The following is a 62,908-nucleotide window of genomic DNA, read 5'->3' as shown; positions in this document are numbered from 1 at the left end:
CACTGACATGCAGCTGTACTGTAAAAGCCACCACTCTCCTGCAGAGGCTCTCCACCAGTTTTTTTGGAACCTGGCTCCAGGGGTTTGCCCCCATTAAGCCACGAAAGCATTAGTGAGGTCAGACACTAATGTTGGGTAATGAGGCCTCTGCTCAGACTCATCTTAAAAAGTGCTAGATGTGGGGTAAAGGTCACGGCTTTGTGCAGGCTAGTCAAGTTCAGCCCAAAATCCCTTAGTTTATCTTTATGCTGTATGAATCCTGTAAATATATTTATTTTTGCAGAGCTAATGCTCAGTGACAATGGAGGAAGGAAGGTCCTTTGTGAGGTGGAAAGTTAAAGCTGTTATGGTAGAAAACAAATGATTTGTACAACGTGTTATCCGAACACTCACATTGCAACCTCAATTGCGCAACACGTCACTCACGCAATCAACTGCCATTTTAACATGATGCCATCAGGACAAAGGCTCAAGTCAATAAGATGCAACAGGGCCTGCCTCAGCAAAGGTCTAGTATGTGCAGCCATAATCAGACTAATGTTGCTAATCCAGAACTTCACAGTCCATCAAAGGCCTTGTCTATACTAATGCGGAAATTATATGTGTTATGTGTAAATTATACCTGCACTTCAAAAGGCATTTCTGTTAATCACAGTTTAAGCAATTTAAAATACTGTTTGTGTGTGGACGAGAAGCCCAAACACAGAGGCAAACAAATTGTTTTGCAATAAAAAAACAATCAGCATTATGAGGACAGGGTGGAAGTTTCATGTTCATGAGATGTCCCTCTTTGTTTTTATTATCATTGTCTAATAATGTGGGAGTTTCTGCTATAGCTGCGGCTCTGGTGCTTGTTTCTTTGGACCTGGTTGGACCTGTGGGTTAATGTTAATGTAAAAGCCCAATGTTGTGAAACTGAATTTCTATTAATCCAGGACAATAAACAAAATAACTAACTGTTCTGAACAAAAAGGTGTTGGAGAAAAGCTGGTCACTGTGTTTACTAGCATGATGGAGAGTATAGTGAGCTTAGCTACCAGTTTGTCTGCATTCAAATGTAGAGAGCTATACAAATATGAAGCTATAAAACTGTTAGTTAAACTGAAATGTGGGTTTGAACTTAGTTTGATCAAATTGTTAATTACAAACAATAAGTGAGGTTGTACAAAGGCTGCTACAAAACCAGTTTAGCAACAACGATAAATAATATTATCATATCAAGTGTGAGTGTTTATCTGTGTGTGTGTGTGTGTGTGTGTGTGTGTGTGTGTGTGTGTGTGTGTGTGTGTGTGTGTGTGTGTTCTGTCAGCTTTCATCAGTTACACTCAAGCTTGTGCGTCTGTGTTCCCCTCATCAGCCCAATGATTGGTACCTGATGTCACTGTCATACTGAAATTGTTCTGTGGTGACACATATAGGTCTGCACATCTTCGCCTCCCTTAATGATCCTTGTTTTTTTATGATCATTTTATCTCTGAAGATCCACTGAGGTTTGCAGGTAAAATAATTTTAGTATGGGGAAACCAGTGCACATATCAAGGAGAATCTCCTAAAGGGAATTCATGGTGTTTAACATGTGTATATATACATAAAGGGGACAGTAATAGTTGTGCAGCAAATGAAAAAAACAAAAACAAAAAGGTGTATGTGTGTGTATATTAAATATATTGGCCCCTGAAGGATGTGGAGAAAGTAGTTCATCCAACTCTCATGAGGGAGGATGGATAGAATTTGCATCCTAACCAAATTTCTTGGCCACACCTTAACTGCACAACAGTTCATTTGCAAAAAACCACAGTTTCCCTGCCGGCCTGCCAAAAAGGCCACTTTTCATTGCAAACTTGGAGAAAATGAGTAATATACCTCAGTTTGTGCACAGGAGCACTGTCAGCTTGAAATAGGAAAGAGAGTTCCCCAAAACTAGTTCCACAAAGAAGAACAGCAACAGTTTGACGCACTTTACTTTCTTAAATGTAAGTGGATTTTTGAGAATTGAGAGTCAAACCAAAGGGCCGAACTGACCAAGAGGCATTGCAATCGATGCAGACTAAATCGTAGATTTTTCATTCAACCTGTGACTAAACCTCTGAGTTCATCTGAGCTGTTAATTCATGCTGTTTGGCCTCCTTCCTCTCACATCTCTTTATCCTCGCACCATCCAGAGCAGCGTCGGGAGCCAGCAGCTACTGCGACTCCAGCTTCATGCACTGTGTGTGGAGTCAGCAGAGGAGCGTGCACCGTGTGCCATCAGGTCCTGATCGACCTACCCTCAGCTCCCCTCCGCCCCTCCGTCCCGGTCCTGGACCCTGCTGGCGGCCATGATGAATGATTCATCCTCCCAGTGAAAAAAAAGCTGACTCATCGCTGCATTTCCGCTCCATATTTTTCTAAAGTGGGCAGCAGCTAAATGGCCTTACCAATGGCCTTGTCTCCTCACCACCTACAGCTACCTTCTGGTTCTGCTGCAGAAAATGCAGAAGAAGGGAAGACAACAACAAAACGTATTGCGGCGCTTTAAGTTGAAGACATAACTGCCTATTTAGGTTTTTAGGTTGCAGTTAATTATTGCAGTGTTGTACCTATATCAATATTAAAGGTAGGCGTATTATCTGATTTGCTGCCTCAAGAGGTTATTACTCAATGCAGTTAACTTTTTTACCTGCCATGTCAGTCTCTTCCTGTCACTCTAAGTGGACATGAAAGTAGAGATGTTCCGATACCAGCGATGGAATGCTTCAGTTACTGCCGAAAATTCCCAGGTCGGGCATCGCTGAGTATGCAAAGCAAGTACCAGCCAGCTAAAATGTCAGGAATTTGGTAATAGGCCTTTTTCCTGTTGGAAAATGTCTAGTAAAACAAGGACCTGTACCATATTCAAGACTTCAGTTTCGAGGAGTGGCACAAGTGTTGCCAATTACAACAGTAGCTATAACATAAAGCATTTTAAGTCATTTATTTCTAGGTTTATTTAATTTTATTAATAGCAATATAGCAAAAGACTGATCGATATGCTGATGCATTGTGCAGGCACAGTGGGGAGGTACAACACATTGATCTACATCAGATTTGTAAGATTTGTGTTTGTGATTCTTTGCATTAAAGAAGAGTTAAAAACCACAACTTTCACTCAGGAGCAAAACTCGTTATTCAAACCTAAAATACATAATAATGTGACACTTGTCGTGATAATTATCAATATTGACCAATATGGGCATTTAAAAAATGATACTATTATTGGCAATATGACCAAGCTTAACTCACAGGGGAATCCAAAGTAAGTTTCAACCCCAACACCCAGATAAGTCTATAAAGCTGAATATGTGTCTGCCTCTGACCCGATCCCTTATTTAAACATCATCTAAAAAAGCGAAGGTCACCAAGTAGCGAAGGACCGGACTGGAGTCGGTGTCTGTCTCTTTGATGATACTGGTGCTGAGGACTTGGTGCACACAAATATTCAGATGCTCACGCTCACAGTGTGACATTCTGAGATGAAGGACGTTTTAGTTCTGCTCTGCTGCAGTGGGCTAATGGTCAATAACAGATTTATTTTCATCGCCGTACAGTACGTGTGTGTGTATCTATGTGTATGTGTGTGGCTTATTTTTGTATCCTTATGGGGACTTCATACCTGTATACACACTAACCCATGGGGACTATTGATGTCCCAATAGGTCGAGCTTTTTCAGGGTTAAGATTTGCTTTAGGGGTTTCGGTTAAGGGAAGGTATTTACTTGTGCTGGTTAAGGTCAGAGTAAAGGGCTAGGAAACGCTTGTGTCAATAAGTGTCCCCCACCGGGATACTGAAACAAGTTTGTGTGTGTGCTGCGTGTGAGGGTGTGTGTTTGTGTGTGTCCTTCACTTCCCTCTCCGGCAGTTATTATGGACATTTGAAATTCTGTGCCAGCTTCTAGATTGAGCGGGGGGATTACTCATCTGCCTCAGATATTGTGCTCCTTGGTGGTGCCTGGCTTTGCGGCTGACTTAATGAGAGTGGAAGGCTTTGTTGTTGTGAATTTCTTTATTCATCCAAAAGAGGAGGAAAGGTGCTCCACCGAAGAGGAAGAAAAAAAAAGAGGGGTAGTTACTTTTAGCTGCTTTTCCCGGTGAAAAGGAATGACAACTAATACCTGAGGGCACTTCCTTATCTGCAGCCTGTCAACACAGACAGGCCATATCATTCACCGGGGGCTTTACTCAATGGGAAAAAGCCGTCCACCAATGGGAATAAGCCCCTTCTTGAAGACAGTGGTGCTGTATCTCTCGGTGTGACTCTGTAACCTTTATCATACAGTGTTTATGGAAGAATGGTTCCTCACACTGCCAAATGCTGAGACTTTCTTTCATTTCCTGATTTCAAAGCAGAGGCTGAGATGTTCTCGGCTTAGAGGAAACAGGATGAGGTGAGGATGCAGGAAGTGCATTGTGGGACAAAGATGAGATTATGGGTTGGGGATTCAAAAGATGTGCTGACCACAGATGGTGTTATTAATGCGTGCATCTGCGAGAGTGCTGCTCTCACCGACATTTTTCTTGATCCCACGTTCAAGGATCATAGTTTGAATGATGATGCAGTTTTTAAAACTCTGCTCGCCTTTCTTGGTTTATTTTGGGGCAAAAAATTTAGATTTATCGCTGAAAAAAGATGAGAAAGAAGTGAAAGAGAGGATGCTACACGGCTCAAAAGGTTAACTAGCATCATGTCATCTTGAGAAAATGCCACTGATTCTTGATGATAAGATGAATTAATGAGGGAAGAAATTATCTGAGAACAAAATGTCAGATTTAATTTTCCTGGGGAAACCTGCATAAAGCTGCAGAAAATATTAAAAAAAAAAAAACAGACCTTAACATTTCATTTGACCCGCAAGCAAAAAGAGCATAACCACATCCTGTGTATACCCACTGAGACCACATTCATCTCAGCGAGCTGTCCTTCACTCACATTGTGGGAATTCTCATCTCACTGAAAATAGCAAAGTTGTTTCTTAAAAAAAAAAAAAGAAAACAATACTCTGTGCTGCTGAGCCGCAGTGATTTTCTGATGAAAGAGAAAAGTCCAAACCACCCCCATCCCACACACCAAAGTGTCTCCCAAGAAGAAATCAATGACCTTCTGTGGGAGGTGGAGATACGCCACAATTGACTACACAGCCCACTAAATAAGCAGCCACTGGCAGATGATGCTAAGTGAGTTCTGGAGGAAATAAAACATTCGGTTACAGCGTTACTCCGTCACTCTGGTCCCTGGAGAGTGCCGCAATTCATAAACACGAGGGAAGGAGCCCAACACGATCGTCGAGGGAAGAAGAATGGAGGGTTGGGTTGGTCTTTTATGTAGCGTGACCTTTTCTAAAATGAAAAGTGAAAATAACCTAAAACATTCAGCTTAAACACATTTAGTTGGACACTAAATGGGAAATATAACCTTCATACTGAGAGTTGAGGTAATTTTATTTTACCTATCCTCAATATGCCAGTAACTCTCATACTCTAAGTGTCTGATATTTAAAGATGTTCTGGCTCAATCTTCCTATATATTGCTGGATTTGCCATAAATCATAAACCACAGACACAATCCTGAAAATACCTCTGTGGCCCATTTTGGTTTCTGCCAAGAATAACCAGCCTAAGAGTCTAGGGCCAAGCTAGCAGCTCGACAAGCCTCTACTTAGGCACAGCACTGCTTGGAGCTAAATAATAAAGCTAGCATGTCCAAACACAAATACTGTTTCAATAAACCTTCTTCTGTCTCTACTGAGTTCTGAGTTTCGGGCGCAGAGAAGTATTCCACTGAAAATCACAAATGTCAACCACGAGAGGAAATATCAAGGGATTCAAATTAGAAAAATTGCATCATCTGGAAACCATAAATGTCAAAATTTTGCACCAGCCCATCCATTAAATATTTCACTGAATGAGTGAAAACTGTGATTGTGGGTGACAAAACTGAAAAGTCAGGATTTATCCACCACAGCCAGTATTTGCGGAGCTACTAAAGTCTGGACTAAAGTGCGGGACGGACCAACGGAATGAGAGACAACACTTTTTACCATTAAAAAGAAAATGGTGCAAGACTTAGATTTTTACAGTGATGTTTCGCAAGTCTGAAGCTTTGCAGTGCGTCAATAAAACAGAATTCCTGTGGTGGTTTTACATCATTATGACAGAAACAACAGAATGTATATTAAAGTGGAGTGACTTATTGGAAAAATAAAATTCTACATGAACATGCAAAATATGTAGAGATAATAGTTGTACTCTAGACACAGATATTTTTTTCCCTTTCCCCTCTGATACTTTCACTCTCACTTGCAGTCCTGTGGTTTATATGTCTGATAATGACAGTGATGATGAAGTATTGAGGACCTGTAGTCTCCAGAGTTCTGTGCGTCTCACATCCACTTCCATCTCTCTCTGATGTGATTGGTCGCTGAGTTAATTGTGGAGGTCACGGGTAGATGGGGAATTGATCTTCTCCCTCCGAGACCACAAAAACTAGATCACTCAGAAGGAGACGGCATTATTAAAAGTAAGCTATTGCTATAATAATAAAGATGAATTGTGACCAATTTAATTTTGTAGAACATCATGTAGATATAGATAAGTCAATGGGAGCTGGGTAAGTAGAGTAATAAGTAAATAATAAGTAATATCTACTAATTTAACCAAAGTAAAGATTGTTGAAAAATAGTTTAAATTAAAGGTTGTTCTCTTGACATGAAATTTTGTTTTTGATAAGATGCCTGTAATAAAAAGTCCAGTGCAAGCTTTTGTTTTATTTAAGTTTAAATCTTAAAGGTAGGGTTGATCATTTGTTTATGAAACAATTTTTAGCTTATTTGTTGAAATCCTCTTCACATTCCGATATCCATGTACAAATAAAGTCATCTTTTTCCAGGATTACCAACTCCAGCTTTAATTTTAAATACGTTGCTCAAAATTTAAATATTTTGCTCCAAAAATCTTTCTTTTTAAGTGTGTAAGTTACTGAAGTAGAGGGATCTCCTTAAGATGTATTGGATGTTTGTGTCTTTAACAGTCATGCATATAACTTTTATTCAGTGACCAAAGGTGGCAAAGGCACGCAGCAATCAATGTGTGTGTGTGTAACATGCACCTGATAAGATAAGGAAACACTTAAATTCTTGTTTTTGTTGGTTCTTGTGCCCATTTTACATAGAAGATAAAACCCCAATAATAGCCTCTAAGACCTGGCTTTTGTCTTCAGTGTGAAAAGGTCCGATCGTCGTCCTGTTTCAAGTGACTCAGCAGAGTAGTCACAGGTATTTCTCAGCTCAAGCTCTGATAGGCAGCTATGGAAACATGACTCCCTGGTAAGACAAGGTCATTTTCACCCCACATACGACACAAGGCTACGACCCACGTCATGGAGGCAGTGAGGGCCTGTTACCTCCGTCAGTAACTTCGGCGACTCTTTGCCATCGCAGCCACATCTGTGTCCAGTCAAACAGTGCTAAACATCGTTCAGTCAGTGTTTGAAGAGACTGAAGTATTATATATATTATTTTGGGTGTGATAAATAATAATTGATTATATAGTCATGAATATTGACATGATATAAAACGAAGTAGAAACTCCCATATGATATTACTCAAACAATTGACAGTATGTTTTTTTATGGTCCCATTCATGTATAAAATGTATAAATACAATTCAACATTTAAGCGGCCTTTGAAATAAGATAAAGTTACTTACAAAATCGGAAGCTAATTTAAATTCATTCCACTTGAACGGATACTTCATATTTTGATATTGCCTCCCAGTAATTTGATCATACTCAGACTAAGGGGTTTAATCCAGGTTTTGCTTGCATATCCACCTCTTTAGAGATGCGAGGGAGAGTTCCTCCAGACGCACGAGCATAAAACCTTTCGCGAGGTAGACAAGATTAATGATTGAAAACAAGTGGGTGAAACAGAGAAATAACAACTATAAATACTAATGCTTTAGAGAGCTGGGATCAGGCCGGAGCTGTGCACATCAATAAGAGTCGCTTCATTCTTTGCCACTCTTTGTCTATGCAGAGAAAAAAGGAAAGGGAGCATTTTTGCACTGTTTCAATGTAATTCTAAAGACTGGGGCCTAGGCCAGACGTTCCTGGGTCCTCCTCACGTTTGGGTTAACCAGGACTCTCAAACCGCCTCCTTCAATGTCTCATCCAACTCACCACTACCGACACCAAGTGGTCGTCACCTGACAGCTTCCTTCTCCAGTATCCAAGATATATGGCCGCACATCAAATGATACGACTGCAAAGTTGATCATTAATCTTGTAATTTGACGTGCTGACCTCTTTTCCTTTATGGACATGTAAAGGGAAGCTGTAGATCCATCTAGCACTTCACAACGTTAGTCTGAACCACCAGTTCTTCTTGTTCATAATGTATGTCGACCTCCTAAACAAAAGAAAAGCTTTCGCTGTAGGGACGATCCATTAAGAGCTTTTCCTTTTGGGACCTACATACACCATACATGATCAGGCTGTTCTGTGCGTTGATTATATAATTGGGTTCAAATTCCTCTTTACAGTCTTAATTGCAGTGATGAGAAGGGGCACCTTGCTTCACCGCTCAATGCAGTATCACTATTCTATGCAGTAGGGTCACGTTGTTCAGAAGGCATGAAAAAGCAGAGTCCTTCATGTTGTCTATACTCTACCGTTATCAGAAATATGTAGGAGTAAACACAAACAACCTAATTATAGTCTCTGTGTGAACTAGCAGTGGATTTTTAGCAGTTAGCTGCCATAGCAACATAACGTATTCACGCTAAAGTATGAATGAAGCATAAATTAGCCACAAACACGGCATGGTGTTAAAGCAGAATCCATCATTACAGCTCAAAGATGGTCGACATTAGTGCTCCCAAAAAAGTTAGGCCAAATCATCTTGATTCCCCCCTGGTGGCTGACTGCAGTATAAGTCAAAAATTCTGCCTCCTCCATGTTAGTGGATTAGAAAAAAAAAGTCAAAACACATGTGAAATACATTTTTCTCAAAGATGGTTTCTATCATTTTAGGTATTTCTTATCAGACTGTAAAGTATATTTGAGTTTTCATTGAGAGCTGAAACTGAAAACTGCGATAGGTTGAGCACCTGTATCAGTGGTGCTACGCTACCATGGCTCCACCCCCGATTGCTACTGCACAGACTGGCTTCATTTCTGGATAGTGGGAGGAAGTGGAGAGGCTCCGTTCATCTTTAAATACAATCTATGTTACAGCTAACCTCTAATTTCCTGTCTTGAAATCAGAAGATCTTGTCTACCAGACCACAAGGCCTCAACTTTAGCATTAATCCAACTACATATACAGCTTTATCAGCCTGTTGTTGCTCCACAACTCAATTCCTCCATAACGTCTCAGAGAACCTTAAAAACCCTTTTGTTCTTAAGACCTTCACTTCATATGTTTCAGTCTCTCTCTTTCACCTGGTGTACAGCTTCTTCTGAGGCCTCACTCATGGCCGGACTTGTGCACATTCCTCACCAGAGGCAGGTTAGCCTCAGTGCCAGGGTTATAGCTGGAGCAGTAACAGATGGTTGCTGGAGCAAGTCTGGCTTTTCCCCTTCTCTCTTTCACTTCCTCACTCACTCATTCTCTCTCTCTCTCTCCTCACAATAACCCCACCGCTGTTCTCATGGTAACACTATCTGCCAAGTCTGAAGGATTGGATTTTTACAGGACACATGAGCTCAGCACTGTACCAGCGGTGGAGACTCTCTGCCCTCACCGTGTCTCTCCTTCTCTCCTGCACCTTCATCTTTCTTTCCATCTCTACTGAATGTTTCATTTCTTCCTCCTCGCCGCCCCAGGATCTCTTTGTCTCCTCTGTCCGGCTCCTCCTCTCCTCGGCTCATCTGTCATCGCCTCTTGTTGACTCAACAGTTCCTTCTCTTCCTCCTCCTGGTTTTGTTTCATCATCCAGAAATCCCAACCATGACTGGGCTTTATCAGCTAGCACGTAGAAATCTCCCTCAGATCTAATCTCCTGTATCTGCTGTGCTATTGTTTTCCTCTTCTTTGTTTCTCTGTATCTTCAGACTGCTTGCCTCGGCTGTATTATGTTCTCCAAGCTGTGCTGATAGTCTTACCACATGACTGATGGTTTCAGCTCTGGGTATAATCTCTCACCTTAAAAGAACGACACCCATGTTGGTGTAAGGTTCTTGCAGTGAGGCTTGGTTGACTGTTGGTGCTTTCTTATTTTCTCTGGAAGTTAATCAGGGACACGGACCCACACAAACACACTTATGAGCGATATTAGATTGAAACGGGCACAGCGTGGTGTCGGAAAGACAGCCAGCTGTTCTTTGGAACAACTTATATTTCTAAAACAGTGGCCATCTGTGGCACGCCGATTGAGGGGGTGACCCGTTGTGAATTCAAAACATCTTCGAATCAAATGCAAGACCACACACGCACACACACACACACACACACACACACACACACACACACACACACACACACACACACACACACACACACACAGCAGATTTACCCAACCCCTGCTCCATCAAAGCAGAAATTCAAATCACGAGACTTAAGAAGCTGGCTCTCTGTGTGTCTTGCCACCTTTGCATCCACAAGGTGAGCACGACGAGCCCGCTCTACCTCCTCCTTCCCTCTTTCTTCCTCTGACGGCATTGTAAATGGAATGAGTCTGGTTGCATTGCTGTATTACTGTGGGATAAAGTATCAGTGCTGGTAATCTTCCGTGGATTAATGGCTTCTTCTTTATCTGCTGCGGCTGCTCCGCTCAGATGTCTGGCCGGGCCAGGAGCCTCCTGCTGGAATACTAATGACGGACAGACAGACAGTTCCAGCTCTCCCCTGTCCCCAGCCCATGCCCCAGCCCTGCCCACGGAAGCTGTGTGTGTGACTGAGGTTGTGTGTATGCGAAAGAGAGGGAGCACATTCATGTGAAGTGCATGTGCATGTAGATTGAGAGAGCACGGAGCAGAGGACACAGAGACAGACTGTGTGTGTTTGTGTGTGTGCATGTGTGTGTGTTTTGCCCCCAAGACCCTGTCGCCTCCTTTGTGAGGTAGTCGCTGTCCTCCTTGTCCTGGCTGACACCTGCTTTGCATACAGGAGGGGCCAAGCGCAGAGGAGGGGAGGGACGGCGATAGTGAAATGAGGGTCCCCCAGGATGTGAGAGAGAGAGAGTGAGACACAAGAGGGAACAAGGGAAGAAGAGGAGGGGAGAGGAGAGGGAGGAAGAGATACAGCAGATTAGCAGAAGAAAATAAAGCAGACGGATGGAGTGAAAGAAGCAACCAGAGGAAAATGGAGATAGGAACAATGGGAAATATGAGCAGATCCCAGCAACTGGACCACACAGCATCACCCCCTTTTTCCTACATGAGCAGATCCACTGATAGACACTCATTCTGCAGTAAATACCCCGCTGTAGGGTGCAGTCTTTGTGGTGCGTCAACTCCAGTTCCATTCCCTCAGCAAGGTCACATTTACCCCATACAGACCCTGGGCTAAGAATATCTAGTAGGGCCTTTATGAAAAGGAAAACGACCAACACTGAACACCATCTGCTTCCCTCGATGAAAGAAGAAAAGAAGAGGAGGAGGAAAGGAAGAGGAGGGGGAGTGACAGGAGCACACCATGTACCAACCACTGACCATGCTTCTGTGCACAGAAACACAGGGAACAAAGGACACTGTACACCCTGAGCTTACCTCGTTTGCGAGGTGGAAGAGGAACCAGGCCGAGAAGCATAGAACATCCAACAAGAGTTAAAAATGAAATGCCAACATCAGAGGACTTCAACCTCACATCAAACTGGAAACCACAGAAAACGTCTCCATATTATCTCAACAAAACGCGAAAGAAATTGTGAATCAATATCATCTTCTAAGAAGCAGCAGATTCAGGATAAATATTCAAAATAACATTATCCCTTTTATGCAATCGATATTACAACCACAAACACGACTCTCGCTGAGTCTCACAGTCTCAATGAGACATGGACACTATGAGCACCAAACATTGATGGTTGCCATAGCGTCTATTCAGAGACCTTGCATGTATTCAAGGTTTATTAGGCACAGGTTCACAAGGTTCACAAGTACAAGGTGTTATTTTCAGTGAAAGAGAATCACAAGTAGCCATTACCAGTACCATGAGGGTTAGTGCAGTTTAGTTTCAATAACTGATGTTTTTGAGGTACTTGGGGGCCAAGGAAACAAGTTATGAACATATAAACATATCCTCACGTATGGTCACAAGTAAGAGAAGTACAACCAGTGAGTTTTCTCCGTTGGGTGGCTAGATAAGGGGGATGACTTGGGACATCCAGAGGGAGCTCAGAGCAGAACCACTGCTCCTTGACATCGAGAGGGGACAGTTAAAGTGATTCGAGCATCTATTCAGGATGTCTCCTGGGTGCCTTCTGTTGGAGGTTTACTGTGCACGGCCAACTGGGAGGGGACCCAGGAGTAGACCCAGAAGTCGCTAGAGTGACAACATATCCCATATGGCCTGGGAAAACCTCAGGACCCCCAAGGAAGAGCTGGAAAGTGATGCTGGGGCTAGAGGGAAGTCTGGAATACCCTTGAACGGCTACGTCTGCAACCTGAGCTCAGATAAGGGGAAGACAAAGGATGGATGGACCTTTTTAGCTGATATAGCTTGTAAGCTTAAAGATTGATTAATTTCACACCCAGGGCAAAGAAATGATGAATGCGAAACATTGCACATACGAGATATAGATTGTTCATAAGATGTATTGAGGCATTTTTAATGGTAGCAATTCTTTTGGGGGTCATTTCTCATTTCAAAAGTAGAAAGGCCTAGTCAGAGGTGCAGTTATTTCAGGTGCACAGTCTAATGCAATCCACTGCAACAGCCCTGCGAATAAATCATATCTTTCTTAAGCTTATCATGTTCAGCTTTTGTTGACTCTGAGTCAGAGAGGTGTTGATTTAACTCAATGGTCATTTCTGAGGCTGTGCTGGATGAATGGGCAAAATGTTGCAAACAACTTTTCAATATATTTTCTTTCTGTTTTCTTCGTGTTATTTAGTAACAGTTGAAATGAATGGCTGATGCTGTTTTAAAAAGGCACTTGCTACACAAGCAACTCACCTCAATGTAACTGCATTAAATCCAAGCATCGCTTTGAATTCTGTATCCTCGTAAAAATCCAGAGATTCAGTGATAGCAAATCAAACACAACTATAATGCTGCCAAAGCTATTTTATGCTTCTTATTGATATATGAAGGAGGAAACAAAAGTTTGAAGAAGAGGATTGTGGGAGAAAGCCAGAGTACCCGGAGAAAACATACACAGACACGGTGGGAAAACAAACTCCACACAGGAAGTCATTGGCCAATCTGGGATTCAAACCAAGAACCGTATTGGTGTGAGGCGACGCTGCGAAAGTTTCTAAATAAAAAAAACAACATGAGAAATGAACTTGTTTTGAAGAAATCTTTCACGCTCCACTATTTCAGTTTTTCATCCCCTCTCTCTCTCATACACACACACACACACACCCAGCTCGCTAGTAAGACTACTATAGCTCCATTTTTTTTTCTCATTCTCCTCGCAGCTGTTCTTTACAAGTCAGATCTTGAATGGTGGTAGACATCGGCCATTTGGCGTTCAGTGAGGGCTCTCTTAAGGGACTGCTGCACTTGCACGTGTGTGTGTGTGTGAGTAAGTGTGCGTGAGAGAGGGAAAGAGGGTCTTGTCATGCACACAACACCACAACGTTGTCACGGTGCCCTGATGACTCCTCACTTCGTATTCTCCTCTAATGTTTTTCTGCCTGTCTCCTTCCTTCTCATGACTTCCCTCTTACTCAGTCTTTTTCCTGTGTGGTCCCTAGCAGCTCGCTCTTTACTTTCATCTCACTTGAAGGGATAATGAGTTTGATTGCATCACCCGTAGAGCCGTTTGACAAAAGTTAGCATTAAAAAACATTCACTTAGATCCTCTCAAAACAATTGCAGTATCATCAGCAATCATTGGTTGAAATAAAATGAACATATAAATGATCTTTTTGTTTTGAAACACCTATGAAAACCTTTTATTCAAGCCTCAGTACGGACCGGTGCAGCGACTTGCTAGGAATTAGTATTACATTCTGTCTTTTTTATTCTTTTTATTGATAAGGCGATTTCATCCATGGTAGACATTAGCTCAGAGGAGAATCGGTGGTCAATGTCCCACTAGAGATTATGTCAATGTGTGTATGTGTGTGTGTGAGAGGCCAAACAACGTCCAGCATGTGACATCACGTGACGCCGCCGCCGAGCTGGAGTAGGTGCACTGCTGCCACAAGCCAGAGGATCGTAGCTTTAGTTCAGACACTGTCCCAGTCGCTTCCTGGGAGCGATGGGAGTTCTGGTTGGGCAACGTGTCAATGACATGACCGAGACTGACTGGAACCAAGCGACAGCAACTGCAATAATACCCAAAATACATAATGGTCTAATCAATAAAGTAAGTAATGGTGACCTCAACAAGATTCATAGTAAAAGCAGAGGCAGATCAGCATGTGCAGACGTCGTGTTCCTTCTTTGGAGGTTGGTTTGAAGGATTTGGCATTTGTGTGTGTGTGTGTGTGTGTGTGTGTGTGTGTGTGTGTGTGTGTGTGTGTGTGTGTGTGTGTGTGTGTGTGTGTGTGTGTGTGTGTGTGTGTGTGTGTGTGTGTGTGTGTGTGTGTGTGACTGTATTCACATTTTTGCTACATCTTAAGGACCTTTTCCAGCATAAACACTGATCTTGTCAGGACCAGAAGCTCTCATGCCGACCGAAGCCTGGTCCTATTGAGGCCAAACATCAACAGCTCCTTGTTAAGGTTGGTGGTAAGATGTGAATAATGGTGAGGGTTCTCAGGGTGCACATTTTCAGCCAAACCCCCCCCCAAATAAGCTCTGTTATCCATCCAGAATGACCCTACAACCTATAATGTCCTCACAAGTGTGGTACACTGGCTCTTGTCAGTCCTCACAAGCACAGCTAAACCAGCCCAGACACAATCACGCACATGCAGGCAGCGACCATTGGCTCTGCAAAGAGGGTCCCCTCCTGTCCACATCCCTTCTTGCCTGCAGCTGCTGGCCAGCCTGTCAGTTCCCAGGCATCAAGCCATCACAGATGACGCCTCCTAACGCCACCAAGTGGTCATCACCTGTCCTGCACCTCTTCTCAGCATGGATGCTACTCTCCAGGAAGCAGTGGAAGTTAAATATGCTACCAAAAGTTTTATAGCTTCACTGATTGAGTTTGAAAATCTATTTGTGTGTGTGTGTGTGTGTGTGTGTGTGTGTGTGTGTGTGTGTGTGTGTGTGTGTGTGTGTGTGTGTGTGTGTGTGTGTGTGTGTGGTGAAGGTTAACCCATTTAATGAAACCACATGATGAAAAAGACAAATAATTTAAGATGAGTAATAAAACCCTGTTTTTATAGCATCGTCTAAATTAATAAATGTGTCTGAGATTCATCAAATGACCGATTCCAACTGTGAGTTAGTCTGTCACAAAAATCCTTTCCAACTTTCTCACACTCAGTCCTAAACCGACGGAAACTGGATGAGGATGTAAATCAACCCAAACAGAAGAAAACGAGGTGAATAAATATGTGCATTTGTTCAAATTATTTTCAACTGTGAATCGAAAGAAAAAATAACAACAAAACAGACTCAAGCTGTCAGTGTCGGATACGTGATGGCTTTACGATATTTAGCCAAGCTGCCTTTCCTTTTTCTACTGTGTGTGTGTTTGTGTGTGTGTGTGTGTGTGTGTGTGCAAATTTTTGATACCTCTTTATGACCTTTTCAGCATAAACACTGACCTTGTCAGGACCAGTGGACCTCATGGACCAAAGCCTGGTCCTAATGAGGTCAAACATCATTCTCAGGTCCTGTGTGTGTGTGTGTGTGTGTGTGTGTGTGTGTGTGTGTGTGTGTGTGTGTGTGTGTGTGTGTGTGTGTGTGTGTGAGTTTGTTTATGGGTGGTACAGCTTCATCTTGGTGTGTCCCTGACCTCTCGTCGTCACAGTGGATTCTAAGTCATGTGTATAGGATTGTTTGTCCATGTACAGTGGTTAAGACCTTTACTTAGAAATCACCGTGGGTTCAAATTCATGTGTATAGGAACACAACGCAGTGTAGCATGCATTTTGTGTATAATCAATGTGCGTCTGTGTGTGTGTGTATGTGTGTGAACAAAATAAGTCTGTGTGCACGTCGAAGGATGAAATTTCTGTACCTGACAGCTGGAAAAGAGGCAGAAGTCTTGGAGGATGAAGAGAGGGGCTGAGGAGATGAGCTGTAGGGCAGGTGAAGCGCAGGGGAGCGAGGGGCCGAGGCGAAAGGAAGCCCGGGCTCGACAGTGGGGGGGTTGCTCAGCTCACTGAGTAATTGTGGTGGGGGTCATGCAGGTCCGGACCTCATTAAGAGAAGTGTCAGGGAACTTTCAGGCCCTGAGTTGTCATCATGTCACCTGCCGTCTTGTCATGGGAGGCAGTGTGGGGGAAAACAGCAGCTCGTTAATGCGCCTTTCAGTTTTCCAGGTCACACAGTTCGACGAGTCAGAAACATCAGTGCAGCGCCAACACGATGCGAGACTGTAATTGACATGCGTGCATCTCAAATCTACTGACTTCAGGCGTATTATAACCAGCACTATCATCTCAACATGCATCACTTTTGATCATCTTTGAGCATCTTCTCTTTTCTCTTCCATCCACTCGCTCTTAATTTGTATTCACAGGGGGGGGTTCTGCTCCGTCTGAGGTTCGCATAGACGAGAATTGGGGGGATTTGGCGGATCTCGCTCCAGCAGCTTTTTAAAGAGGGTGAGGTATCAATCAGGTGCTGATGTTACACTGATGCAATCTTTCAGCCTTAAAAAGGAGGTTACTTGTGGACGCCGTGCTACTTTCTATCAGATCAGAAGCAGCTGATATTCAATTATTCTTTGCCACATGATACCGTGGACAAATGTGCTAAAAGAGCAACACAATGTTTGAGTCTGTATTAATGGGCAGCTTTCTTTTTAAAAAATGTGACTAATTGTCTTTTTTTAAGACAGAGCACTGTGTTCACTGAACTATACAAATGTGTCTGATAATGCTGGAGGCTAATTAACACAAGAAAATTCCATTTACTGCATTTAAACCAGTTTATTGTCATGCTTTCAGATGTCATTCAAAGCATTCACCAAAGAAACAATGTTCAATTTCAAACTTCTTATACATTCAGCTGCAATTACACTTATTTAGTATAAATAGAATAAAATATCTGAGTGTCATAGAATAAAATCTCTCTTTTAAAATTGTCTCAGTGTAGGAAATATAGCATTTACATTAAGCAGAATACACACAGAAAGATGGAGACATTCCTAGATCAGCAGGTGCACAGCACTGTTCCCAAATCCCAGAGATTTTTGCTTTCATAAAAAATATAGATTAGAAAATCAAGCTACACATTTGTAGTGCGAGTGTGCAATCAGCCCGAGGACAGTGTGATGTTCACATCCAACAGCAAATATCACAGTAGTTTTAAGGATGGGGTGATTATCCCAGAATAAGGTACTGGGTCTGTTGGAGTCAGTTCTTCATCAGTTGGCTTTAAATTAAAAGTAAAAGAAATGAAATGAATAGAAGAGAAAGTCCTGAATCAGAAGTGACTCCACAACCCAGCGTAGTGGTGAAAAGGTGCTACGGGGCAGAGGAGGACTATTTTGTCTTTTTGCAGTTTGTTGTCTCCGCGTTCTCTGATTTCTCTTTGGCTTTCAGTGAGTCACTTTGTCCATTGACCGGTGGAGACGGGGTGCGTTTCCTTGCTGCTCCCTTCCCACTGGACTCTTTGGTTTTGGCGGGGGAGGACGACGTCATGTTTGTCACGCCGGTATCGACACATGCTTTCTGCACCTCGCTAGTCAGGGCGGCGTAAGGGGAGTGGCCAGTGAAGAGGGTCTTGTAAACGGCTGATTCGATGCCAGCAAATGGCGAAACGTTGGACCCGGTCAGCATCATCCTTGTCTGAAATAAGAGAGGTAATAAACGTGTGATGACAGGAACATAAGAAGTGAGGAATGAGAGAGACGTCTGTTAAGAAGAAAAGTATGTGTCTGATCATCTGTATTTTTATCTCAACAATAAATCACGTCACTCTGTCGCTTTTTGTGATGAACCCAAAGAAAATAATCACCGGAAACCAAAGAGTTTTAGTGACTTTAAGTTCACTGTTTGGCTTTTCTGGTCGACTGCTTTACTTCATTCTCTCCCCTCTCATAGACAATGTTTTGGACGCTGCATCTCCTCCTCTTCCTCCCACTAACCAGAGATGAAACCAAGATGTCCTGATACAAACGCCACCATCTTGCGTATTGTAATTAATTAATGTACACTGTATATGCGATATAATGATAAAGAGGGCCCTTCTACTTTTTTTCATGTCATCAGATCAATTATGCAACACTTTGTTTATAAACAAGCACTAAGTAAGTGAATAACATAAGTATTTATTTGTCATTAGGATCATCAGAAGCACAAAATAACAAATCACAGGTTGGACACTTCTGAATCTGATGAAACGGTTCTGCGTTAATTTGACAGATCAGAGTCAGAGGGAGCGAAACAGAACGAGAGTTGAAAGAAGACATGGTAGATTTATCTGTGTCTCAGTCAAGAGCACAAGTTTCCCAGAGATGAGAAGAGGGGATGATGCAAGCTGATGAAAATGATGCAAAAGCACCAGCCCTACGGGTAATACTGAGCTAATGTGAGTCACCGCAGCTAAAACTTCAAAAAAAAAAAAATAAAGAGCAGAGGGAGAAAGGTCATTTAGAAGACAGGCCATCGCAGATGTGGAGCGGCGAGCTATTGCAGGGAAAACATTTCTGATGCCAGAGTTGTGTCCCTGAGATCTCATCAACAAGCGGAGAATGTGTGAGTGGTGTCATGTGTGAGCGACACGGACGCAGCCGACTGACCTTGTTGACGACGGTGAAGACGGTGTAGAGGAGCATCAGGTGGTGCTTCTGCAGGGGCAGGTAGCTGGTCTGCTGCAGAGCGAACAACACCGCCCCGATCAGGGTGATCTTAGTGGGGCTTCAACATACAAGGAGAAATGATCTGTTATTATGCATGTATATGAGGGCAGGCTGCCATAATGTAGTATGGTTTCACAATTACTCATTTTTGTACACAGAAGTTCCAGAGTAATAATAATAATAATAATTTTATAACAATAATAATAATACCTGTGTTTATATCGCACCTTTCCAAACAGCCATTACAAAGAGCTTCACAAAATATCCAAGGCAAGAAGCAAATGAATACAATGTCATTCAAGAGAGCTGATTAAAAAAATAGAACATCAATTAAAAGTAATGGCAAAAGAAACGGATTAAAGAAACAGAGGAACTAGCAAAAAACAATCATGTAAAAGCCATTCAGTTTTGAGAGATGAGTGAGAAAAGGTAGTGGACAAGGAAACAAGATGAGGAAATTAAAGCTTTGAATGTAGTGCATCCTTATCTTAGTTATATTCATTTGATATATTTTGTTCCATTTCTGTGAATGCACACAAATATCTGAAAATGAGCATTCACTCTTTTTCTTTGGCTCAATAAAAAAATGGTGCAGTCCCTGTTCTAAACCTGTTGGTTTGGAACAGGCTGGTTGCAGTTTTCATTCTGAAACTGTAAAAGTGACCTGCAGTGATGAGTAAAGACCGACTACTAGACTCAGTCTGCAGAACCCTGAAGCTGATCCACCGCTGCTGCACAGAGCGCTGGTCGCCAGTTTATTCAAAGTTTATTAATATTGACTGTATCTGGCGGACGCTGCGCTTCCTTGGGCCTTTGACAAAACACGTGCCAAGTGAGAAGCAGATAAGATGAATGGTTCTCCAGATATGCGTTCCACATTCAGACAGAAATCCCTGGAATCACTATATAGATGTTGAGCTGGACTATGTCATGTGACGCCCAGGAGCCGTAACTGCCAAACAACCAAAAATGACTGGAAATACAAACCCGCAAACTAATCATCTAATCTAACATCGTATCTGACTCTGGTCTAGTAAAAGCAAATAAGCACATCTCCTAAAATCCAAAACTATTCCTTTTAATTGTACATCAGACTCGATCCATTACAATGCCCTCACGGTGTACTAAAAATGTAGTTTCATGAGCACGAAGACATCACATGAATGTAATGCACTGATGTAATATGAGCAGAATCCTTTAGAAGACTTACTAAGACATTTTGAGGAGCTCATTAGTCTCTGGTTTCCACACGCCTCGGACGAGCTGCTCAAAGTTACTGATCAGACCACCTCCAGCACCTGGCGGAGACGGAAAACACACACACACACACGATGCAGATTCACATGTAGTTCATTCCGTTGCGGTACATTCTTCAACGTAAAAAGCAAATACTTGAGCGTGGCAGATTCACACACTGACCTTTGGCCCACCCGATGGCAATCATGACGAGAAGGCTGTCCTTGTATTTGCCGTGGGCCTGGGTGACCCCGCCGAGCACCTTCCACGTCCTGGTCACTTCCTTCATCCCCGACAGCACCAGCCTGAGAGGCAGGAGGGCAGTGCAGCAGTACACCAGGTCCATGGGACAGTAAAACACGAGGTACCTGTACACACACACACACACACACATATTAACATTTCAAATACTGCATATTCTCAGTTAATATTTCCAACAAGTACTATATGCTGGTCTGTGTCAGCAACCTCACTTCTCCACCTGAGGGCAGTGTGTGTGTATTTTTGTGAAAAGAGTGTAATTATATATGCCACCAGCAGAGGACACCAAAGCCTTCCCATCTAAAGAGGGGACCTCCACAATCCCCTCTCTGTTTCATTCACTTTCTTCCACATGTCACGCTCCCTCCACACACATTCAAGTCGTTCCACACTTCTTGAATGACAAAACTTCCTTCTTTAGTATTTTTCTAAAGGGAAGTGCAGAGAACGAAATGTTTCTGTGTCCCTGTGCTTCTCTCAAAAGCTGTTCAAGGGCCTTTCGCTAATCCTGACCTTGCTTCCAGTCTCGATCTTTTCTCCGTCTACAGACTATCATGTTTTTTTTCACTTCTCAGATATTTACCAGATGACCGAGGCAAGCAGAACGCTGGTGCTGTTGGTGAGAGGTGCTATGGGGGGCTCGGCCAGCATGATCCCAGACAGGACAGCTCCGCCGAAACAGAAGAGCATGGAGCTGAACCAGCAGGCCAGGGGGCTGACTCTGGACACCTCCAGAGCTCCTGCACAAAAAATATATATAGTTATTAGTCTGAGTTCCCGATATGTAGTATATACACACAACCATACATAAGATAGTAGTGAGATGGCCCTACAAGGTGTAGGAATGTTAGTTTGCAGGATTACCATGATACCTGGTGGAGGGATGAGTTACGGTTCAGGGAAGAAACCATTACATTTTGCTGCAGATCCAAATCACAGGTGGATCCAGGATATTTTTCACTTCCTTTAACATCGCAAGATTTTTTAATTTTCAAAGAAATAATATCTTTTGATGTTGGAGACATATTTAGGGGGTTGATATCTATAAGTGTGTTCAATTTAGTGCAGCTTGATTGAATCTAAGGGGACTGTTGGGTCTCTGCGGAGGTCTGCGCTCTACTGAGTGCCATTCTAGTTATAATACAAATCCCTCCACTACACTGAAGACTAAAGAAACAGGTTTTGTGCGTATGAGTAACACACAGTCCAGACTGTAAATGCAGTGTTGGTGCAGAGTGCAATCAGAACAGCAGGGCAGCAGCAGACAGTGGAGTTGACACAGTGGTTATTGCCCTGTGTGATACTCGCCTCCCCCACAGTCCCTGGCACTGTATAAATATTAACCGGTTCACAGTAAACGGATACAGGAGGAAAAAGGAGAAACATAGGCTTGTGGTGCGCAGCTGTATTATTTGAGAGTGTGACCACAGTTCAAAGTGGAGTGCAAACGTACAGACTTAGTTACAACACTGCAGATAATAATCTGCGGCTCAACGGTCCCTCTGTGCTCACACCCTGTTTGAAATGAACACGGCATTCCCTTCTACACTGAACTATTTACATGTTGACTGAATGATATGAGCACTCATGAGTTACAGTTTTAGTACAAAGCTTTTATTTTGAAATTGTACAGGGTCATACCACTTCAACATTCAAAATTGTACTTTTGCAATAAATTGTGAATAGTTTTAAAATAATAGCTTTTAATAGCTTCAAAGTTATAAAAAGTATGATTCCACATGTGTTCTTTGAGAAAACTATCCAGTGCTTAGGGCGTCATTAACATAGTATTACATTGGTATTTTGCATGTGCATGACCACAAACTGATGAATAACTGCTGTTAAACAAAATGATCAGTAATAAGATCTTAATAATGACTCAAAAACCCCAAAGTCCAAACCTTCTCGAGGTCTGAGTGACATTATAAACTTTTTTTTCCATTAATATATAATCACACAATGCTGTTATTTTCTTTATTGGGGATAGCATACAGTTAAATATTGAGCTAAAAGGGCTTTAAACCCATATGAGAACCATTTCTGTGATCTGTATTAAGGGGGATATGACCATTCAAAGTCAAAAGTCAAACTTCCTCGAGCCCATATCATATGAAAAGTTGGTTTTATGTGTTTCTCGTGTGACGAAATCAATGTTAACATTTTCATTATGATCAGAGATGGTTGAGCTCAAACGTGTGATGATTTGACACAGAACCACACATGAACAAGTTGACTTCGCTTCACGTTCACACAGGTAGAGCTCAGTTAACCACGAGCCACCTGCCCTGAGTCACCGTGGCCGAATACAGGACCACACTGGTAATCTGAGGATTACAGGCAGATTATAGACTCCTGGAGAGAGAGGATTTCTAGCTCTCTCTACCTCCACTGTAGACTCCCCCTGGACTCAGTCTGCATGGCTCAACTTTCCTTTCATGTTTTAAAAGAATCTGAAAGTAACAGGGAAGCGAATTCATCTAACCTCCAACCCCTCTATTTAAAATACACTGGTGAAAGTTATTAAAAGACATTTATTAACAGCAACGTTTCCTTGTGACTGATTTTTTATATTAATGCAGCATTTTATCATTGAGCCCAGCCGAGGTGGAGCTCAGGATCTACTTTAGATACAGGTACTAATATCTAGTGGTTTACAATTCATGGTTCAGACCCCCTTGAAGGGTCAGCAGATAAATCTGAGGGGTCATGATATGATAAATGAGGCACGGAAGAGAGAGAGAAAAAAAAGTGCTTTTTGTGCTTTTCTGTTATCATGTAGAATAAATTATAATAATTTAGTAAATGAGTAAAACTTATAATACAGTACAAGTATAACGTAACATAAAATGTATATAAAATGTTCATTTGCCTTTTACATGAGTGTATTCATTTGTTTATACTGATCCATGACATACACAGGCTTTAACAGTGTTTCCAAACCGGAGTGGAGATAAAGGTGGAACCATTAACACGATTAACTGCTGCTTTGCACTAACGGCTGGGTGGTGTTGCGAGTTTGAGCAACTCTTCCTGCAGGGACATGTCAAATGCACAAGTAGAGAAGAACGGACGAGATGTGTCAACCCACAAAGACAAAAAGAGAAAGAGGCTGTTGAGTTAGACGTGAGGGCAAAAACAGCCTTCCCATGTGTTTATATAATATCTCCGGTTGTTACATAAAATACTCAGAGGGAGCTGTTAACACTTCCACACGTTACCCTTCATTAGCCTAATGTCTACAAACCTTCATTACTGCGTCCATTTCAGATGTTGTTTTGTTTGTTTACGCAAAATCTACGAAATGGATTACCACGAAACTTGGTGTAGAGATAGGGCACGGGCCAAGAAAGAACCCGTTAAAATTTGGTGTGGATCCAGACAAAAGGGGGATCCAGGAATTTTCTTTCTTTATCATTGTAAAATGGGGCGGTATTGGACATTTTCCCCAAATTTCTTGATTAAAAATATCAGGCATATTTAAAAGGTCAGTGTGTAGAATTTAGTGAGTGAAGTTGCATGTTGCAGCTGAATACCCCTCCCCCTCTCCTTCCAAACATGACAGAGCACCTGTGGCAGCCTCCAGTTGTCAGAAAAACTCAAAAGGTGTTTAGTTTGTCCAGTTTGGGCTACTGCAAAATACATGGCAGCCTCCGTAGAGAGGACCCTCTCCCGACGAAAATATAAAGTATTTAAATATAAAGGCCCCATTCTAGGGTAAAGAAAACAACAATACAATTTAGATGATCACACACTAGTGAAAACATCACTAGGATTATTTTATATTCACTTTCTGCCAATAGAACCCTTTTACCTAAATCTTACACACTGGACCTTTAAGGGACTTATATCAATGAGAGTGTGAAATTTGGTGAATAGTGACAAACCACACAGTGTTTAGGTGAGAGAATGTAGATCCAGTCAGGAATCAACAGTTTATACATCTCTTCTATAGCGTTAGCTTTAAAAGTCCAAACAAACATGACGGATTTGGTGCAGCTTGTCTGAATTGAAGTGGACTGTTGGGCCGATTTGAGCAGGTTTTTTGTTTTTCATGTGGAAACCTGGTGACACAACCTGGCAGAGCTTCCTCTGTGTGCACATGAAGTATGATGTAATTACAGATAGAAGAAATTATGTTTTAGTGTTAAGGTGGAGAATATAAAACTATAATTTTAGAATTTGCAACACATTCTTGAAAATTAGGTTTCTTTTATGTAGTTGTTGAAATATAATCCACTGCTCAGACCTGCTGGGCCACAAACACACACCACATCAGATCCTGTACTGATTTTGCATTTGAAGGAAATTAATTTACAAGTCAAATCTGAGCAATACAAGTCAAGTATAAGCGCAGATGTAACTTGTCATATTGTGCTGGTTGTATTTCTAATTCCTTTCGGTCTTTTTTCTTTCTCTATCTTGAGTTCATGCCACAGGAATTAAAACAAACTGACAACTGTTCTCTCCTTGGAAAGCTCTCGTAAAACCGACAACAGTAATTATTGGAATCTGTTTTGCCTCTAGGGACCAGAATCCACTTGTAAATGATGTTAGATTAGTGCGTTTGCTGTATCTGAGTGTATTTGCCAAAGGAGTTATTGAGATAAGTCTGAGAAACAGTTCAGTTGCTGATGCTGCAGCAGTTTCGGCACAAATAGTCATTTAAGTCTAAACCAACGCCTCACCTATAATTAACAACTAAAATTACAATCCTGTAGTTGTTCGCCTCCGCCAACAAGTACAGTTTCAGTGTCATTTTTCTTTTCAGACTATTATAGCGTCACCATGACCTTTAACCTTTCACAACTGAGATCTAACATCTCTCTGTGTCACTACAGACAGAGCTGGATGAGAAATTAAAAAAAAGAGTCTTATCCCTGGTTATTTTTGGCCCCTGAAGCGAGGACTGACACATAACATACAACCACTGCTCCTCTTCTTCCTGCTTCCTGTACAATCCACTCACAGAAAGGTTTGGAAAGGAGCTTGAAATAACTCCACTGTAAACTGCAGTGAAGGTTGAGCAGCTCCAGGACTGGACAGCCTGAGTGGTTGTAGCATAAGGAGCAGGAAGGAGAGACTAACACAGGAAAGAGAAATGCAAAGGAGGGTTGGATGGTTTGTGACATTCCTTTCCTTCTTTGGGGAAAAGAAGAACTGGCGATGGTTTCATGAGTGAACTTCTTTTACAACGACCTTGAGGTTTAAACTTCTCTTGCAAACTTTTTTTCCAGCTATAGTCATGTGTCTTAAAAAACACCACGCGTTTAAATAAGGAAACACAGTGAGCAGAAACACACAGACAAACACGTTGTGCTCTACTTAAGATACAGTGCATGTGATTCATTCCCCATATATCTCAGCCGAGTGTGAGCTCTTTGTGTCACTATACACACACTCTCACACACACATACACAAAAACATGAGGGTCCCATGTTGCGTTCACTGACCCCCTGCATGTTGTTGATCGATATTTTTACTCTCTACTTCAGCCGCAGATAGACGAGATGGGAGCAGAGGACAAAGGGTTAAAAGGTCACAGCAGCTCAGATGCTTTCCGAGGCAAGTTCCAAAATAGACTGCAGGCTTTATAGCAGTGCAACTACAATAGACTGTGCATGTGATCTTGTATGTGTGTGTGTGTGGGGGGGGGAAGGTCAACCCCGGCACAGTTAAAGTCCACCTGTCCCTGCGACCACCATATCAGTGTCACAACACACAGTGAGTTGGCTCGGCGCCTGCGTTTGCTCTGAGCCGATTACCAAAGGCTGGGTGCGTTGCAGTGTGTGTTGTAGGTTTTCAAGTATTTCCAGACATTGTGTGTAATGGAGTTTGGTGTTTGAGAGTCAAACAAAGAGAGCAAACATGAGCAACACTTTGGGCAATGAGAGTCTGCAACTGACTTATTAATGAGATCAGATAACGATCGCGATCATTCATGTCCAGGCACAAACTAAAAGCTTAATGTTATAGGCGACTGTTGGTTTGTGGACTGGATATATATACCAATGTTCACTGTATTTATGCAATTGGAGTAAAAAATTATAATAAAGTAACTTATGCTGATACTTTTATATGAGATTTTGAATGCAGCACTTTTTAAACTGCAAATTAGCATTACAAGCACTACCATTACTTTTATATCTTAGTTCTGCCACCGCGGGAAAACACTTTTTCATGTGAAAAAAACTAAACTTGAGTAATTTATTTGTTTGTGTTTGCTTCTTTGAACTTCTAGAAGTGCAATCAGTTAAATCAGTACAAGTACAAAGGTAAACATTGAGGTTCAACACCACAGATCAAGGTTCACACAGGTTGCTACAGCTACATCCGCCTGGACTGTATGCAACACAATCCACTGATTAACTTAGGCTAATTATTAAGGCATCCCATCACGTGCCACTTCTTATTTTTGTATTTTACAAGGTAAACCTATAACTAAATAGAAAGTTGACCGACTAAACTGACAGTTATTGACAATATTGATTCATTTTGTGGAGTATTTTTCTTTCACTGTTCTTGGATGAAAATTTTTAAATAGATGCTGCTGCTGCTGCTTATTAGGATTAAGATTATTATTATTATCAAGATCGATTAATCGAAGGGGCAAACCCTTTCTGTTCTGCATCCAGTCACTACAACTCATACTTACGCTGAAAACAACACTAAGAAATAAACTATGTGAATAATAATAAATGCTAAAATGAAGAGAGGCTGTTATGTGTGTAGTATATAAACAAGAAGGTCGCTGTTAGGAAATAGACGGAAATAGAGAGTAGGTGTTTTATTATGATCCAGCAGAGTAGAGAGTTTGAGTTTCCTGCATTTCTCTAAACGCAACCTTGTGGCTGTGTTGCGTTTAAGTGCTTGAACTTGAAACATGGGGGACATCTGTTGGCCTCTGTTGGCCTCCCATGGTGAATTTAGAAGTTGAATTAATGCAAAACTTCTTCAAAGTAAAGTAAACATCATAAAACAACGTGAAGTAAAGTTATAAATAAAGCGTCCCTGTGATTAAAGTGTATGAAGTCGCTGGTCGGGCTCTCACCTGGCTGCTCCCTCAGAGCCATGACGGACACGACGTAGTGCGCCACGTCAAAGTACGGAAACATGGGCAAGTTCGCCAGAGCGTGAGACAGCTCGTCCACCCGCAGCATCCCCAACACGTCCATGGCGTCAGAGCCGAGGGGTCAGAGATCCGCTCCGGCGGGTCCTCGCAGTTCAGGTGGACAGGGAGGCGCAGACTCAGAGCATCAGCACCAGGACTTCCTCCACCGTGAGTCGGCTCTCACTCAGCTGTGAGTGCGGGGGATGGCGGCTGGTCTCCGGGCAGCAGGTCTGTGTGGGTCCGGCCTCAGGGCGCTCATCACCGGTGTTTCCCCGTCAACGACGCTGTCATACGCGGAATTCCTGCTCAGTGTTCCTCCATACTAGCGAGGAGGCGGGCGCAGCCAGGGCCGCCCGCGATTGGAGGAGGGAGAGCGCGGCGAGCCAATCAGGTGTCAGAGTGTGGCTCTGGGAGGGGATGCTACGGGATTTGGAAAAGACCAAAATAGTTATTTAAGTTATTTATTATATTAAAAAAAACTATAAGGAAACTACTTGTACTATATGTAGAATGAACACTACGCATACATACACAGAGATCGTAAAAGGGATACATATATATACACTTTGTGTACACTTAATTAAAAAAGCACAGCAAGATATGATACTGTATATATGACATGTAAACATACATTAAGTTAAAATGAGAAGAAGAAAGTCAAAAATAAAAGGAGATAACAGACTATGATTGTTTAACATAGAGATCTTGGGCACATTTGTATTTAATCACTAATTTAAAGAACTTTAGTTCAAACTTGTATTTCATAATAGAAGCATATGAAAATTGGTGTTTCTTCTATATTGAGTTGAGCCTTATGAAGAAAGGATTTAGTCAAAATGAGCAAAACATTGACAACTGGATATAATTTCTTGTCAGCCAATACTATTATAACTTATATACATATACCTTTGTTAAAACAGGGACTGATTTGGTTCTTTATATAACTGAATTGTGTCCAGAACAACTTTGTATTGGAGCATGAAACAAGCAGATGCTCAGTTGTTATAATATCACCTTTACAAACATTTTTTATTCCCCTCAATGCCAAATCTTGATCTTAAAAACTGATAAGATGTAAAAACACGTTGTGATATTTTAGATGCGTCTGTCTCAGTGGTTTAGGAAGTGGTTGTATCCTTCACTTCTGTAAAAGTAAAAACCCTTCGACAATACTCAGAGTATCAACACTTAAAGTAAAATAAAGACTGTGTGTACAGTACACACAGTCTGTGTGTACAAAACTTCATCACTGACCTAAATCAACGACAGAAAACTACAAAATCATAACACAGCACAAAATTTAACAATAATCCCAGAGCGAGGCAAAGCAAAACCTGCGGCCTCCACACTACAGACACCTCTCTGACCTCTGACTGAGGCACAGGAGCTTTTAACACATTAAGTACATTCAGTCTTACTGAAGGCTGATTGGGTCGGATCGGGGAATTGCTGCCATGGCATTGGCTAATGAGATAATTGCATGAGTAACCAGGTGTACAGGTGTTATTAATATAAACCATATATCACACATGGCTCAAATGGCTGGTTGAGTCCTTATAACCATGTCAGACACAATTAAAGAAATTACGTTTCAGTCGATAGAGACCGACAGAAGATTGGTTGGTTGTATTGCCCATAATTATGACCTCATACCACAGACTTTCTAAAATTGGATTTGTGCTACAAATTCCCAACATACAAATTAGTTGTTTGTAGTAGCAATCATCCAAAAATATTTACTGATCAAGTTTAATACATGGTGCGAACTAGAAGCTGAAAACCGCCTGAATATGTCTTATAGACAGTCATTCTAAATGGGTGAGGCCAGATGCAACATGAAGGTGAGGATATAGTGGATAAATACACAACTGAGTTCACAGCGAATGATGCAAGACAAAATAATGACTAAACATAAAAATAACTTATAACCAAACATTTTGAGACTAATGCAGTAGTGGGCATATGATTTTATAAAGTGTAGAATGTGACACAAGTTGTAGATGTTCGGCACAAATTGAAAGGATCATCGATTTTAGTGCTAACAGTGGGTTGGAAATGTCTCAAAAAGGAATATCTGACTATTTCCAATTTAGTTTTATTTCATTTTATCAGGAAGGTATACGGTGTCCCAGAGAGCTCAACGCAGAAAACACATGCAAATAGAAAAAACACATGCAAATTAAGAAAACAACACGATCAATTTGACGACACATGCGTTGCTTAAACTCACAACACAAGCAACTCATTGAAATCTGCTGCTCGTCAGTGGAATAAATTCACAAAGCATTGAACTACAGCCCGGTGTCGTTCTGCTACTTTCTGTATTTGCATGTGTTGTGTCATTGCAAGTTGTTTTCTTAATTTGCAGTGTGTTGAGCTCTCTCGGCCACTGCAGGAAGCTTCCATTGAGACACAATATATTTTGTGCCACAGAGTCCTGGTCAAAATGGGCATGATTTAATGGCCCTAAAACCAAACTCTTTGCCTGTTTTAGCATTAGATGTTCTAAATGTGGCAGTCCAACCTAATGGTATACAACTCAAATGAATAGCTGTGTTTAATATTTAATATGACAGCAGTATCTAAGCTTTGACTCAGCACCCCCAACTCTGACTGACGTCTCCAGCGTCCCGGTGTGTAACCTTCTTGACTTAGATGCCCTGATATTAAGGCATTGGATTAAACTGCTGCTGTAGTAATGCACCACTAAACTAATACTCTGCTCTCTGGCAGGCCCGAGCATGACACCTGGTGGTGGCTCTGTATTAGTTTTATTCCCTCAGAAAATAATGTTACCTTTAAAATAAAATGAGGGCAACTGCTACTGAATTTCAATCTAGCCTAGTAATAATTATTCTGCCTCCATAAGACTGAGGTAAACATTAAGGGAACATGGGGCATGTTCCCTTAATGTTTAAAGTTACCAATTAAAAAATAAACAAACAGGTAAACCCTCTGTTTCAACTGATACTGCTGCATGTATATAACTGATCAATAATGAGATTATTTTGCGCAGCTCATATTATTTAAGTACTGTATAAAGCAGCTACAGCCAAAAGGTTATGGTCGTCTTCAATATGAAAATTTCCCTCATATCTGATGCTGTAATAATGTCACACTGAATAATCAGACATGGAACTTATGCTTATGTCATTTGCTCTTTATATTGATGTTTTTGATCATTTGAAGCAGTGATTATTTCACTGTGCGTCCACAGACTTTATGTAAAGATGGACGATACTTCTCCACCTCTTCCCACTTTCCAGTAAGGATGCTAAAAGACAAGTATGCTGCCATCTTGTGTTTTGGGATTATTCCTGGTAGCGAGGTCGCGTCAATACATGGGCTCGACCAAGTCACTCTCATCTGTCAATCATGACGTTTCATCCAGTTATTATAGCATCATATAACTAATTAAGACCAAACTTTCAAATGAATTAGCACTTGAACAAACAGTGTGATAAGAACTTCCTAAACTGACAGAAACCAACTTTGAGAAAAATGTACTTAATGTGTACGTGTGTAATACTTATGTTGACCATTTAGTTTGGCCCAAGTCCCATCTATTAACATGTAGAAGGAGGGATATATAATCTATACTGCAGGCAGCCACCAGGTGGCGATTGAGACGATTGAGAGCAGTGGAAAATTCAAGCATTCGAGACGGTGTAATGTGAAACAATGACCACTAGATGGAAGCAGTTGACTTAACATCACATTTCTAGTTATGATACCTGTTCTTTTACCATATGATCCAACAGAAACAAAACCACCCATCTACAGTTATATCACATTCATGTTTAATGACATCTTATTAAAAAGAATAAATCAACAGGTGAATGGTTAGACTATATTCAGGAGATTTGTCAAAAACAGTAAAGATTAGTTATCAGAACAAAGAAAGATGCTGAAGATCACCTTTGTGTTACATTGTTCCTCAAAGTGAAGACAGGCCTTGTGACAGCTGTCAGTCGCAGCTGTGATGAAACCTCCCATCGGAGGTGAGGTGGTGACTCTGATACGCAGCTCGAGGACATTGATGATGTAAGACACGTGTTTAAAACATTCATGGTTAAACTGTGACCGATCCTGTGTTTGTGTTACTGTAAGAGCAGTCAGATGTGCATCAGCTTGTTGGAAACCTCTGAGTTGTTGTCCTGTGGGTCGCCAGCGGAGGCTGTGCATTATGTCCAGGGCCTGTGTTCAAGATATGACTCAGCTACCTCCCATAAATATATTATAGGACTGTAGGTCTTTCAGGTTCAAGGCTTTCAACACACACACGCACACACGCACACACACACACACACACACACACACACACACACACACTCAACCCCCCTCCTCTGTCATCCGAGCACTTCTCATCAGTATTCTCCCAGTGGTACAGGATTAAATTGTGTCCACAGCACAGACAGCACAGGGGGACAGCCTCCCATTCTTCAGATTTCTGGGGCCCACCTTTCAGAACAACTGGAATCTTTATTCAATTATGTCTCTGGGCGCTAAGCCTGTCCCCCACACACACACACACACACACACACACACACACACACACAACTTCAAATTCTCAACGCTGAGGAAGTCAGACAGGGGTGAATGTTGTGCTGGTGTTTCTATTAACTATCTACAAGGTCAGGGAAAACTTTTCAGAGGAATTAAACAAAGGGAGTGAAGAGGTGCTGGCAGATACAAATGTAACACTAATATTTCTGTGTCTCACACAGTCTTGTGTGACAGTGTAGAACATTTCAAAATGCTAAAATAATAATAGCCTTAAAATAGTATGTGTCGACATAGCTTTCCATTCATAAACTCATTCTGATGCATGGTTAGCTTATTACTTATTTAATTCTTCCTGGTGTGCTCACATCTTTTTTTACATAAAAAACATAAATGTTTATCCGTCTGTTTGTTGTTTTGTTTGGTGTGGTGTTTACTTGTTGGCACGTTCAGTCCATCTGTCTTTCCTCAGGTTTTCTCCCACTGTGCAAAGACAAATGAACTCTGACCTTATTATGTGTTTCTCAGCCTCCTGCTCGTTTCATTTTAGTGCACTTCAGCCCAGGTGAGTGACTGTGAATAGGAAAACACAGATGAAGGCTAATCAAACAGTATTTCCTGGATTCATATCTGCAAGATATGACTCAAACTAAAATAAAAACCATTTGAACAAGTCAGAGATTTTTGCATTCTTCACCTCACTCCCTCACTGTTGATATTGATAATGTAGATATTATTCATCTTGTTTATTATCCAATATGAAACTTGTGTTTGTTGATTTTTGGGGGCAGTGTAATGAGCTGTAAACTGCCACTTTATAAAGTTATTAAAGCAAATGTCTGAGCAAACAGTTGCCTTCAGCCAACAATAAGAAATATAAGAGTTGTGAGTCAGTTGGGTTTTTGTCCACCTGACGAATGCAAGTTCAGTATTCACTGTATTTTAGCTCCGTATTTGGTCTCCACCATCTTCTGAGGGAAAAATCGGAATCTTTAGCTGCTTCATGCTCCACTATGATCACCAGCTAGTGGCTAATGATGCCTGACTGCCATTTGGTGCCAGTTTTTGGGACATTTTCTTTTTTAAATTGGTAACAACTGCCTGCTGCGACACTTTGCAAACAGGTGAGAGTGAAACAAAAATGATATACGTCCAGAAAACCAACTAAATGATCTGAAGATGGAGAGAGTGACCCTGAAAATAGAAGTGAACAGATACAAAAGACATGGTGACCCAGGCAGTGTGACATGACACCTTCACACATTAAGCCCCAGCAACACTGCCTAAAACAGAAACTAACCACAGAAATTCTTTGGCACCACCGGAAACATAACTGTGGTTCGCTAAATACGTCAAGCGACTGTGACATGAAGCACCTGGTGTATGGTTACAGCGGTTTGAAGGACATGAGTGGAGCGGTTATGTGTTGGACCTGCTTGTGTTTGTTTCCACCAAACTTTTATTTACACAAACACACAAGCGGTTCACGTCGGGATCGCCTTCCAGGAAGAAAAACAAAGGTAACAACAACAAATACAGACTCATTAGCAACAACAGAGCGCCGTCCATCTTTTTCCCATGAGCTCTGTGACGGGACTTCCACAGCAACCACGATGAAGATGGTTTCACTGAGTCTCATGTCTTTATCCTCAATACTGTGTTTATATGAGAATAGAAGTTCTGCCTTCAAAATGACTGAAAAGGTCAAAAGGGCTTTAGGATCAAGTGATCTCAACCCTCCCTCTTTCCCTGCTGCATCCAGCTCAATAAAACTACTGCAATAAGTATCAGTCCGACAGGAAGGATCATCGATTGGTGTAAAACATAGACTGTATATAAAGATGGACAACATGACAGCTCCCAAAAGTTAAGCTAAAGCATCGCGATCACCACCTGGTGGCTGGCTGCCATATTGGCCACAAATCCTGCCTCCTCCGTGTTCTCAAATGGGACATGGACCAAGCTATATCGTCAAATAAATATTTAGTTTCTGGAATTTTAGGAATTTCTTATCACAATGTCGTATGTCCAAATGCAATTTTTTTAAGTGCCTGGTTTTAATTAGTTATGTATTGCTATAAAAACAGGTACAGGGTAAACCTAGACCACATTAACAAACAGAATGAAAGCTGGAGGTACAGTGACTCCACAATGTCTCTTACAAATGTGTCTCGCTGAGAGACTTGTACAAAAAGTTTTTTTTCTAATTTACAATTAATCTCTGCATTACTCATTGAGATTCTACTGTATGTTCAGAATCTATCATTCAGAATCCCTCCTAATTATTTAGATGATTACTCTAGATTATTATAATGTGATAAAGTAGAATGGCTTTCAAGCCAATCAGATCGTCACTGCCTCTACACAGGCTTATCTCAGGCTGTGCTAACAAAGAGAAGGAAAAGCTACTGCAGGCTGACTGCATGAACAGAAGGCCTGACTATGCATTATGTATATGTGTGTGAGGAAAACCTGCTGTAGAGTGTAGAGCGCTGCATCCGCTCCATGCGAACAGCCCCACGTAGCTTTTTAACTGCAGAGACAGTAACTGAGGATGAAACAGAAATGTTTTGTTATTAATATCAATATAAAATGATTCACCAACAAAACACATGCATAAGCCATTGTGCTACGATGATTAGCTGTCAGACCAACTTGCCTGGGGGATACTGTTCATCAGTTTGTTTCTGCATCTAAATATATGCACATTACATTAAATGAAGCTTTTACTAACCCCATCAACTCCCAGAGGAAATCCGTTTTTGTATTTTAGACATGCTAGTATCCAGCAACAAATCCATGGTCTTACGGTTATCTGTTTGGTTGTGTTTTGGTGCGTCTCATTAAAGCTATAGTCATCAATGGCTTTGCACATGTTAACAAAGGATCAAATGACTGTGTAATGTGAATGGGGTCACAAATCCAGAGATAATTATCACCCTATACTCGTCAGCTCAACAGAGCGATATAGCTTCTCTCAACTCTCTCTGTTCTATTTTGGTTCACAACAATCTCATTGTTATTTTCAGATGCTGCACCAAACGACACATAGACAGAGCTAATGATTATCTGGTCAACAGAGTGACGCATTTTAGTCATTACAAAGCCACATATTCCCATCAGGAGTCGGTGGAGACCAAATCCGAGTTAGGAGGAGAGTGAATATTAGTCTTGCCTTCATTTAGTGAACACAACAAAGCTCCAAATCAAAGATAATGTCTGTTAAGTGTGTTAAAAAGGCACTTGTTTGCTAACATACCCGCCTTAACAACATTATACTGTGATATCATGTCAATGTTGCTCTCAATTGGACAAAATAATCAATTAATGTTTTGCACTAAATCGATTTTGGCATATTTTTCAGTTGTTCAGATGGTCCGAGTCTTTGAGTCTTGGATGTCTTAAAGATATATAAAATGTAACAACTCCTCACCAAAATCTCTAAAGGCCACTAGAATTACTACTATTTTGTAAACTTGCGTACTTACATTTTCCAAAATGTTTCCAACAATGTTCAAACCCAGAGAAATCCCCACTTGTATTTAAGGTATTGGGATTGACTAGGGTTATTTACCATCTTGTCCTATATTCCAAAAATAAAACTTTTATATCTTGTTTACCTTTGGCTTTTAGCCACCTGTGTGAAAACGTCCTGGGCAAACAACGTATAACGAAACTAAAAACACTGTTTGCCAGTTTGCCAGTTAGCTGTTTGTTGTCTCCACTGTTTGTATTGGTCATTCGTAATGGATCACGATTATACATAACAAAACTTAATCTGTGAACATTATTATGATATGTCAGCTAGGGTTTAATTAGCAATGGTGGTGAAGACAACAACTCCCATGATCCCACACTGCTTCACGATGTCATCAAACCCCTAGTGGCTGGAGTGACATATTTTACCTTTAAAAAATCCCAGTTGCTTTGCTATGAGCTGTTTCAATGTGATAGTCAACTTCCCCAGAATCGATTTTTACCGTAAAGTGCTTGAATTGAATAAAACAAGTCTGGACTTTGACACATGGGACGATTTGGTCTGCAGCACATTGCATGTACATGGAACGCCAGTGAGTGAGTCAGCTTGTTGTTTTCTGCCTCGGGAGACGAGATCTATGTGGGACATCGGCTGCCTCTGGGTCTGGTCGGAAAAACCTCTCACAATCCACAGTGCCCTCAGCTCCCAACCACACACACACACACACACACACATCAGTGCCCTGTATTCTATCCATGTCATCCTCAACCAAGTGTGTGCGCACGTGTCAACCTGACCACACAGCAAAGCAGGGAGTCGTGTCACTGGCGTCACACTGTGGTAAATTAGTAGTCATGTTAGAACACAGGTTATTTTAGTCTCCGATTACGTCCGTATCAAATGATGGCTTAGCATAAACACCAGTGACTCTGCCCATGTGTCCTCTCTTGGATTACACAGATGAGGTTTTGATGATAATTATTATACTGAAGTAAGGAGTGATTCTCAAACTGGTTAAAGGTTTGTAAAAAAGAAAAAAATTATAGTTACTAGCAGACAGATTTTCTTCTTTAAAGTAATTTGGAACATCAGATTTTCTCAAGATTTCCATGTCCTTCTCCATCTTCCTCCGGATGCCACCGCAGTTTCCTTATACAACCAGGAAATGAGAGGAATTAAATGCACCTGTGCAACACACCAAAGTAACGCTCAGGATTACTCACGGATCAGCTCTGTTATTTCTGTTGGAGCCCCTCCAGCTATTAAAACAAATGAAAACTCCTCTGTACGCATCAGACACAGAGAAGGAAAAGGGTGGAGGGTGAACTACACCCTCTTCACAAATGTTAACAACTTCTCATAAACCCGTGTGCATTTTGTCTCTGCCACCAGGCTGAAACGTATCATTTCAAGAAGACCAAATCTGGGTGTTGTCTGTTTCTGGTGAAACCACGTCACCGGGCTGGTAAGAGAGACGCGGCTCTGGCAAGATTTTTAATAGAAACTATGGCTGTTTATGTTAGTCAGGGAGAGTTAGTGGTGATGAGAGAGTAAATAGTTCATCCAAATATGGCGCCACCAAAATAGGACATGATTTATACCCTCCAGTGTGTGTGTGTGTGTGTGTGTGTGTGTGGGTGTGCGTGTGTGCGTGTGTATCACAGGGTTACAAAAAAAAACTGGGTTCCACAAGAAGACACGTGTAAGAGTGAACGTAAAACTAAATAGTGAGGTCAAACGACTATTGACCACAATGACCTTTAACTTGCTGAACATCAGTGAGAGAAGATGACCCACAACATTGCATCCTTGGAATGTAGGCTATGTCTTTCCCACAGCAGAGCCCCAGGAGTCATTAAATAAAAGCATATTTCATGAGAGGATGAGAAACTAATCCTAATACTTTCATACATACTAAAATTTAATGGACTGTTCTCTGGTCGATGCCCAACACCTCTACTAAGTTCGTTGCAAATCCGTACTTTGTAAATAATGCTGCTGAAAAACAAACGTACAAATAAATGAGAATGGTACTCAGTAGAGCGCCGTCAAAGCCCAACACTCCCCTTATGAAACCACATGTAAAACCGCTCGATTCAGATTATTGTTTGGATCTGCACCAAATTGCACACACTCATAATGTCTGATTATTTTAAAATCAAGATCTATTAAACATTCTCTGGGAAATCCATGAAAATGAAGACAAATGCCCTGTCTCACGATGTTAAAGAAAGTGAAAAAAAACATTTTCTGGATACGGCCCTTCATCCAGATCCATGCCAAATGGTTTCCAGGGTTCGGATCTGTTCTTTCTTGGCCCGTGTTCCATCCCTCCACCAAGTTCCCTGGAAATCCATTCAGTAGTTTGTGCGTAATCCTGCTGACAGAGAAACAAGCTATTGTGTTGATCGTAAGCTAGAATTAAGACTAAGAAATAAACTCTAAGAAAACCAAAAAAAACGGATGATGAACACAAGACAGGCTGTTCTACCTTTCCCTCTCTCCTTTCATTCTGATTGGCCCGCAGACCGCCGATCAATCTCTCCATTATCCTCTGAAACCACCATTGACAAAGTGTCTGACAGGTCGACTGAAAACAGCGAAACCCACTGAGAGGCTGCCAAATGCTCTGCTTGCTCTCTGTTTGCTTTTAACTGGTGAGGAAGAAGAAGTGTTTGGTGTGTCAGCGTGTGCAACAGTACACGGTGGGAAAACTGGCACCCTCTGCTACTCACTGAAAAGATACGGGCGCTCCGTGTTAAAATCAAGGCCAAGTCCTGACTGAAGCACTGCAGAGCTCTCTCTCTGAATTAATAACGTCTGAGTGACACAAACATGTTTATGATTGCAATGCCACGCCAATAAACAACTTGTTGTACTTTATTTAGGGGGATTAAAACATCCCCATCCTGTTATCAACATCACTTCAAGTGACGCCTTTCAATACAAACTGAAGTCCCTCTTTTTGCACTTCAGGTCCCTCTAATTTCCACCGTGCCGCTTCACACAGACATCTGCATTAATCAAGGCTGACTCGAGCGGTTGTCGTGCTGGGGAGGAATGCTCCTCTTGACTCTCCTGGCGTTTCGAGGATAATTGGTACTGATTACCGCCTCTTACTGTGTGTACCCACTGCTCGCTGATGAGGAATGACTCAAAAACACAGATGCTCAAACTCACGTTTCCAAAAAAAGAAACTTGACTCGACGGACGAGGAGGAGCGCGCACAAGTTTCCCACATTATCTGCCCCGGTGCATACCTGTAGAGGAGGAGGCTTGTTTATCTGAGCTGCAGTGTCTCTTAAAGACATTCCAGTGTGTGTGTGTTTTTTCCCACGCTGAGCGGAGCCCTGGTATCTGGGGAGGGTGGCGGTGGATGTGCTTGGGGGCAACAGCCTCTTGGACTTTGTGTTGATAGTTGGTGCATGAACGGCCCGAAAATGCCTCGTCTGGCCGCCACAGTACATAGCACACATTCCTCAGAGACATGTCCAGACATGTTAGAAAAAGACCCAGCGAGGATCTGCAAGCAGGCTCCCTCACAGATTTGGGTGTTTTAAAAAAAGGGAATGTGGGTTTTAATGCGACCAGCATGAGTGCATTTTGAGGAGCAGGGGATTTATACACTGCAGGATTACTGTTGTTTTTCACTGAGGTTTCTCATATCAACACGCTGACTCTAAACACAGATGCTACATGCAGCACGGCCAGTTTTTTTTTTAAACGGGGGCAGGATAATAGGTATCATCAGTAAAAACAGAAAAGAAAAACCCAAGTGTGGAGCTGTGTGCCTCCAAAATAGATCTTATCAGTGAGGCTCCTAATGCCAGACAAGAGGACTGATGACAGACAACAGTTTACTGTCTATTTATGCATTAACACACACACACACACACACACACACACACACACACACACACACACACACACACACACACACACACACACACACACACACACACACTGTTCCCACACCAGTGCAGCATCCCCAAAGCTCCCATTGTCAACATCTATCAGCACTTTTGGTGAAAACCAGACTCTCCAGGCATCACGGAGCTGAAGAGGCAGAGAAGAGAAGGACCTCCCTCTCATCTTCCTCACCCCCAGCTGACAGGGAGGGGCAGAGGAAGTCTGATTTACACCCTGCAGGTGTCATGTGCACGCACACACATACGTCCATGCACGCAATGTCAGAACAAATTGGCCCCTTCAGCGTGTTATACTGTTTAGTCAAAGCTCTGCCGAGATGAATGATGCTGCGTTAATTCTGCGCTGTTCAACGCTGCCTAAGAGCCTCGTCCTGTTGTGTAAAGACAATCAGATTTAGTACGCACTCGTACCGTGTAAATTTCTTTGGAGGACCAGTGGACACCAGCTGCTATTTATCAGAATGAAGTGCTGTGTAATATTTTCTCATAAAGTGGTTTAAATAATCAGCGCAGCCACAGAGGTTGTGTTTGTGTATCTACGATCAACTGACTCCAAAACCAATAAATGTCAACTTCATGCTGCCCGTGTATTCTTAGATCAGAAGCAAGGAAACATCTTCCTCCATTGGAACACTGGGGATAATATAACAGCTGTTCTGCACTGCACTCATTCATTTACAGACAGTTTTATGTCCAACGATATGCTGTAATATTAACTGTTTAAAGGATGAGACTGGAAATACTCTATAGTTCTATCACTGTCAACAAATCCTGTGAGGAGTGTAGTGTGAAGCTGAAGCCTAATATATCTTAATAAACTATTAAAAACACATTAAGGTGCCACACTGGATGACATTTACCATAGGAAACACACACGCGCACACACACACACACACACACGCTATAATGGTGAGAGAGAGAGAGAGAGAGAGAGAGAGAGAGAGAGAGAGAGAGAGAGAGAGAGTGAGAGAGAGAGAGAGAAACTGTGTTGTTGAACCTATATACACTGTACTGCTACTGTTTATCACAGAATGTGTATAAATCTGCATCAAAAAACAGTCCAACATGCATTTTACTCCAGTTCGAGTAATATTTAATAAAAAGTATAGTATATTTATTAATTTCTGGTAACAGGCAGGCAGGATAGGGAGGGATAGAGCTTTTATGCAGTTACTCTACTAAGTTTATTTAATGTTTTATCAAGCTTCTGTGTTTCTATGCCTCTTTATTTTTCCGGAAAGCAAATTGAATGACTATGTATGATAATGCCCTAAACAAATACATTTAAATGTCAACCTTATATTCTTATAAAAATATATATTGTGCATGTGGTTTATTCTGTATCTGGGCCGGTTACGTGTCATTTTCTTGTGTTGATTATGTTAAATATATACATACACATAGAGCCAAAATTACATAAGTATATACTATAACATTGTAAACACATATCTTCCTCCTAAATAAAAAAAAAAGGAGTTCAAATGTCAAATTGCTGCATAAGGCAGGTGAGTTCCGGTCTGCTGACAGATTACAGACACTGATGCTGAGAAGTACCTGTTTGCCTGCATGTCTGAAGTTCACAGGAAGCACAGACTGTGGGTCTGTTGACACAAGGCACACATATACATGCACATATGTAAACAAGCAGTATGTCTTCTCTGTGGAAGGTGTTGACTAGATTACGACCGGATTCAGAGACAACCTTTTACTTCTGTAAATTCCCGAGAGATACTTTGCAGCAATGCCGTCTTTCTTTCTGCACGTCTGTGAACCAGTCGCTCTCGCCCTACCTCGCTCACACACCACCTCAGAGTCCGTCTCTTCTTTCAGGTTCCCAGACAGATAGACTTGATAAAGGGTATACCATTAAAAAGAGGGAGAGGGGACAGGACGATGAGAAAGAAAGGCGATGGAGGGGTGTTGGGAGTGGGGGGGGTCAGGACAGTGCAGAGCGCTGAATCAGCTCCTTCTAACACCCATCAATGAGCTATTCTAGAGTTTCCCTTGGGAGCAGTTATGTTCTCAGGGCTCCATGCTCTATATAACATTCATAGGACAGCCAGCACTTAGCGACGGGGATCACATTACTGAGATGGGGAGGTACGTGGTAAAACGGCTGCAAATAACCAAGCATGTATGAAACAATAGGTCAAAGCATTAAGGTTAATCTACGCTCAACACTAGAAACGTAGGAACACTAACTGAGCCCCCTCTCCGTACTCTGCAGTCAAGTTGTGCACGTCTTACTAACAATTACGGATAAGAACGCAACAGATGAAACGTAACAGTACCACTGCAAAACCGTTAGGGGGAAGTGTAGCTAATAATTCAAGTGAGACGACCATAAGGACACAAGGAGGAAATTTCAACAATGGGCGGAAACTTTTGAAGAGAGACTTTGCAAGTTGGTAAGAAACTATAGTTACTTCCCCCGGGCATAGAGATAAACTCTACAGAGATACGTTATCACTCGTTTGTTGTGTTGTTTGTGTCGAGCTTCCTGAGCGAAAACGAATCGAGCCTGCCCCAAGCCCAACAAACATTCTGCATTTCATGTCTGAGTCCCACCCATAGAGAGATGATTTCTCCCATTACAGGTATGTGCAGTGTAAAAATCAAGTAGAAAGCACAGCCAACGTGCACATGAGTACAAATTCAAAGTTCTTATCCAGCCCACACAGTTCGCAATGGCTCCGATGAGCTTTGGTCAGCTATCCGAACTCTAATGGAAGTATGTGGCAGCTACGGATACATAGTTTTAATATAAAGATTTAAACATCCTCGAGGGAAATGGAACACATGATGGCCCTGTGATAGTTTGTGTGTTTCCATGTGAATGTCTGGGAGGAACTGGGCAAGCTGGTGGGATGTTGTGTTTTGCTGTGTCACCATGTTTTTTCCATATGTCACAGAGGCACTTATCTGAAGCCTAACACATTGAAACATATTGCCGTTCCACATGTGTAAAAAAAGCTGTTTGAGCTCAGCTCCATCTTCCTCCTGTTGCCACCACTTCAGTCCAGTCAACATTCAAACAATAGGGAGAAACCTGCAATAGGTCAAGGCTGCCATGGCTGAGCTGACAAAACCGCCCAGAAACTGATGCTCATATGATTCAGACAGCCCTTTCTAATTGGCTCACAGGAAGGAAGCTGATGAATACCAGGAAGTGAGGTTCACTGAAAAAGTCATAACGTCTGCAGTGGCCTTGTTGCTCGCGGCATCAAAAATTTCCTGAGTCTGACTGCTGTTGCTTAGCAACCATGATTACATTTAATCACTGGGAGACCTTTATCTGGTGGTGACTGCATCGTATGCCCTGCCCTTTGTAGAGGTCAGTGTGTTTGTGTGTGTGTGTGTGTGTGTGTGTGTGTGTGTGTTTGTGTGTGTGTGTGTCTGTGTGTGTATGAAGCCATGATCTCAGTGTATAGTATCACTTGTTCTATTACCTGCTCTATTCTTTTCTATCATACTCTATTCTAATCTACCATGAAGGTAATATTGGGGAAGAGTATATAATTTCATTGTCCAATCTGATATAGCTTTAGTAGGCCCACAGTTTAATTTGGCAAGCATTTAATTCACTGGATTAACCCAAATTATTTGAATCCAAATGGCCTTGCACTTTAGGAAATTCAAATACATTTGTATTGAAGTAAATTGGGTTAATCCAGTGAATAAAATACCTGACAAAATAGGATTTAATTTTTTCTTCTGGCCATGTTCATTGTTCATTTGTCAGAAAACCTTCATCTGTCTGTCTGGGTCTCCACAGCACAATCCGCTCACAATCAGGGCTCCATCTCAGTTTGCACTCTTTCCTACTCTCCCTTTATCTCCACTCTTTCCCTCCCATCGCTGGTTCAGGCTGCTTTCCCCGTCTCTGCATCTCGGTGTGTGGTTGCTGCCTCACCTCTCTTCTCTGTCCTTATATGGAAACAACGGGTAAGAGCTTCTCTTACATGGCTCCTCTGAGCCTCGGGAGCGATATAGGGGAGAGCGGCCTTATTGTTCTTATAGAGGACATTAATGATTTATCCCAGGTTTGATACATTTTAAATTCATCTCACATGGGGCGTTACCGTCTCTTGTAAGTCTTGTAAGGGAGCAAATGAGGGAGGGAGGAAGCAGGCTGAGAGATGAGGAGTAGCCACAGAGTTTTCTTTACCACGAGAGTTGCACAAGTGGGTGAGTCAACGGAGTATCCTGTGTTGCTGTGTTAACGGGCAGGAACCCTCCAGTCAAACATACACACACTGAGCCACAGGACAAAAAGAGACAGCTAACAAAACCACTGCAGTTATTAATCAAACCGCTGATATGAGGAGACAGATGGCCGGATGTTGCCGTGCGTGCGTGTGTGTGTGTGTGAGTAAGACAGCTGTGTCTGTCATACTTGCTTGACGTAAACCTTCCCAGGTGTTGCCTCCTCAGCTTCACTATTGGGAGGCACGGTGGGCACTTTATTTTGTGTGTCTCTGTGTGTGTGTTTATCTAGACGTCTGAGGGCAAACAGACGGTTTCGAGAGTGTGTGTTTTTTCTACGCTCGGGTTTCGGTGCCAGCCTGCAAGCGTGCGTGTCGTGTCATGCCTGCGTCAAAGCGAGTGTTCGCAGTAAATCTCGTGCCGTGCCTCAAAGCAGTTGGCACCAGGGGAGACAAAGAGAATTTTCTTGAAGCGGATCTCATGTGCGCATTCTTCTCATACCAAAAGCAGGTCAATACTGAGATTAAACTAAGATAACATATGTCTAACTCATTGTATAATTAGTCAGGAAGTCCCACTGAGGCCAAATATTGTGAGACGAGCACAAAATACAAGATAAACAAAGGAAAGAATGCATGAAGGAAGGAACACTTTAAAACGCTTTTAAAAACTACTTGAATACATCTGATCATGAAAAATATATAGTTTTATTGATTTGACCTTACTTTATTTTAGTTTTTTTCTTTTTAACAAAACACCCCCAAAACATTGTCGACCTACAGGCTATTTTCCTCTTTGAAGAGTAGTAACTGTCACTTGCAGGCACCACACACACAGGAAGCGGATCACTGACTGATCTCATGACAGGAAGAGAGGAAACAGGAAGTCAGACTGATATGCAGGAGCGACCGCAGACAATGAGCGTCTGTTAAATATATCGGTAAAGAGGACCACATACTGAAACACTCGTGCACACGCTGCATGACTGGCCCTGAGTATGTGCGCATGCAAATGAAACATGATTCATGACCAAATAAATGCTTTATTGTTTGCTTTGTTCCGAGTCCCACAGATGAACTTATTGTTTCACTTTCTGCAGACAGTGACAATAAAAAACACACTCGGCAGATTCCCCCCGCTATGACTGAAATTGATCACATTTCCCACAAAAATGTTTTTTCATCAAAAAAGACTGAAGAGAAACAAAGACCCATTCTCTGCGCTGGTAACTGACCTGCAACAATACTGCTTGGAAATAATGATGATGCATACTGGCACACATTTACATTATTCAGTGGTTTATCAAAAGCTCAAGATGCACCAAAACACTGCACTGGAAAACTTTGTGACCTAATTTGAGTTGTAAAATGTCCATGTGTGACTTTGACATAAAACCTGAAGTAAAATTATGCAGCAGAAGTTTGGTATTTCTATACAATGAGTAACTTTCTGCTGCATTCCACTGGTGAGGGTCCATCTCCTGAGGGACCTGGACGACACACAGCTGAGGACGTCCTGCTGGTGGTGATTCTTCCTCAGGGAGAGGAGATGAAAGGTCAGCGCGTGATGGTATTTCCACACCGCAGATGGGAAGTCAGTTTTCTGTGAGTGTGTGTGTGTGTGTGTGTGTGTGTGTGTGTGTGTGTGTGTGTGTGTGTGTGTGTGTGTGTTGTGTGTGTGGTAAGCGAACTGACCAGTCGTTACCCTCCCCCCGAACGATGCTGTCTGTCAAGTTTTGAATTCACATTTTAACAGAGCTTCCAGAACAATGCACTTGCATAATCATACATGTTTCTAAGTGTTTAGTGACGTTTAAGTCACTTGCTTGATGTACATCACAGATGCCCTTTACCCCAAATACTTTTCTACCCTAAACAACTAATTGTAAAAATGACATGGATCCCATGGAGCTAGATGGCTTTACTCGACCTACGTTAGTTTATTGTTCCACGATGAAGGGATCATTGTTTTCACCATCATCTTTGCACATATGTATTGATTTGTATTCTGGGCCACACCAGCACTGCAGCACTGTGCCAGCTTCTAATTGACTAATTCACTCAGCCTGTCTGGATATGATCAGGGCTGATTATCATATCATCAGTGTGTGTCTCACTACAGACGCCTAAACTGGAGGCAAAAACTAAACCAACTGTCATTGTTATCAATACACCAACTTTTTCCACAAATTTTGGCTGATATTTTGTCTTATTCCATTATCATACATTAAGGTGGTGCAGCACTGTCGCCTCAAAACATGAAGGGTCAGGTTTCATGCCTGACATCCAACCAGCATTTCTCTGTGGATTCCCCATGTTCTCCCTGTGTCTGTGTGGGTTTCCTCCAGGTACTCGGGCCTCCTACCACAGTCTAATTACATGCAGGTTAGGGTTAGGTTAATTGGAGACTGTAAATTGTCCATAGGTGTAATTGTGAGATTAGATGTGGTTGTCTCTGAATGGTGGATCAATGTCAGCTGAGACTGGCTCCAGCCCACGTGACCCTCGGTATAGATAATGGATCAATTCATTAAATGTCAGGTTATGTACAGGAATGTGTATAAAACAGATAAATGAACTTTCTGCATCTAAAGAATTTGGATGGTTGTGTCTGACTCACTGTCATTCATGCCCACTAACTTTGTGGAATGATGGCACGTGGGTGGTCCGCTCCCGTCTGCTAGATCTGGGCCACAGGTAAACGCTTGTCATTCCTCATGTCAACCTAAGGTGCTTGGAATTAGTTTTGTGCTATTTGGACCATATTCACCAACATGGGCCACTTTCACATCCAGATTACACTTTAGCTAGAGCACCGCATGTTTGCCCAACTGCCCACATTTGTTCTGAGCCACATTTGCTATTTTACTCAGTGGCCACTTTAGGCTCACATCTATTGTGTTCGCATCATTGCCTAAAGTGGCCCACATCCGTATACAATCTGTGGTACAACAACCAACTGTAGCATACCTTTAATGATGCAATCTATCAGCGTTATAGCAAATGATATAAAGAAATGTCATAAGTTCTGTCCTCACCAGTTCCCAGGTCAACAATATAGAGTCATAAACCCAGCCAACCGAAGATAGCATAATTCTTTTCCAAATTCATTGTCTTTATCCTAAAATTCCTTCCAGGCCTCCTTAAACGATGAGCCTGTTTTTTGTCTGCCTTGGTCTGAAATCAAGCAGAAATTGCTTCCAGTAGTAAATCTGCCGTCGTTATCGTTCGAATGCAGAGGGCTTTCCACAAACACCAGGCTCAGGAGAGCATGTGTGCGCATGAATGTGTGTGTGCACAAAATTAATTCCCCTTCTAAAAGACAGTGGTTCAAGAAAGGGATCCTTACTGTTCTGCAGCTGCAGCTGTTATATCCTGGATCGGTGACAAGTGTGATGACGAATCTAGTGGTCATCCCTCACCCCAAACACTTTCTCTCTGACACACACACTCACACACAGACACACACACACACTTTCGTCAATACCACAAACAGAGCATAGCCAATTAAATAAGATGAGCAGCAAAGCTTGGGGTTACTGGAAACACACAAAGGGCTTTTGTAGAGCTGCCCCAACCTGACACACACTGGATGAATCTATGGGAAAAAGAGTAACTGTGCATACATTAGCTACTATGTGGCCGGCGACCATTATGTACGCGTGTGACTCACAAAGGCTGTACCACGTTCTACATCTTTGCACCGCATGAGGGTTACATTTTTCTGAACAATTGTTTTGAGAGGTGATGCATGTGTGAAAAGAGGTCAGCGTGCATATTCAAATCTCTGAGGACTCTTTTTGTTATGCACTTTCTTTAAATAACTTCAGGATGGGACCATTTTTGCACTTTGGTGGAGAAAAAGCATTTTGTGTTGCAGGGAGTCGACAGACAGGGAGAAGAGGAGGAGAGAAATCAGGAGATATTAAGTGGCGGGGTGGTGGTGATGGTCGGGGAGGGGGGGTGTAGAGGGAGAGAGGGTTGGACAAAGACTGACCCCTCACTCAGTGAAAAAAAAAAACACAACAAAAAATCCCTTTGTCCGGGCAGAGAAGAATTGTTATTAAATGAGACAAAGAAAGAGGAAAAGAAAAGGGAAAGAGAAAGAGGAGACGGAGGAGTGGGCATGTCTTGACTCATCCACGCAGACAATAGTTGAATGATACAGTGTCTAACCTGATAATAATTCAACACAGAGAAGGCTGCTGTGAAGCAACAGGGAGGATTGGGGTTGGATTTTCGTACTGTATATCTGCAGGGATTCTTATATATAGCACTAATTTGAAAAGTAAATAAAATCTTTATTCAAGGGCATGCATGTCTTTGAGTTTGAGAGCAGGACTTGTATATTTCACGTTCCGATTTTGTAATGCCCTCACTCAAATCGAGAAGAGTTGAAGCTGGAGCCCAGGAAATCTGTCACGGGAAACAAAATATCTGAGTGCAAGCAAACCGTTTGAGCACAAGCAAATCCAAGCACAAGCGGCAGCCATTTGAGAGCGAGCGCAGCCGAACATGCTCTTGACTAGGAGAAAAAACTATAAAATCACTATATTCATAGTAAATGTGAGGTAAAAGTTTAGTATCATTATCATATGGGTGAATACTTCATTTGATGTCCTGTAAATGTCAAAGGTAAAAATCTGGTTTGATATTATTCACATATTTTATTCAGTTTGTTCTGCATTGGGCTGTTTTATCTTTACGTCCCAGCTCTGTAAGAACACACACGTCAGGATGCATGCAAACACAAACACAAGCTGGCATGCATACAAATGAGGACAGTTATTTTGATGCTTTCACACACCCCACTGCCAATATGATGCTTCAACCCGCACCAGGGCTGTGTGAAAATGAATAATTCAGCAGTGAGGACAGTTTTCTTTTCACACACACGAACCATGTAAAGTATGTTGTCGACGGCCTTCAGGGTCAAACCCATCTCTATTTGATGAAGACTTCAGGTAATTTAAAAATCAACAGACTGAACTGTGTGAGAGCTGCAGGACGGTTCGAAGGCTGAGCTTCCAAGAGAGAACAACGTTTCTAAGAAAACCAACTGAACGTGAACAACCACTGTGACCCATCTTATATAAGGGAATAGTTCACCATTTAGAAATATACACCTATTTGCTTACTTTAGGGTTAGACAAGAAAATCCATACCTTTCTCATGTCTGCACGAAGTATGAAGCTATAGCCAGCAAACTGTTTAGCTTAGCTTAGCATAAACCTTAAGAAAGAGAGGGAAACAGTTAGCTCTGTCCAAAGGCAACAAAATTTACCCAATATCTCTCAATGCTATAGTTTCATATTCTATTCTAACATTTTGAGAGAGATGTTATCATTTAACATGCAGCAAAAGATAGAAATAGAAAGCAATTACACTTATATAACCAAATTTTCAAAATGTTCTTTTAAATATAAGCAGGTAAATAAAAAAAATACAATAATTTAAGGAAACAAGGAACCACAGATTATTGCTTATGACTGAAAATAAAGGTGAAGCTGGTGTTCTGTTTACCTGTATACTTATTGACATGCTGTGCTTTTTTAACCATGAGTGTGTGATATCATTATTAATACACACTGTAGAAACACAGCCAAACTTTAAAATCAGTGGTTTATAGATTTTCTTTCCCTCTCTCGCACACTAACACAAACATATTGCATTTTTAATGTGAAGTGCTGAAAACACATCAGGTCTCTTGGTCTCAAACTCAACATTCAACCTGAAGTGTATGTACCGTTGTTACACAACAACACACGTACATCACTGCACTGTGTTCGTGACACGACGTCATCAGTGTTAAGTTCAAGGAAACACAGGAGGAGACGTTTTCATGACTTCTCTCTGATTTATGTGACATTTATGACGATGTTACATCTGTGCCCTTTAGAGATTTGAGCACCGTCAGATTTCCAAACGTATAACTGGGGAATCGGTGGGTCGCTCCCTGTCTCCTGTTTGATGGTGACAGCGTCAGTGTGGAATGCAGCTCTAATCATCACCGCTGGGAGAAAATATTCAGGATGAAAAGTAGTTACTACACTTTCTCTTGCTGGAAATAGTTGGTGGAGACACGGTGACAGAGTGGGTGTGTATGTTGTCTCCTGCAGGGGATTTAACTAAGTGGGCTTTCATACCTATCTTGATTTATCCGGATCCTCAGACTTTTAGTCTGAACAAAAACAACAGGTGTAAAAGGTGCCACTGACCAAGGTGCAGACCAACTGACCAAAATTTAGAGAATCACCTGCTGTTTTGCTCATGTGTGAAATCCAAATTCCAGAGAAAGTCCGGACCTGAGTGTACAGACGTTCTCTGGAAAACGACTTTGAAAACCTCAAATCGGGGGGGGGGACTCTGAATTTTAGAACAGATGAGACTAACCAGACAAGTTTCAAATGGTCTACATGTCTAACCTCACATATAATAAACACTGTCTCATTACACACAGCAGCTAATTATTGAAGAACATAGATTAATGGGGTGTCTTTCCTAAAGAGTTACCAGCAGAGAGATCTACTTTTCAGTAGGACAATCACTTAAATTAATCAATTGCCCGTTTTGTTTTTACGAGAAATGATAAAAAATGTCTCTGAAACTGCAAAACTAAAGATACTAACTTAGAAAAGTGTTTTTCTTCCTGAAAAAGCTGGAAATAAGAGATATAACTGTAGATTTGTGCCCTCAGTATCTGTCCAGGCGTTTACAGGGTCATGGACTAAATGAGGATCGGCCTCGCTGGGAAATAAATAATGAGGATGTCAAATGTTTCCTGATCCATGAGACGTTAAAACAATTACGTAGAGATTTTTTTCCCCCTCTTCCTAATGGCAGAGTAAGTCTCTTTGTCTCTGGATAATCTATTAATGCTGGAGGCCAGTGTTCTTGGACAGAGCCCATCTTCTGATTCAGCACTTCCCGTGCAGTGTTAGGAAAGCAATCAGGATTGTCCCAGAGCGATGCGCTTTATTGCTCTGCTTGCTGCGTCTTATTTCAGATGATGTGAAGTGAATAGTGGAGCAACGTTCAGTTATTATCTGGGGCCAAATCAGGGGAAAGTTTTTCTTTCTATCCAGTCAAATTAAAGTGTGTGTGTGTGTGTGTGTGTGTGTGTGTGTGTGTGTGTGTGTGTGTGTGTGTGTGTGTGTGTGTGTGTGTGTGTGTGTGTGTGTGTGTGTGTGTGTGTGTGTGTGTGTGTTTGAGGTTTCCGTCTGCAGGGGACATCCTTGCTGCTGAGCTTTGCACAACAGGAAGATCTTGTCGGGATTTTTCTTTTCTTGACTATTTCCTCCCTCTCGTCCTTTATCTTATCTCATCCTCACTGTTCTGTTCAGCTTATTATCTTGATTTTTTCCTCCATTCATCATCTTGTTTACGCACAGCAAGTCTCCCCTTGTCCTGTAGGCCAATGTTACAAAAACAGAACTACTGTGAAAATATCAATATGGCATTCGTTAAATAGCTACAAATGTATTCCATCACTTTTCGGGGATTTATTGGAAATGTCTGGTGCATATTGGCCTCACTTTATTGATTATGTCTGGAGCATTAGAGTAAATCCTGCTACTGAAAGAAAGCTACAAATGTGACCCATCTATCTACTTTAACTCAAAACCAAAGCAAACAGAATCATTACAAGTCCAAACAACAGATCAACACTAAGGCCTGGTCACAACTGAAATGATTCCTCAGGTAATTCCTGGGGGAATATCTGAGCTAGCCTGGTCGCTAGTAGAGAAACATATCGTTGTATTTGTACTATTGGCAATTACTCTCTTCAGAGAAGCAGTTCATTGTCCAACAGAGGAGGTTAAATAAAAGTTGAAGGTGCAACATAGCAAATAACCTAATGCCCATTCAACATAGACTGTGTATAATGATGGACAAATTGTCTCAGTTTCCACCTGGTGGCTGGCTACAGTATAGGTCATAAACCTTGCCTCCTCCATGTTAGTTGATGGGACATGGACCTAACTAATAAGTCAAAGTGGACAAAATTTTACTCAAAGATGGTTTCTGGAGTCCACAAAACACTTCTGGAGTCTCAGAAGTAAAATTTGTTGCAGACGAATCCGATACAATTGAAGTAAGTGGTGACCGATGATATGTTTAAATGCTGGTGTCACCGGGCCTGAATCTAGTGGAATTCACTTAGGTCATTTCTTATCATACATAATATATTTATCTTTTTAAATGTTTATAGCTGCTGGTAAAACATCAGCTTTGAAATAGCCAAATGTCATCTTTTAGATTAGCCTTGGAAATATCAACAAACATTCCCGTTCCCTCCCACCTTTTCTTTACATTTAAATCTTTTAATCTTTGAAAAAATCTAAGCATCATAATTTGTAACACCATCACCATGTCTGTTAGTCTATCTAAACTGTCTCACTAATTATTTCTTCATGTTTTTGACATCCACAGATACCAGGCATCCTTGTCATCAGTTCAAATTACTCTGGCTTAAACTGCCATTTGTTCCCGTGACTAATTCTTAAACAACTTCTCGACGGAGTCCAAGAGAGGAAGAGTGACGATGTGGAGAAGGAGCACAAAGACTCGACTGTGGCCAAACATTTGCCTCTGAAAAGACGACGGCTGAACCCCTCGTGAACTGAGAACACGCTGAAAAGAGTAATAGAGCAGGAAGAACCTGCACCTGTGGCTTTTCTGTCAACAAATGACAAGTGATAAGTGTTTTCCGTTTGTGATGGGGTTTACCAGACAAACTAGAAACCAGACAGGAATTTCTGGTCGCCCAAGACAGGTGCAGCAGACAGCATAGCCTCTTCTTTCTTCCTCTTCTTGTGCCCTATACCTGGCTGAGGTCAAGAGAAGCAATATGAGACAAAAAACGAGATAGACAGAGAGAGATGAAGATTTCCTCCAGACCACCCACCACCGTCCTCAGGATCTTAACTCTCCCACATGAGAAATCAGAAAAGTGCAGGGGATCACCTTGTCTCAGCAGTTGGCCGACTGTTTATACTGTAAACCCTCTGTAGCTGGGGATAAATAAACATGAATGTAGTTTTCTGTTTACTGGCTGAAAGCAGAAAAGACGGGGTCTCAACGTCTCCTGGGAAGCAGTTTTGGAATTCCCAAACAGATGAAGAAAAGCCTTTAAAACCGGCTCAGAGGATCCAAAAGTTTTTTTGTTTTGTTACCGAATTACCATAGCTTTATTTGAGGGTTAAATAAATCCTTTTTAAAGTTTTTTTCTTCACTTGTACATTTCATGACCCGATTTGTCTCCCATCTCGTCTCAGCGACCGTCCTCTGAGCATTCTGCTGAGCGCAGCAGTGCCGGGAAAACTCTGCTTTGAATATTCCTGCCATTGTTGTGGCTTTCCTCGGCCTGCTGTGAATCTGGAAGCTGTTTGATATGTGAAGCCAAAGCGCTCCAGGGTTCTTGTGGTGGTTATTGATGGAGAAACTTTATGAATCAAGGATCAGTGAGACTGTGTGTGTGAGCGAGGACAGCACTTCCTCTGTGGGTGCATTTTTTCCTTCTTCTGCGAGCTCCGACATGACAGCTGCCAAAAAAACACGACTATATCAGTTTTTCATTAAACACGTGTGTTATATTAAATTACATGTGTGTGAGTAGCGCTTCAGTGTGTGTGTGTGTGCTGTGTGTCTTAGGGAGTGTAGCACTCATTAAGCTGGGTTGGATGGTTTCTGTAACTCATTAAATCCTGGTTTGGCATGGCCCAGTGCGTGTGTATGGACCCAGAAAACCAATACAGAAGCCATCTAGGGATTAGATTTACCTGGCACAAACTGAGGGGATGAGCAAATAACAGAAGGTGGATCATACAGTATATTGTATTTTCTTCACCGTAGGGTTTCAGGATATATCCACACTAATACGTTTCCCTGATTAGAACAGCACCCACTCTCTTTAAATCCAATCAAGCTGCACCAAATTGCTCGCCCAAAGTAAGCCTGATATTTGTCATAAAGATGCATTATTTCTTGACAAACGCAGTGTTACAGAAGGTGAAAAGAAAATCCTGGAACCCCCACCTTAATCAGATCCGCTCCTAACATCAATGGGTTCCTCCTCGGCCAATAACCTATCATTCCACCAGGTTTAAAAAAAATCAGTTTTCGTAGTTTTTGCGTAAACAGACTAACAACAATGAAAACATAACCTCATTGGCGAAGGTGAAAAAGTGAATTTTAAAACTAAAATGACCTCTGTCAGGGAGAGTGTTTAACCTCTGTTTCATGATCAAGTACTCTACATCCATACTAACATGACAGAAAACACATATATCACATGACTGTTTAAGTTTATAAGTCATGCAAGTGCTGGTGTAAACAGGAAGCAGCTTTTCTACTCTGCAGTTGGTTGCAGAAAATACTAAGTGCTTTCTTTTCTTGGACCAATGATGGTGGAATCGCTACTGGCTGTATTCACAAGGATTTTCATTCACTGCTGGTAGTCGAGTCATGACTCATCAGAACCAATCAAGAAGCAGAAGTGGGTGACATCGTTTCAAACGTGGTCACAGAGTCTTACTCTCCAGAGTAAAACTCGGCCAGCAACCTTTCTAAAGTTCGACACTTTGGAGGCTATAAAACCCCGGACTATAATGTGGCTGCCAGGTGCAAAGATATTAACAGTGATACATTTTAAAATTAAAAAACATAGTGCAATAGTCAAAGGAACAGTTTGACATTTTGGGGAAAACACTAAGGTAACTTCACATTTAGCATAGACATGGAAGTGGGTCTATGGGAATAAGTGTCTTTCCCAAAATGTTTTTCTTAACGATCAATAAATAAATAAAATACAAAGAAACACAAAAATACAGACAATTACAAATACACAAAACATAACAAGTACTATCCCCAAGATGAGGGCCGGTGATCCGAACAGAGCCTCACTGCAAAAGATCCATAAGGTTCATTTAAAGCTGATTCCTTGGCTCTGTTTACTCCAGCAGTCGCCGACTCCAAGTACACAATGTGCAGGTACATCACAACCCAAGCATGAAAACAAAAGAACGCATGGTTACTCATTTTCCCCCTAAATGTGTCACTATTTAAACATTTTTATGTATTCTACATACAAAATACTGTTTTACCATTATTTCTATAACATGTCATCTAATTAAATTCCATCCCCAGTCACTACTTATAGTCTATTATTGTTTGTAGGGGTCTTAAAGGTGGTTTCAGTTGTTACTCACAGTCTATGAAACGTCTATGAAAGTTTAATTATCTTTTATGTGACATTCCAATGAGTGTTTCCTCCTCTGAGCATCTCACTCCTCATCTCTGCCTCCGTCAACACAAATAGTTATGAATCACCATATTTTAATTTAACGCCACACACTCTGACCTCCATTCACTGTCTGATAATAACTATACGAGAGCGAGCAGGTGCTCTCATCATCCTAATGCACTGGCTGGTAATGCGATCTCCTGGGTGGACGGATTGTGAGCGAGGTGGTCCCCCCCCCTGTCATCTCTCCAAATCCCACGGGTCAAAAAAAATACGCTCGGATGAATTATTGAAGCGGTCATGAGTCTGAACGATTTATCATCAAGAGGTTTATTCTTGTTACCTCAGATTACCTGTTTGTTGCAGTTCAGTTTTCTTTTTTTCTCTGTCTATTGCAAAAACTTTTCCTCCGAATTGTTGTCCCTCAAGCGCAGTATGACTAACACACTGTGTGTTAAGTAACTGCTCCCTCTCTGATCTCTATCTCTCTCCCTGCTGAGAAAAAAACAAGTGTCAAGTGTGCAATAGTATCTGTGTGTGTGTGTGTATGTGCATGTGTGTGTGTGTGTGGTCAACCATCAGTGGTATAATGACATTGAGTGCCAGATGTGCCCCTTCTGCATTATAGATGATAGTGGCAAACATGAGGTCTAGAGGGTGTTTCCACATGAGTGTTCCCTCTTTGTTCGTCCCTCAGATCTGCTTTGTGTTAGCCGCTGTTTTAATGTGTCTCATTTCTTGATGCTCGGAACTTTCTGGGAGACACATTTCCTTCAGGGTGAAACTGATTCATTGTCATTCATCCTTTATTTTCTTTAGCTGGTGTAGTACCCGTTCTACACCTGCCTGTTTGGAATTGGCTGCTTTTGTGTCCTGCGTTACTGCTCAGGAGCTACTTCAGAATTATGCCTTGTCATTAGTGAGTCCCCCTCAAACTGTTCTACAATATGTGCAGAGCTTTTTATAAACAGTCTATGGCGCAGAGTGAAGTTCCAAAAACGTTGTGTTCATCCTACCTGGTTTATCTGCGAAGAAGATTTTTATCGTAAATGTGTTTCATAAAGTTAAACTCTTTAATTCCACATGGTACCGAGCATTACAGCAACTAAACAAACGTTTAGTTGCCAAACAGGAAGTGATTCTATGAATGTTGCTGCCATGACAGAGATCAGCACCCGTGACTGTCACCGTGTCAGTCTCATATGGTGAAATAAAGATAGTCTAATAATCAAAATTGGAGCTGGCAGCGATTTTGACCTGGGGTTCGACCCAGTTGTTGACCGCTGCTGTTTTTTATCCAAGGACATGTGAGGACATGTTCAACCCCGACCACAGACTGAAGGCGCACTGCCCTTCCCCCACTGACTGCTACACAGCACCGTCACTGGGTTATTACATTTTTGTCAATATTGAACGTATCACGTGTCCAAATCAACACCAAAATCGACGCTGCACTTTTCTCTGGCAATTAAAAATACACATGATGAGTGTAAAACTCAGAAGATGAAAAGGTGTGTTCCACATACTTCAGACAAACAGACGTATAGGTAGATGTCTTTCACACATAAAATCCACTGACCAGCCTTAGTAAATAACAGATTTACCTGTATATGTTTGCATGTATCACTGGTTTGTGTGTGTGCATGATGTGCATCTTAAACCTGTAAGACTGAATTAAAACAATCCTCCCCTCTCTCTTCTCTCTCTCTCTCTCTCTCTCTCTCTCTCTCTCTCTCGTTTTAAATTGGTAGGCAGGTGTTTGGGTGCAGCGGAGGTTAATGCATCTTCCATCTGCTCTGTTTCATGCCATTAAAAAGTAATTGTGATTAATGCACGCACACACATGCACGCACACAACACGCACACACACACACACACACACACACACACACACACACACACACACACACAATGCCCTATCATGCCCTTTCAATTAAACTAAAAAGAAAAATTTTCCTCCACAGATTTCTTTAATCTCTGATAACTTTCACGTTTTATTTATACACTTCCTCATTCTTGGAAGACAACACTTATATTCAGGTTATTCTGTTCTTGTGTGTTATTCTTCCCTCATTAAAGTTGTTCAATCATTTCTTGTTAAAATTTTAAATAGAAGAAAAAAATTACCAGAGGGATGATTATTATCTGAATGTTGTAGTGAAATGTTTATGGTTAAAGCATCAGTCATCCCTCCCTCCCTCCCTCCCTCCCTCCCTCCCTCCCTCCATCCTCCATCCATCCATCCATCCATCCATCCAGCCAGCCATCCATCTATCCATCCATCCCTCCCTCCCTCCCTCCCTCCCTCCCTCCATCATCCATCCATCCATCCATCCATCTATCTATATATTATCTATCCATCATGTGAGGATGAGAGAGTATGCATTTGTTAAACTGATGATGGTGATTACAGTAATCATGATAATTATCTCCATGATCATTACAGTGCTCGTGATATTACCACCACAGCTGCTGATAAGCAACGTGAAGGAGGGAGAGGCGGCGGCTGATTTGAATGCAGATGAGACGACCTGCTGTGAGAGAGAGTTGAAGCATGAAGACCCTTCTCTTTATGTTGGAATGTGAAATATAAAACTGGTTTACTGAGCCGGAGACAACAGCTCTCTTCCCTCTGATGCTTCATTAAGAATCTATTCTGGTTTGCACTGGTCTCATATCTGTTTTGATTTGTGCCAGCTAAAAAAAAACGCCTGCATTGTAACAACCCTTAGTTAATATTAATGGTACTGAGGCTGTGTTTTTTTCTCTCACCGGCTGTATTTCATACGTGTGGTTTTGCAGTGAGGCCACTTTTAGCATGTTTCCTTTCAGCTGATGCTGTTGCAAACCATCTGCTCGAAAGCAAAAAACAAACTTTCATATCTTTATTTATGCACGTTTATGTGAAAGAAACTGTGGTTCTGTTGGATTGTATGAATTTGTGCACTATGCCTGCAAAATACTTTGTCTCTCTACCTGGTTTCCTGAGCATGTAAACATTCTTTCCGAAACCCTGGTTCTTTGTCTCTGTCACAGATACGAGACTGAGGAGTCTGACAGGTTCTCTGAAAACCAAGTTGACTTTGACTCACATGTGAGGAATTTTTATGTTTAGTGACCGAGTTGGAGTTTGAGTTGCCAATACATGCAGCTCTTTGAACTGCCTTCCCCACCTCCTGTGATCTGATAGTTGTCACAGATTCAACAAGATATTAAGGGCCCGGTCACAAATGCGCAAATAAGAAGTGAATATCGCTGGTCAAACTTTGCTTTGCCAAAGGAAGCAAATGTTTTATACGCTTCCTTGCTCACACAGATTGGAAGAGAACGGATCTGAAGGTTCGCCTATGATATTTGCATATGTGTGACCGAGCCTGCTAGAAATCAAGCCGGGGCCGGCGACGTGTCAGCGAATCACATGTCTGAAGAGTTCACACATAGTTTTTGGCAATCGAACACAGATTTTGCTCCAATCTTGGGCTTTGGTGTTTATGAGTTCCAAAATCTGTCAGCGAGTGGAAAGTCAGGCTTAAAATCGTGTCGTATTAACGAGGCATTAGTAACATCCATCCGCAATATATTAAGCAGATACTTTGGTTTCCTGTCATGCTGTATAAGTCAACTTAGAATGGCATTAGCATTGTATATATATATATAAGTATGCTAGACAAAGAACTAACACAGAGGAAGTGCTGAACCCTGTGTATGATGCACTCTCATACAGATATGACGCACAGCACTAAACCACAAACTCTGAATAAAATGAGAAGTGAAAATGTCCAAATCTGCCGCTTTCGTCTCTGTTCCCTCAGACAGAAAAACGTTATTTCTGAAAACGTGACGTGTCTATTGTTTCACACTGAAAATGTCATTGTGGTGTGAAGTTATTCTGTCACCATTCACTCTCCTCTCGTGTTCCTCTTCTCTATCCCGCTCTGTCTGTAAACCACAGACTTAACAAGCCAAGATTAACACAGAGGCGCGACTCACACCCAGTTTCTGACTTCAGATGTGTGTTTTCCACATCTGCTCTTATAATTACACTGCAGTCTGTTTCTACTCTTGTCTACTTTGTCTCTCATTGCCCTCAATTTATTTTGATTGTGTTAATGTTGTACAGTACATATTTTTCTCCATTCACCCTATTTTTACATTCCTAAGTCTGTTCTTAATAGGTAATTTAAATCTTGCAAATTGTCTATCCACTAATATAAAGTGTGTGCATGTGGCAAAGCTGAATTTATCTAATCCACCAAACTCATAAAATCTTGTGTTCTGCTTGAGTCTGACTGTTGCCACCCTTCTTATGGAAGAAGACATGGAGAAGTGTGAGCAGATGAAGCTACATTAAGTTCATGTTCTTCACTTTTCATGACGAAGTTTTCTTTACATGCTAGAAACTAAATGTACTTCTACACCTCAAAGCTCCGGAAGGAACTGCAAGAGGAACATTTAATTTCAGCTTAAAACATGTATTGGTATAGCCCAGATCACACTTTGTCTAACAAGCCATCGACTAGAGCAAACAAAAGAAAAATGTCTGACAGAGATGAAGGGAGCAGCACTGACCATTGTGATAATACGGGTATTGCCAGTTATAGTAGTATATGTGAGTATGTGTATTTTACATGTAAGCGATCTAGTGTGGATCATGATCCAGGATCAGCTGCCACCACGATCCATGATTCACTATGTGGCCACAAAGAGAGGATTGAAAAAAGCTGATATAAACATGTGTAAACACAGTCACAAAACACAGATGCACTGTCAGCACTGGGTTAGAGTTAGTGGAACTAAAGAATCCACTGCAGGCCTTTCACACATGAGGACTGCAAACCACGATTCCTTTCATGAACGGCGCTCACGTCTTTGGCGTTTGACATGATATAAAGACGAGGTGACCTCCGGGAGGTCATCAGAGGGTGGAGACACGGGGCGAACCGGGGGGTGGGGCTGGGGGTGAAGTCTGGAGCGAACATGCGTCTGGGAACCAAGTGTGATTCACACGCTACTCATCCCCACACAGCTCTGTTCCACACAGAGCCTCAGGCACCGAGAGGGGGGAGGTTGTTTGAAGCCCTCCGAGTTAAAAAGACCTCCTGTGAATCAACAACTCTACAAGTTCATTTGCGCTTTTGTTTCCCAGACTCAAAGCTCCCCATTGAGACAAAAAAACTAGTTGAAGAGAAATCACTTGTTCGGAAGAATAGATCAGATTTCAGCTTTTGTTTTCCGAGCATGATTTATTTAAAGCCGTGCAGCTTCTCAGGCAGAGCCCGATGAGAAAGTGGTTGGCTACACGTGGCGGTGAGAGGATAACAGGGTGAAGAGGCTTGTTATTATCCAACAAAGAGCCAATTAAGGAACTGGTCCTTGGCGTCTTTGTTGAGGAACTGAAAGTGACAACACAGTCGTCACACAGTTCACATCTCCAGGTCAACGACACTGTTCACACTCCTTAAATTAGTGTTCCGCTCAAGCCTTAATCCTACAGATAATACAAAGGCTACATCCATACGACTACATTTTTGTTTGAAAATGCATCAACTCTGATACAGATACACTTGGTGTTTTAGAGCCGCTCAAATGGAGATGTTTGGAAACGTAGCTGGCCCTGTTTTACTTAAAAAACTCAGAGGCTGCAATCAGTCTTGACGGGCAGAAAGGTAGATGTTGTGAAATGATGACGTAAACACTCACATGGTGATTGGGTCTTTTTGGTCACGACGTAGCCTTCACTGTTTTGTCAGGCTCCTGTCACATGACCCTGTCTGGAAGAAAACAGCTGACATTAGCCTTGACTACAAGTGTAGAACACAACATGGATAATCAAGTACAAGCGTTGCTGACCCTGATGTCTTTGTTAACAGTTGATGTGCAGTTAAATTCTGCATTTTACAATGATACAACTGTTTGCATGCGCACGAGACAAGATATTATTCAAGCGACAATTCTACAACTAACGTGCACGCTCATGCCCAGTGTACATGAGTGGTCACGTGATGTGCAATTTCAGGTATGTTAATATGAACAAGGATAAAAACTGATGCAGAGGCAAAATGCTCATTTTCGTTTGACAACATAATTTTAAAACAAAAAGGTCTTATGGATAAAGCCAAAGTTTCAGAACATAATCAGATTAAAATGAATGTACGGTTGTTAGGTTGATCTTTTATCGTATGCTGCTTAATGGTGAGTATGTGAGAGAGGGAGAAGGGGAGACAGACACAGAGACAGGGAATCAGTCCGTCAGGTCGACAGTGACTGTCAGCGACTTCCTGTAATCACAGCACCGAGGATGATCAGTCTTCTGGGAAGTCTCTGAGACAGGAGGAGGCTGCAACATGGGGAAACAGCTCAAATCAGCAGAATAACCCACAGTGTTGCAAAATTTGTGACATTCCACCATTAGAGATGGTTGGAGGTTGCATTTCGATGGCTGTGAGCACATCAATCACAGCACATTTCATAATCTGAAGTTTTACGGCAGTATCAAATGGGACAATCTTTCTCCTCTTGAAGAAAACTATGATTGAATAAAATAATGAATATACCTGAAGTTTCATAAGAACATACCTGTTTTCATTTCACTGCTGTTTGGCTTGGCTTTGTCCTCTGCTGATGCATGCTGGGTAAGGCTCCAGCCCTCTGTTGCGAGAATAAGCAGATAAAGAAAATTGATTGTGGGTGAGGCTACATAAAGGGGGGAGGGTGAATTGGAGGCTCTGTCAACATTTATTTGGAATTGACTTTATCTTAGACTAAGTGAATTTATATGCAGTGAAGTTCAGAGGTGGTGCTACATTATTAATCATGAGCTTCCTCATGTTCCCTGTCTCTGAAAATAATGACTTGATTTTTAACAAAACCTCTCAATTTAAAATGTCACAGAACAACACAAGGAAAATATGACATAACCAGTGATGTGGTGAACTTAGCTAATGCAAACGAAGTGTTTTGTTGTAAAAGGTATATATTCTATTTTTCTTGCTTGTTCAAAAAGCAGGAGTTCTCCATTTCAGCCCTGAAACTATTTCTACTTTAACACTAAAGCACTGAATCAAAACAGTCAGGTGCAAATTTCACTTAAGCTGCTTTCAGACATGCACTTGAGTCTGGGTTTGTTCCTGACATTTTCCTAAGGGGGTGAAGGATATGTGAGAACGCAAATGTCCAGGTCAGCTGCTTCAGACTCTGATAATTTTTCCTGTTTCTCTCTCTCTGATTAATGCTTCTGGTTATGAAAGGTTTGTGTTGGAGTCAATATGGAACAAAAACTTCAGGTAAAGGCATTTAATCTGTGTGTTTGTGTGTGTGTGTGTGTGTGTGTGTGTGTGTGTGTGTGTGTGTGTGTGTGTGTGTGTGTGTGTGTGTGTGTGTGTGTGTGTGTGTGTGTGTGTGTGTGTGTGTGTGTGTGTGTGTGTGTGTGTGTGTGTGTGTGTGTGTGTGTGAGAACCCCTGCTGCGAAACCCCTGAACCCATGAACTCACAAACTCCCAGTGTCCTGCCACGGTAGCTAAGCCCCACTCTGAACTGGGCATCTGTACAAGGCAAATGCATCTGGCAGATGGTTCTAAGTGTGTGTGTGTGTGTGTGTGTGTGTGTGTGTGTGTGTGTGTGTGTGTGTGTGTGTGTGTGTGTGTGTGTGTGTGTGTGTGTGTGTGCTTGCGTCTGTGAAAATCACACAAACTCCGTTTTTTGTGTTTACGTGTGTGTTAAGTATTCAAGGCAGCGGCCCAGGCTGAGGACAAACAGGTCAACGGTGTGCGATAGGTATTAGTGCGGCCTGTGTGTGAGCCAGGTCACAGAGCGGCCAATCACAAACTGAGCAGCTGCTGCGTCTGTGTATCGCTGCCTCACAGACATGTTTGCCTCGTGGCTTTGGAACTGAAT

At 41.8% G+C, this 62,908-nt stretch overlaps 1 protein-coding gene across 1 annotated transcript; it reads right to left on the bottom strand.

Annotated features, from left to right (window-relative positions):
• Nucleotides 1-17,161: 17,161 nt before the first annotated feature.
• On the bottom strand, nt 17,162-27,982 carry tmem38b (transmembrane protein 38B). The gene is made up of 6 exons (XM_035141607.2): nt 27,596-27,982; nt 21,131-21,287; nt 20,470-20,654; nt 20,261-20,348; nt 18,991-19,108; nt 17,162-18,037 (listed from the first exon to the last, which is right to left on the bottom strand). Exons 1-6 carry the CDS (start codon nt 27,717-27,719, stop codon nt 17,732-17,734), a joined length of 978 nt encoding a protein of 325 aa, XP_034997498.1. The 5' UTR covers nt 27,720-27,982; the 3' UTR covers nt 17,162-17,731.
• Between the last annotated feature and the right edge of the window lie 34,926 nt (nt 27,983-62,908).

Source organism: Hippoglossus stenolepis, chromosome 18 (assembly GCF_022539355.2).
Source record: "Hippoglossus stenolepis isolate QCI-W04-F060 chromosome 18, HSTE1.2, whole genome shotgun sequence".
Taxonomy (NCBI): Eukaryota; Metazoa; Chordata; class Actinopteri; order Pleuronectiformes; family Pleuronectidae; genus Hippoglossus; species Hippoglossus stenolepis.
The sequence above is the reverse complement of the archived record's forward strand: the minus strand, read 5'-3'. Positions and strand labels throughout refer to the sequence as shown.

What these genes read in the sequence shown, in the direction of transcription:
- tmem38b (XM_035141607.2), bottom strand. Translation starts at nt 27,719, where the DNA reads ATGGACGTGTTGGGGATGCTGCGGGTGGACGAGCTGTCTCACGCTCTG. An exon ending in TGCCATCGGGTGGGCCAAAG is followed by an intron (nt 20,349 to 20,469) that starts GTCAGTGTGTGA and finishes CGTCTCCGCCAG; the next exon opens with GTGCTGGAGGTGGTCTGATC. An exon ending in GAGCTCCTCAAAATGTCTTA is followed by an intron (nt 19,109 to 20,260) that starts GTAAGTCTTCTA and finishes TGTATGTTGAAG; the next exon opens with CCCCACTAAGATCACCCTGA.